Source organism: Lactuca saligna, chromosome 4, assembly GCF_052625555.1.
Source record: "Lactuca saligna cultivar CGN05327 chromosome 4, ASM5262555v1, whole genome shotgun sequence".
Lineage (NCBI taxonomy): Eukaryota > Viridiplantae > Streptophyta > Magnoliopsida > Asterales > Asteraceae > Lactuca > Lactuca saligna.
The window spans coordinates 112,116,233-112,188,321 of NC_136420.1; the positions used below are offsets into that span (position 1 = coordinate 112,116,233).

At 38.2% G+C, this 72,089-nt stretch overlaps 1 pseudogene; it reads right to left on the reverse strand.

Moving 5' to 3' along the window:
* Positions 1-2,747: 2,747 nt before the first annotated feature.
* Positions 2,748-53,799, reverse strand: LOC145040037 (uncharacterized; annotated as a pseudogene).
* Positions 53,800-72,089: the final 18,290 nt, after the last annotated feature.

Here is a 72,089-nt window from a genome sequence, read left to right on the forward strand (position 1 = left end):
AAGATATCTAATCTGATTGCTGACTTAGAGTCATGAATACATTACAATGATAAGTATACACATTTAAAGCAATACTTGTTATAAAATATTTCTCATATTCATGTCATTTACTATGGTCTTTATCATACTCATAACTTTGACTATGCTCAAACTTTGTCATAGGTTGCTATGATTAGATCTATAATGAAAATGTTTACTATAAATTCATATTCTCAATATGAGATATAGTGAATACATTTCAAGGAAGACGGTTTTTCTTAATATGCATCTACTGAAAGATATCTACATAGATTAGACAAGAGGTTTTCTTAATCCATGTTATCCGAACAAAATATGTAAGACCCTGAGTCCCACTTGTGGATATAAAGTAAACATATCAATGTTGCAATCATCATTTTAAAGTAAAACCAGAAGGAATACTTTTATATCAAAATGAATAGAACATGCATGTTTATTGATAAATGGTGGGAGTGTAGTGATATTCTTAACAGTTTATGAGTAAGACATACTTAATCATAAAAATTACATTATAACCATGTCATGCTTTTTCACCTTGACTTGGAATGTGTTTATTGAGGAAGAACAAGATACATTAATGGAATGTAAAATCCATATAGATAGATAAAATGAGTGTTAAAATTTTTATACATTATTTACATATTGGCAATATCTTGAAAGATATCAATATAGAAGATTTGTTTAGAAGAACCTTGGCATTGTTACATGGCACTAATGTTTAGCAAGTATCAAAAAACCTAACTCATAGATTTGAACTAGCTAAACATTGTATATTCGATTTTCATGGAAAAAGAAACCATCATTTATGCCATATTATGCATAAGACTTGGTATATCATCATGCTATGAGCATATCACAATATAACAATTAGATACATGGTTAAGTCACTGGAACAATATAGGAACATTCTAAAAGAGCTTTAGAAGAACTAAGAAAATGTATATGAGACAATTAGTTTAGAATAACATCTTCATGTAAAGAGCTACAAAAGATTCTTATTTCTAAATAAATAAAGATAATGAAGAATTACCATTGGATTATGACTTTATTATGAGATAAAGAGTAAGCTTGGCTGGAAGGAGGTCCAATAAAAACAAAATGATATAATCTACTATGAAATAAGAATACACTACTTTAGAAGTTTAAATCTAATATGATTGGATGAATGAGTTGATTGAAAAACTATATTGATTTCTGCCATTCAAGGATCACTATGAAATCTTTGTGACTCTGAGACTATGCTTAATCAAGATAAGAGAAGTTGTGCCATGAAAGAACACCAATCATATACTCCAAGATATTTAACTATACCTAGAGCAAACTCAAATATGGATACGATAGTAATCTCATAATTCACAGAAATAAAGTTTAGTCGAACCCATTAATAAAGTCATTATTTTGATCTAAGTATGAGCGATCACACTTTGGCAATAAGAGTTCATTATTTTATAACTGATATATTGATTTGGATTTATTATTTAAATATTAGATCATTGTAACAACAAGTATTATATAATATTTGAAACACTAGGATATCATCATAACAATAATACTTGTTGTGTTCTATATTAACATGTTTAATCCATGAATAATCTTATTATTCTTAGAGTTAATAGTTGGTTATAATTATGGGAGAAATTATGAAATAAGACTAATATGAATTGTATTAGTTGACTTTCACTCAATGAAGGTAGGAAATTGGTTGTAACTACTTGATTAAAAGGGTACTATCTTTCTATTCTTAACACATGAGCTACATATTTGGACTTAAGTGTAAGGAGCACTAGCTAAGATATGGTTGAACGTTGGTCCTTCACTAGATAGTTATAAAATCCATAATTAGTTATGGTGTGAGCTACATGAGAGGCTTATGTAGTAAAGACGAGACGTTTTCCTCTTATGTGTTGAGAGTTAGACATCTAAGGCACCTTACAAAAAGTTGAACACCAAATGAGATTGATCGCGATCTGTATCTCATCTTCAACTAAATGTATGTGCCAAAGGGATAACGGATAAACACTACTAGAAAAAAGGCCTTTTACGATGCTCATTGCGTGTCGTAAAACGCTTAGACGATGCGCAAATGCGCGTCAAGGAAGGCCCTATCATAACGAGAGACGACGTGTTTTTGCGCGTCGTCTAGAGACGATGCACATTTACGACGCGCATTTATGACATGCAATGCGTATCATTAAATCCGCTGTCAAGAATGGTCATGTCATAAATGAAGATGACACACTTTTTTGCGTATCATAATTTTTATTTTTATTTTTAAAAAAAAAATATTTATACGTTTACTAATTTTCAAATTAAATTTGCATTTAGTGTCTCATAATAGAAAATAAATTACCATATACATAAAAATACAATCCATTGCACACAAGTTAATGTCATACAAATAATCATTCCAATAGTAGACAAATTGATAAATCTCAAAGGGTTCAAAAATATGTTTGCCTTCTCAACATCTCAACCATATCTTCTGCAGACTTGAATTTTGTCTTGAACTATTAGGAGATTTATAATCCAAATTGTGCTTTGTACCTTATACAAGAAAAGAAATAAATATAAATGTCAACTAATCAATCACATGAATATTTACTCAGGTATCATAGAGAAAGTTGCTTTATATTTTAATGGCATGCCTATAACTTTGTAATAGGGAGAATTTAAGAAAACAAACATATAATGATATTGTAAATAAGTTGATGAAAGTATGTTGTTATTTCTTAAATGCAGCCAATGTTGAGAGCATATGAGAGGAATGATAATTGACCAAATGCCATCCCACAATTGACTGCATACACCACTGATTTGCAGTACTTAAGGGCAATTTTGGAAATTAATAAATGATATCAGTAAATAACCTAAAAAAGATAAAAATGAATGATTTTGATTGCTTACAGCCATGATGTCAACAATGGCGTATGCTTCTGTTTCAGACCGCACTGTCTCCATTTTATCATTCTACAAAAGAAAAGAAAAATCAAAATCTTTATTGACTTATTTCTTGTATTTAGTAATTTAACCTTAAAAGAAACAAAAAAAGAAAAAAAATCACCTGTGTTCCGGATGAATTAATGTAAAGATAAATAGGCTTAGCTGGATAATTATAATCCAACCATATAAAATGGGCAACAAGAAGCTCAGTCACTGCAGGAACAATCTACAACAACAAAAATTATACTTAAATTCATTATAAAATAAAGAATTTAAAAAAGATAAAATAAAAATATCGGCGCCTAACACAAACCTCTCCCCCAAAGTTGCAGGCTCTGTGAGGCCATCACAACACCACATCTAATTGAACCACTTTCATTCCCACATATCAACATTTCTTCATCTTCCTGCCACGTTACTTTCAGATAAGTAATCAATCTTGAGTATCCAACTGTCAAGTTAGGTTAAAACTTAGAATCAACCACAAAGCTCTTTCAAGCCCTTCTGTTGTATACTGACTCACCTGCACTACAAAACATAATTCCACAAACTCTTTCTTTCGTTTTTTATTTATTTTTATTCTTATCCTCTTTTCCTTGAAAATACTGTTCTGGGATCTTCACCTTGTTATCAACAATACAAGGCGTATAACCTCTAGTTAGATTATTTAACAACACTGTTATCTCCTACAAAGCACAAACAAGTTAAATGTTTAAGAAGTAAGACATACTTGATCTGCATTTTCATCTGCTGCAAGTACTATTATAGCACGTGCTTTTGAAACTGAAAGCTAAGAATATCAAAAGAAATTAACAAGAAAGATTTGAAAAATATGGTAGGCCCCAGTGTACCTGATTTACATCTGACATCCCCTTCATGGGAAAAGACAGTGTGGGTCAGCTTTAAGATTGTTGGAATAATAACACTTTTTGCAGAAGTGTGTATGCTAAAGGTGCGAAAAAAAAGTAAAAACGAAAAAAGATTTCAATTTTACCTTTTTCAAGTCAGCAAGTATAAGAGGACTACCACTTCTGCATATAACTAAAGTGCCCATGAAGTTGAACTCAAGTTTTGCTATATCCATCTCCATCTCCTCCTTGTCACTTTCCGCCAGGACAACCACCACACCACCACCAATGCTCTTGTTTGCTATTGCCAGTTGCTTCAAAAGTGAACCCTGTAGTAGACCAAAACATTATCTTCTTTTGACCTTTGTGCATAAAGTAATTAAATACCAAGACTTATTACCAATTTGTCACTCCATCCAAGAACAAGTATGTGGTTTCATTCAATGACTTCACTTTTCGCTTTTCATAATGAATCTACTTTCTTTGAGATAGCATCTGAAACAAGCCCTAGCATCATTGCAAAGATCAACATCCCTCCTGAACTTATGGTGACTGAAACAATTCTTGATCCAGTGCCAACTCTACCTGCATGATTCCCTGAATCTGCCACAAATGTCCAAGAAATCCAAAGGGCTTCTGCAAGACTACCATCACTTACAGTATAAAGTACTAAACCACCAAATGCAATGAGAAAGATGGTTACAAAGAGAAGAGCATGTAGTTTTGCGTAAGGGTAGATAGAGAAGCAAAGATCCACCATGTATGCAATTCTTTTCTTTAATGGAACCTCTTCTTTGTTATTATTTGAACGTTTTGAGAGGTTCTTGATTTTAGGAAGATCATCAAGATATTTTTATAATACAAAAAGTGTCACAAGAGTAAATAGAACAGTGTAGAGAGCAATGTTTCGTCTGTCAGTGTCACTTTCATGTTTGAAAATCTCCATGATTTCATCATGAGGAATGTCTTTATTCAAACAAGTTGTATGAAGCTCATAATTCTCTTTCTGTATGGAGAATAAACAGGCTTTTACAAAATCATCTGTTTGCAAGAGTACAGAGTCAAAGAACTTGATACCTAAAGCTTTCTGACTTCATTCCTTAATGTTATTGCATAAGATGCAAACACTACACATAAAAGTGCAAGCTGCATTAAGAAATAAACATGGCATCATTAGACACTAAGCATTAAAATGCGGGATAGATGCTCTGAGGGCTCCCTGCAGAATAACAACATGACATTATAGACTTATAAACAAGATTCAAGTGATAAGTTCAGTACATTTAACTCACACAAACAAATTCGGATTTTCAATGGGAAATTAGGAAATGGAACACAGTTTAGTTTTATATACCTGCTCAGATTAGGACTGTATACATATAAAGTCTAATAGAGAACAATCATTCATCAGGTTACGTATCAAGGAACTCCTGATCCTGGCATTTTTACGAGAAGGAGAAGATGAACTCAGGGAAGATGAAGAAGTCAAATTAGAAACTGGAGCTTGAGCGAACACTGGCAGAACGATTCTCTCCAATTTAGAATCTGACCCCGGTGCTGGTGAATGTGACGTACTCGCACTCGCATTAGCTGATTGCATTTCGTTTCCCCCTGTGGTAGCTAAAATCTTAGGCATTGAAGCGCTTCGAATCGGAGAAGGAGAAGGAGACGAAACAGGCGGTTGTTTCCTCCGATTATAGAAAAAAGCTTTTCTCGAAAAAAGCTTTCCATGTTTATCCTTTCCATGTTTCTAATTTATCCATAATTTTATGATCTATGTATAGCTCTATGGCGTACACCTTAACTCCGATTATAGAAAAAAGATTTTCTCGAAAACCTAGCAAGATTAAGATTTAAGAGAGATTGAGAGGGAGACTTGAATCTGTGAGGTTTGGAGATGGTGGAAGTGGATGTACGGTGGAGACGAAGGCGTGTTAGGAAGGGGAGATATGGGATAACATAATAAAGAGACAATAAGGGAAACTAGAGAGTCGATGTTGGTGGTGGCGATTAGGGCTTCCCAAGGGAAGGGATATAGAGTGCAAAGGTAGAGAAAGACAGCTGCTTTAAAAGGATTGACAGCCTCACAATTCTATTAGGGTTCGTTTCTAGAGGATTGTAGAAAGAGAAGAAGGAAAGGGATGAGATGGAAATACGAGAGTGAGAAAAAATTAGGGTCGGATTTAGGAACCCTAAATCATCGGCTCAAATTGATAATTGGAAGGTAAGAACCCTAAATCCTCAGCTCATTAGGGTGGAATTAAGAGTGTAAGAACTTGTTGGAACTGAGAATTAGGTTTTTGGTGGAGGTGATGGATCGAGGAATTGAGGAAGCTGTGGATGAAGACGAATGCCCTAATTCGAAGAGGCGGGGAATTTTTGGGATGAATAGGCGGGGGGTTAATTTTTTGGATTTCATTTTTCCCCTAAAAACGCGTGTTTCCTTAAAAGAAATATATAAAGCTAAACTATTACACGACAAACATTTTTTAATAGGTGCCCTCCGTATTTTTTTTTCGAACACTAATTTTAGGGTACGCAAAAATGCGGGTCCTCTCTCCTTCAAATTTTGGAAAACTGACATTAATTGTTGGGGAACGCACAAATGCACGTCTTCTATCAGTGTGTGTCATTAATTGCGCATCGTAAAAGGCTATTTTTCTAGTAGTGAAACATACCTTGTACACCAATTATAGCTTGGATCTTTTTGGGAATTGGACGTTAGTAGAATGGCACAAAGTTGTATGTTGACGGGGGCAGTGAAATGTTGATATCCGTTCACTATCGTTTGTATTGATCTAATATGAGTCTTGCAAAATTGGGAGATTGAAAGATCTATTGTGCTCAAGAGTCATATTGTAACGTCATAAAATTTCCAACCAAAAATTTTCATTTTTACAACCATCAAAACATGAGTAATAAGTTTAGATTCCAAAGTAACAATGTAGTCACAACCGATTACATAACAAAAGATAAAATAGCTTTCCCCGAGTGTGTGTACGGTCATGCTGGCGCCTTCCCACGGTCCTCACTCGTACCTGAAACACATAATGCAACAACTGTAAGCATAAAGCTTAGTGAGTTCCCAAAATACAACATACGCACATACGCCTTTCCAGGCCTTGACCTTCCGGTCCATGTGTCTCAGGGGACTTCCGTCCCGACTGGGTAAACCTTCCGGTCCTACCCACGTCAACCCTTATAGTCCATATGACCACGCCTTCCGGCCCATATCAAACATATCATACATGACACATATAGCAAATAACTTAACACACATAAGGCATATATTTCATATCATATTCGACCTTCCGGTCACACAGTCAAAACCCTTCCGGGTACAGTATAGTGAGAAGACTCACCTCGTATGCCTCGCTAAGTCGCTAATCGTGAATCCTGGAATCACTCGGGCTCAAACCCTCGAGCTGCAATCCTCCTATGATATTATAAATCTATAATTATTACTTGTACCACTAAGGTGGACCATCCATATCAAGTCAACACAGGTTGACTTGGTCAGCAGTCTTTAGACAATTTGGACCAGACTCGGCGAGTGCACAATAGCGACTCGGCGACTCTATGCGTTTTTACCAACTCTCAAGAATTTTCCCTTTGAGTCGTCGAGTACTCCCCCGACTCGACGAGTTCCACCTGGGCCTGAATCACAGGGCCACCGCGACTCAACTCGCCGAGTCGAAGGTCAACTCGGCGAGTCCCAACCTGACTCGGTCCACCTGTCAAAACCTTTCCAACTCTCTGCGACTCACTGAGTCGCCCACGACTCGGTCCGAACTACACACAGGATGGTCTCAAGGACAATCTTCAAGCGACTCGTCGAGTCTGTTCTTCAGACTCGACGAGTCCATGCCATGCACCAGCTAAAACTGGCTTTTGCGGTCAGATCCCTTCCATACATACATAGATCTGGCCTTCCCAAGCTTATTTGTCACGTAAAGTCTTAGTCTTGGTTGCCATGCAATGCATACAAGGCTTACTTTGAAGAAACAACCACTTATTTGGCAAGTTTAGCTTCTAACTCAAAAGAATGGACATAAAGCTTGTCATGAGGGGTCTCCTGGACCTGCTTAAGTCCAGATCTAGGTTCCATGTCTCCATGGGACCTCTCATACTTCTTATTCAAGCCAAGAAATGCAAGAAGAAACACTAGATTTGGCCCATCAACACAAAACACGAAGATTGGCTCAGAAAATTTACCTCAAGAAGACCCCCTTGATGAAATAGCAACAGATCTAAGCTCCCCAACACTTCAAGCTTGCTCCTCTCCCTCCTTTCCTTGCAATATCACACAAAATGATGAATAAAAGGCCTTCAAACACACTCACAAGGGCTTACAGACGTATGGAGGCTCTTAGGGTTCAAGGTGGCCGCATATGAGGGCCATAAGGTCCTTTAAATAGGGCTTAGGACCAGGAAATTAGGGTTTCATCAAATAGCGCGGACTCGCCGAGTTCATCCCTTGGACTCGCCGAGTCCGGATGCGAACCCCCGCTCAAAAACGCGACCCGACTCGGCGAGTCGACTACCAACTCGCCGAGTCCCCTCACAGAATGACAAAAATATATGAAATGAAGATACCTGGGGATTCGGGCTGTTACAAATCTCCCCCACTAGAATAAGACTTCGCCCTCGAAGTCCCGCTTAGGCAAAAAGCTCCGGATGCTGCTCCCGCATCTCATGTTCCGGCTCCCAGGTCATCTCTGATCCCTTCCGATGCTGCCACTGAACCAATACCAGGGGTACCTCCTTGTTTCTCAAAACCTTGATCTTCCGATCTTTGATGGCCACAGGTCTTTCAGCATAATTCAGACTTGCATCCACCTGAATATCCCCTAACGGAACCACCGCTGATTCGTCGGCTATACATTTCCGCAGTTGCGACACATGGAAAGTATCGTGAATCTGTCCCAACTCTGCTGGCAAGTCTAAACGGTAGGCTACCCGACCCACCCTTGCGATCACACGGAAAGGACCAATATACCGGGGCCCCAACTTGCCCCTCTTCCTGAACCGAATCACTCCTTTCCAAGGAGAGACCTTCAGGAGCACGAGATCACCAACTTGGAACTCATGCTCGGACCGTCGCCTGTCTGCATAACTCTTCTGCCGGCTCTGAGCGGTCAACAACCTTTGCCTGACCATCTGAATTTGCTCGGTCGTCTGAAGCACGATCTCCGTGCTACCCATAACCTGTTGTCCCACCTCACCCCAACAGATGGGGGTGCGACACCTCCGCCCATACAACAGCTCAAAGGGCGGCATACCAATGCTCGAATGATGGCTGTTGTTATACGAGAACTCTGCTAAAGGTAGATAGGTGTCCCAGCTCCCTCCGAAGTCCAACACACATGCCCGAAGCATGTCCTCGAGTGTCTGAATTGTCTGTTCACTCTGGCCGTCTGTCTGAGGATGATATGCAGTACTGAAATGTAACCTAGTACCCAACTCTTCATGGAATTTCTTCCAGAACCTGGAAGTGAAACGCACGTCGCGGTCCGAAATAATCGAGATCGGCACCCCGTGCCGAGATACTACTTCCCTCACATATAACTCAGCCAACTTCTCCGCAGAAGAGCCCTCACTAATAGCTAGAAAATGAGCGCTCTTTGTCAGCCGATCCACAATTACCCAAATCGCATCGACTCCTCTCGCCGTTCGCGGTAACTTGGTGATGAAATCCATAGAGATTTGTTCCCACTTCCATTCGGGAATCTCTAGCGGTTGCAGCTTACCGTGCGGTCACTGGTGTTCGGCCTTGACCTGCCGAGAAGTCAAGCACCTCTCGACGAACCAAGCGACATCCCTTTTCATACATGGCCACCAGTACTCCTTCTTGAGATCCAAATACATTTTCGTAGCACCTGGATGAATCGAGAATTTCGATCGATGTGCTTCCTCCATTAAAATAGTGCGCGCACCGCCCACAAACGGCACCCAAATCCGTCCTTGACAAGTCATAAGCCCTCGACCATCCGTAACAAATCCCGATACCTGACCTACCACCCGTTCCTTCTTCTGGTGTTCCGGCTTTGCAGCCTCCATCTGAGCCCCTCGAATAATGTCCAGAATCGGGGTCAAAACCATCAACCTCATACAAATATCTCGGATAGGGGCGCTATCCGCCCTACGGCTCAATGCGTCGGCTACCACATTAGCCTTACCCGGGTGGTACAGGATCTCACAATCGTAATCCTTCACCACATCCAACCACCTCCTCTGCCGCATATTCAGATTTGGCTGATCCATCAAGTATTTCAAGCTCTTATGGTCCATGTAAATCGTACACCGAACCCCGTACAAATAGTGTCGCCAGATCTTGAGGGCAAACACCACCGCCCCCAATTCCAGGTCGTGCGTGGGATATCTCGACTCATGAGGCTTCAACTGCCTCGAAGCGTACACTATCACATGATCCCTCTGCATAAGTACCGCCCCCAAACCTGATATAGAGGCATCACAGTATACCATGAAATCCTCCATCCCTTCCGGGAGTGCAAGCACCGGAGCGTCGCACAATTTCTGACGAAGCGTCTCAAATGAAGACAGCTGCTCCGGTCCCCATGAAAACGCAACACCCTTCCGGGTCATCCTAGTAAGTGGCACAGCGATCTTGGAGAAATCCTTGATAAATCTGCGGTAATATCCAGCCAAACCCAGAAAACTCCTGATCTCAGTTGGCGATCTCGGCACCTCCCACCTCAACACCGCCTCAATCTTGGCCGGGTCGACCAATATCCCCTTCTGGTTCACAAGATGCCCGAGGAATTGGACCTCTCGTAACCAGAAATCGCACTTGGAGAACTTGGCATACAGTCTCTCCGATCTCAAAACCCGAAGAATCTCCCGCAAATGTTCCTCATGCTGGTCCCTAGTCCTCGAATACACCAAAATATCATCGATGAATATGATCACCGACCGATCCAGCATCGGTCAGCACACCCTGTTCATGAGATCCATGAATGCGGCCGGGGCATTGGTGAGCCCAAAAGGCATCACCACAAACTCATAATGTCCATAACGAGTCCTGAAGGCAGTCTTTTGGATATCCTCCTCGCGAACCCTCATTTGATGATATCCCGACCTCAAGTCAATCTTGGAAAACCAAGATGCCCCCTGCAACTGATCGAACAGATCGTCGATCCTAGGTAACGGGTATTGGTTCTTAATCGTCAGCTTGTTTAGCTCCCGATAATCGATACACATCCGATGTGAACCATCCTTCTTCTTGACGAACAAAATCGGCGCTCCCCAAGGCGAACTACTCGGTCGAATGAATCCCTTCCCCAACAGCTCCTGAAGCTGCGAGGATAATTACTGCATTTCCGGTGGAGCGAGACGGTAAGGCGCCTTGGCGATGGGCGCCGCTCCCGGAACCAAATCGATATGAAACTCCACTTGCCTCTTCGGAGGCACACCTGGTAACTCCTCGGGGAACACATCCGCAAACTCGCATACAACCGGAACGTCATCAATCGAATTGGGCCTCTCCACGGTCACACGAGTATACATCACATAGGCTATGAATCCATCACAGCCCTGCTGCAGACTCTGCCTTGCCCTGGCCGCTGAACAAAACGCCGACCCACACCGGGTCCCTTCGCCCTAAACCGTGAGCACTCCCCCACTAGGGTCTCGAATCATCACCAGCTGTCTCTCGCAGTCAATGACTGCTCCAAACTTACTCAACCAATCCATGCCCACGATAATGCAAACATCCCCCATAGCTATAGGGACAAAGTCTATAGGAAACTCGACCCCAAAAATCTCGAGCACGCATCCTCGAATCACCTCGGTGGCGTATACCGCTCTCTCGTTTGCTATAGCAACTCGCAGGGGACGACTCATCGTCTCCCGATCGATATCGATGTGCTGGCTAAAAGCCAACGAAACAAAGGACCGACTCGCACCTGAGTCTAATAATACCAAAGCAAGCACATGATTCACAAGAAAAGTACCTACGCAGATAGTAATATAAGTATAATATCTCAGCATAAATGTAAATACATGAAAGAATACATACCGGCCACTACATCAGGCGCCGCACGGACCTCCTCCGCAGTCAACTGGAAAGCTCTCCCACGAGCCTTCGGGGCCTCGGTCTTCACTGGCCGAACCTCAGGAACCCTGGCAGCAGGCAAAGATCCCTGGCGAAGCTGGGGGCACTCGGCCTTCCGATGGCCAGTCTGGTTGCAATGGAAGCAAACCATAAATCCCTTGGGGCAATCCCTCGCAATGTGCCCCTCCTTGCCACACTTGTAGCAAGCACCCGATCGACATGCCCCCTCGTGACCCTTGCCGCACTTCCCACAAGTGCGGCTCTTCTGTCCTCCGGATCTCAAATCAGCGGACTTGGTCTGCTTGGCTGCTGGCTGCGACTGAGTCGGCCGCCGATCCACCCGTTGAGACTCGACCTCCTCCCTGGCCTGGGTCTCCAACTCGATCTCTCGCTTCCTGGCATTCGCCTGAAGCTCAGCAAAAGTCTGATATGACGAGTTTGATATGAACTCCCGGATGTCTCTCCTCAGCACTCCCAAATACCGGCTCATCTGAGCCTGCTCCGTGGACACCTGCTCGGGGCAGAACATCGCCCTCTCGTGAAACTTCCGCGTGATCACTGTAACCGAATCGTTACCCTGCTTGAGGGTCAAGAACTCCTGAACCAATCGTTCCCTCTCTACCGGGGGAACATACTCATCTCTGAACATAGCAGTAAATCTCTCCCAAGTCATGGCTGAAACCTCCGCAAGAGTGAAGTTCGCCGTCACGAACTTCCACCAATCCTTTGCTCCCAGGCGGAGCTGGTTCAAGGCGAACCGCACCCTCAGATGCTCCGGACATGAACAAGTATAGAAGCATCCCTCAATATCAGCAATCCACCTCATCGCAGCAATCGGATCCTGCATCCCGTCAAACTCTGGTGGTTTCGTGTTGCTGAACTCCCGGAACAGCAACGAGTCACCCCCTTATGGTCTGGCAGCAGCCACAGCTGCGGTAGCTGCAGCGGCGGCAGCCTCAGACAACGCGGCGTACCGCTCATCAAATGTCTCCATCAGCATGGTCTTAATAGACCCAAACATCTCCGGAATCTCAGCCCGGATCGCTGCAGCTACCTCCTCATGAATCATCTGACGAAGCTCCTCGTCAGTCACTCTACTCGTGCCAGGTCTGTGTCGTGGTCCAACCATGATGTCTCTGAAATACAACATAAAAATATCAGAGACTCTATCGGGCAAAATCGCACTCGATAACACAGTCCTACTCAGTCTCCGATACTCAGGGGTTCTTACTTGGGCTGCCTACTGACCCGGTGTCCTTGGTAGTACGGGCCCAATACTACCAATTACACCGCATCGGTATTCACCCCAAGTCCTCCTCCCCAAACCCCGAATCCTGAGCACTCTATTCTTATCATACTCTAGTTACTCACTCGCTCTCGAGCACCTCATAGAAGCAAGTTTCCCTAGACTAAGGCATCACAAGATCAGGCCACTCTAGTCCTAATATGTATACCTAGTCTACTAGCATGCGTATCATATCATATCATGTATCGTAACACATATAATAAGAGTATTTTGGGGATTTTTACCGTTCGGTCGCTGGCTGACCGTACACACTTTTTCTTCTTTGGTCGTCTCATTTGTCAAAAATTTTAAATTTTCTCAAATCCCCGGTTTGAGTTCAGTTACGCCCGAAGGTGTACCCGAATCCCTCAAACCAAGGCTCTGATACCAACTTGTAACGTCATAAAATTTCCAACCAAAAATTTTCATTTTTACAACCATCAAAACATGAGTAATAAGTTTAGATTCCAAAGTAACAATGTAGTCACAACCGATTACATAACAAAAGATAAAATAGCTTTCCCCGAGTGTGTGTACGGTCACGCTGGCGCCTTCCCACGGTCCTCACTCGTACCTGAAACACATAATGCAACAACTGTAAGCATAAAGCTTAGTGAGTTCCCAAAATACAACATACGCACATACGCCTTTCCAGGCCTTGACCTTCTGGTCCATGTGTCTCAGGGGACTTCCGCCCCGACTGGGTAAACCTTCCGGTCCTACCCACGTCAACCCTTATAGTCCATATGACCACGCATTCCGGCCCATATCAAACATATCATACATGACACATATAGCAAATAACTTAACACACATAAGGCATATATTTCATATCATATTCGACCTTCCGGTCACACAGTCAAAACCCTTCCGGGTACAGTATAGTGAGAAGACTCACCTTGTATGCCTCGCTAAGTCGCTAATCGTGAATCCTGGAATCACTCAGGATCGAACCCTCGAGCTGCAATCCTCCTATGATATTATAAATCTATAATTATTACTTGTACCACTAAGGTGGACCATCCATATCAAGTCAACACAGGTTGACTTGGTCAGCAGTCTTTAGACAATTTGGACCAGACTCGGCGAGTGCACAATAGCGACTCGGCGAGTCTACGCGTTTTTACCAACTCTCAAGAATTTTCCCTTTGACTCGTCGAGTACTCCCCCGACTCGACGAGTTCCACCTGGGCCTGAATCACAGGGCCACCGCGACTCAACTCACCGAGTCGAAGGTCAACTCGGTGAGTCCCAACCTGACTCGGTCCACCTGTCAAAACCTTTCCAACTCTCTGCGACTCACTGAGTCACCCACGACTCGGTCCGAACTACACACAGGATGGTCTCAAGGACAATCTTCAAGCGACTCGTCGAGTCTGTTCTTCAGACTCGGCGAGTCCATGCCATGCACCAGCTAAAACTGGCTTTTGCGGTCAGATCCGTTCCATACGTACATAGATCTGGCCTTCCCAAGCTTATTTGTCACGTAAAGTCTTAGTCTTGGTTGCCATGCAATGCATACAAGGCTTACTTTGAAGAAACAACCACTTATTTGGCAAGTTTAGCTTCTAACTCAAAAGAATGGACATAAAGCTTGTCATGAGGGGTCTCCTGGACCTGCTTAAGTCCAGATCTAGGTTCCATGTCTCCATGGGACCTCTCATACTTCTTATTCAAGCCAAGAAATGCAAGAAGAAACCCTAGATTTGGCCCATCAACACAAAACACGAAGATTGGCTCAGAAAATTTACCTCAAGAAGACCCCCTTGATGAAATAGCAACAGATCTAAGCTCCCCAAAACTTCAAGCTTGCTCCTCTCCCTCCTTTCCTTGCAATATCACACAAAATGATGAACAAAAGGCCTTCAAACACACTCACAAGGGCTTACAGACGTATGGAGGCTCTTAGGGTTCAAGGTGGCCGCATATGAGGGCCATAAGGTCCTTTAAATAGGGCTTAGGACCGGGAAATTAGGGTTTCATCAAACAGCGCGGACTCGCCGAGTTCATCCCTTGGACTCGCCGAGTCCGGATGCGAACCCCCGCTCAAAAACGCGACCCGACTCGACGAGTCGACTACCAACTCGCCGAGTCCCCTCATAGAATGACAAAAATATATGAAATGAAGATACCTGGGGATTCGGGCTGTTACACATATTAAAGTGATAATGGTCATTAACATACAATACTAATGGGTTACTCTAACAACAAATTTATAAAATCGATTATTTATTAGAAATTAATTTTAATAAACTTTGATAATAAATTGGAAATTATTTATTTATAGGAAACAATAATTTTAACTAGTAAGTAACATTACATGACTAATATGGTATTAAATGATAAGTCATGCAAAACATTTTGCACTCAATAAATTCTTTTATTTCTTACAAGAAAATTAAATTTTATATTTTATAAACTTGGTTATAAAATGTAAGACACATGCTCTCTTTTTCTATTATAAATCTGAAAATTGTTATAAGAAAAGAGACTATGCCATTTAAAATTAGTTTAATCAAAAGGTATGGCATGTCTTAAGGACATGGGGACATGTAGGTGTAGGAGCACGAATGGCTAAAAGGGTTAAGGATTTAAAGGTAAAGATAGAGTTTTTTCAAGGATTGAACTCCTTTCTTTTTCTCCATGCTAAGACCGTGACATCTCTTACAATATCCACTCTCTTTAGTGTTGGGTTTAAACTTGAAGCAAGCTTTCATATTTTATACTCTCTTGAAGTTCATATTGGTTGTGAACTTCAAGCTTAACAGGTTAAGAGTTTTACATAAAAGAACTAGCATTCTACATGAATTTTAGTTATTGTTGGTGTCCCTTAAGTTTATCATTCTTCATCAACTTCCAATCCTCCGAAGAGGATCCAAATTAATACAAACGTTGTTATTTCTGCATCTTTTCTTTCATTGGTTTTTTTAAAAAAATAAAAATATCAAAAACAAAAATACACATTTATGGAATTGTTATTTTGGACTATATGTATCATTTGGACCATCATTCTGAAATTGCTCTTCATACATCAGACTATGTTTTACGTATTCTGTAGTGATACTGTCATTCCAAAAATCATTTGTAATGGGTAATGCCGACTTATTTCCTCTCAAAGAATTTGTCTTAAAAAATTTCAAGTAATTATATGGTTCTTATGTGGCTAAAAGTAATATACATATACATACATACATACATACATATATATATATATATGTATGTGTGTGTGTGTCTATATATATATATATATATATATATATATATATATATATATATATATATATATATATATATATATATATGGAAACGATAGTATTTGCAGAATTCACAAAAATTAAGTTTCATAGAACCCTTTAGTAAATTCCTTCTTTTGAGCTAAGTATAAGTGATCACATTTTGGGTATAAGAGTTCATTATTCTAGAAATGGGATATTGATTAGAATTTAATATTTGAATATTGGAACATTATAACAACAACTATTAAATAATGTTTTTATATACTAGGATATGACAATAACATCAATACTTGTGTTCTATGTTAACATGTTTAATCCATGAATAATCTTATTATTCTAAAAGTTCAAAGTTGGTTATAATTTTTGGAGCAATTATGAAATAATACTAATATTAATTGGATTGGTTGACTTTCACTCAATTAAGGTCGAAAATGGGTTGTAACCAAGTTTCATAGGTACTTTTTAGAGAACTAGTATTGAACTGACCCACATCAAGTTGAAATCACGGATAGTTGTAATGAATGCTACTTGATTAAAAGGTAGTATATTTGTATATTGTATGGTGTACTATGCAAAGATATGGTTAAACAATGGCCCTTAACTAGTAAGTTTTAAAATCCATTTTCAGTGATCGTGTGAATTATGCGAGAGGATTATGTAGTGAAGAGGGAATTTGTTCCTCTTATGTATTGAGAGTTAGACATCTAAGGTGCCTGATGAAAATTTTAAAACCAAATAAGATTGATTGCGATCTGTATCGCATGCTCAACATGATGTTGGGTTATGAGCATTCTAACACTCCTAAGTGTACATGCAACCCTAAATACCTTGGATCTATGTTTTCTCTATTATACATGCAAATATGAATATCCAAGGTATTATCCTAAACTAGCATACAAAACTATCAATATAACAAGATAGAATACATACCTCTCTGATGGAGCTTGTCTTCATGAAGCTTGAGTGCCTAGTGCCCCAAGTGTGACACCTCAAATGGTTCACAATCATCAAAACACTTAGAATAACTTAGAGAGAATTCTACACTTCATGAAAATCGGCTAGCCCTTTCTTACTCTCACTAGTGGCCGATTTTGATCAAGAATAAGATGCTTATATAGTTATACAATTAGGGTAAACTCTAATTGTCATGACTTTCCATTTCCTTGGATCCATGGGTTCAAATATACCATGGAGCATCATATGGGTTTTGGCCCAACTAGATAATCCATGGAGCATTAGCCCACTATACAAGTATGGATGATTTACACAATCAACCCATATATTTAATTAGTCTTCTTTTGATCACATAATTAGTCCTAGATTAATTCTTGATCAATACTAATTAAATAATCTCATTATTCTTATTATTAATATACTAGAACTTATAATATATTAATAATCATAAGTGTCTTATTTCTCTCATTATAGTCTATCCAAGTGCATGATGGTATGTAACCCAAATGGACCATGCCGGGTCGGGTCAAGTCTTACCAATTATAGTTATGGACTTAGACATTAATCCAACAGTCTCCCACTTGGATAAGTCTAAAACTATTATTGCGTATGACTTCAGGAACCAACTAGCAATCGTAGCTCTCAAAAGCTTTTGTCGAACTCTGACCTTTGTTAATGACTTGTCCATTAGATAAGGGATCATATATTCCTCCATTCTAAATATCATATGGACTGAGACATGGATTATAATCATTCTCTCTGTCCATTAGTTGTTTCCCGATTTCCGATTTATGACGACTGACTATTTGAACAAATCAAATCAGTCCTGGCCTGGCCGAGCACTTCCATTTGTCATCATCAAATCATCGAGGGGCCCACAGATATCGCTTTTATCCCGAAGGTAAAAGGAATGGATAAACTTCGACTCATATGGCTTGTTCTACTACTTGTTGAATCATACACAAAGGCACGTTTTATAGCACCGAGTTACCAAATGCAGTTTCGTGCAATCAATGTACAACCAACTCATAGTAACAACTCATATCTCTAGGTTTGAAGAATATAAGATATTATCGTCTCATGATCACTCGTGATAAAATCCATGAAGTGATTCCAATGAGCGTGGGTTGAATCCAATACTCAGAACTTATGAGCACTCATGAGTGTTGTAGCCCTTTGTCCAACATCTTAGACCTCTACAAGCCAACCCATGACAGTCTTGATTCATATCTACTTCCAACATATGACCGACTGTGGATGGTTTGAATAACTTAGTCATTCCGGAAGAATAACCTAGTTTATTCTGGAAGTCAAAACATGCAAAATGAAAACACAATAATAATTGAATCCAATATGGTATCAAAACCTATGAACATAAATAAAACACCTTTTATTTATCACCATATGATTACACATTATTTATTGTATACTATTTCAGCTATCAACTTTATTCTTGAATTTAAAACAATAGTTGTCCCATGCTCCAAGCATGTACACTATGTTTTCTAAACACTAGTCATGCCACACACCAAGTATGCATACTATGTTTGTCTATGATCTTTACTTTGTGAACTAGATCAATTGAACATAACTTCAATGATTCTCTTTTCACACTCCCAAATCCTTACTGCAAATGCAAGAATTCCAAATTCATGTCATTTACTGAAATCTGTTAGATTCTAAACTTATATGCATTGATCCTCTTGTAATGGTTATGCACAAAGTCAGAAAGACTTGACAACAATCATTATAGAGCATTCTAAAGGAGATCAACTCCTTGGAACCATCCTTTTTGCATTAAGTTTCCTTAATCTTACACAGATTGAAATTTCTGACTTTGAAACATTTCCAGGTTCATTTTGACTATCACTTCTGAACAAGAGTTGCCTCCTTACAGATTATGTCAATATGGTCCTTCCAGAATTATCACTATACTTACAACTGTCCTTGAGCAACCAATCTTTGGTAAACCTTAGATTGTCCTCGACAATTGTTTAATCCTTTTAGTCATACCTAGTTCTAAACCTTTTCCCTTCTTAATGCCCCAGGCATTTGGAAAATTTTAGAAAGGATGAATATAGCACATGTAATCGATCCTATATCCAAAGCATATGGGACACGATTCATGATGTCTCACATAAAGACTAAACCAGTCTTTTGCTTTAACATTTCCATTTCTATTTGCCAAGTTCTCATAATTCAGATTATGAAAAGGGATGTCGTAATCATAATCGAATTTTAGAACGCAAATAATGGATCCATATATAGAATTTCCTTATGTTGAGCCATTCCAACATGAAATTCATATATATCCTTGACTAAATGATTAAAACCTCACGATCTAAGCTTATAGATTTGAGATGAAGTATAATTTCCTCTCCCTTAATTATAGCAAAACAACTTTTTCCCAATTGAAACCTTTTGTTTTTCTATAATTAACATTGCTAACTTGCAATACTTATCATAATTATCATGCTCCCACTAACATGATGATTATTAGCATAACACTTATGCTCCCACTAGCTTTGACATGTACTCAGAAAGTTCGACTTCTAGAAATCAATACTTTATTGACTTTCTTACCAAAGTTCAGATTTCTGATACTAGATTGTTTTGATAAGACTTTATCAAAAACATACACCTTCCCTTAGATAGCACACTTGTGTGTCTAAACAATTATGAAGAGGGATGCCATAATCATAATGGTTAGACCTTTTTGCCACTTCTCACAAGTCCAGGTTAGTGTGCCGGTAAACCACACACGCTCCACTAACAACTTTGAGAATGCAAATATCACAATTGCTATCTAACTAAAATCTACTTAGTGAAAGTGTTTCCTCACCATCATTTTCATGAATCGGATAGAAACCTTATGACACTTACATTTAATGGTGTATGTGTTCTTATCCATGTGAATTGTCAAAACCATAGTCACAAGACAAGGATAATGACAAATCCAAACTCATATGGACTGAACTCAATATTAATTTCTTGCCACCTGGCAGCTCAAGGGCCTGCCATTGCTTCCAAGTTGTTGTGCAACAAATTGAGAACTCTAAGAACTCATATGCAAAGCCAACTTTTACTGGAATGGGCACAGAATATGTCAACACGATAGGTTGTAAACCTCAAGTCGTGTGCTAGTCAAGAATTTCAGGTTCTATTCTTGATTAGTTCTTGAGACTTTCAAGACCTTTAAGACTCCCACTGTCCTCTTGACCTATAAGACTCCCTTGTCAAATATCCAAGAGACAGTGTAGATTCTAATCAAGACAAACACTTCACACAATTGGCCTAAGTTGGTCTTTGTTTTATCCAAAACATCACAACTTACCAATTTCAAATGTACAAGAGTAGGAAACTTTTACTCTTCCATCTGACAAGCGTTTTAAACCTTCATTAAGACATGTCACTCAAATAACAATCTTGGAGTATGACTCTAAGACTTGTATTGGAACGAAGTATGACTCATCTTCTTGATTTAACCATTTCAACAATTCAAGATCCCTTCTTCTTAGTCATAAGAATGCACTAATACTTCATTAGAGAACTAATTTTGATATGGTTTCTTAATCATTGAGATGATCACAAAGCTGATACTAAAGTACTCTCCCATCTTTTCAGATTTGAGAAACTTTTATCCTGCTACCTAAATTGATTCTTCTTATCCACTCTGTTATACATTGGAACCTTTTTCCAATGTCTCAGAGTTACACTTAAGCTTGTAAGTATAATCATATTTACTGAGCTTTAGTAAACTATGACGAATACCCTTATATCTTTTGTGGTGGACTTAATCAGTGCACATGACTATGTACTCGATCCCTTAGTCCATTACTTGACTCACACATCCATGTGAACAAGTAATTAGTCTTAATTTTCCAATACTTGAAAGTTCTCATTCAGCATGCTATACAACTTGCATGATTCCAAGTTCCAGTCCAAATGAAACTTGGGTGATGAGAATCTTTCCTTATTTGGCAAATTTAGACATTACCACAAATGAAAGAATCAATTTCATATTTCCACTCTTGCTATTAATGGAATCATATAAGCAACAATTTTCCCTCAAATGCCATTGTAAGGATATTTTAAAATAAATAAAATCAAAAATTTTCTTTTATTTTAAAACTATGCGGAAAAACTTATCCTTACAATCCATATGAAAACTTGTTGTTATCTATTCCTAAGCAATACCTCATAACTCCTAAGAAGTAGCTCAAGAATCCGATCTTCAAACTAGGCGATAGAAATCCATCTACGCGATCAGATTCAGCATATTCTTTCTTTAAGTTCCTTTACTTTTCTTTGATTCTTAAAACATTACCATGTGACCCAGTCACATTATGTATTAGGAATCTCAGAATAGAAACTTAACGGAGTTAGATTAGTGGACTTTACCTGAAGTAGAGTCAACCTTATTGACTTTAACATCCTTAGGTAAATTTGGCAGCTTCGCAACTAATGACCCTTCCTTTGGCAATATAAACATATGGACCCTTTGATAATGGTACACGAGACTATTACAAACTTAGCCTTTTCTCTTTACCATTTGGTCAACCTAGTTGACTATGGTCAATCCCTTTCCTTGGGAAGAGAATGCTTTTTTCTGTATTTCTAGTGTCACCATTGTCAATGTCCATAAAGTTTCAGGAAGTTGATTTTAGCAAATAGATAAGATCATTAAGGGTCTTGTCATAGTCTGTTTCATAGGTGTTCCAAAAGAACTCACTATGTGACTTAGAAAGTAGTTGAACCACCAACTTTCTCAAGACTTTGACACCCAACTCTCCCGACTTGTCAATATGTGACTACATCTCCAAGATGTGACCACACCTAGACCTTTACTTGCCAATAGGGATCGAGTGACCTTAAACTTTTCAAGAACTTGTGGGGTAGGGAGAATAATTGGAGGAGGTGAAAGAAGGATGATTTCCATTGGAACATCATCTTCATTGAGGAAAGCTAGTTTCAAGAGATTTGGGAAGATCATAAATGTTTAAACCAGACACGTTTTGGGAGATATTCAAGATATTTGATTTTAAAGTCCTTAATATGACACCCAATATGAAATATTAAGGCTAGGACCCATCAAACTATTTTATAACTTAGAAGAGGTATGCCGTAATCCAAGCTATAAAACAATTTGAAGGTAGGTGAATGACGATTCACCAATTTCCACCAAGATAAACGAAATGTATTATTAGGTTTTAATTGGTTTTTGAAACTCCTAGATCTTTTGAGATTCATTGAACTGTTCAATGGCATGTTTCAATCTCGAGTGTGCCCTTCAGGTTTTGTGACTGGGATGCCGAGGATCACAAAACAAGGTGTGAAGTAACCATGCAAATTACTTGGTACCCTTAAGTGTTTACCCCTCAATCGATGTGCCGGTTAACCACACGCGCTCCATCGATACTATGATAAACATTAAGTTACCCTTTGCCTACCTTGTTAAATACGAGTTAGTGTGCCGGTTAACCACACACGCTCCACTAACCGACTCAAACAAAGTGCAAAGTGTAATTTCATTGATTAGCACCTTATTCACATTTTCCTAAGTAACTAAGATTGGGTATTATTAAGAGTTTAGTTACTTAGTATTTATCATTAATACTTTTAATGAAGGGAGAATTATAGTCCTGTCAAACCCGTTCGGCTAACGACCCTCCACCAGTCAAGTAAGCGGTGGGTGAGAGTGGACACCCATTAAGTTTCCATTTTATAGGCAACAACCTTATACCCGCCTTATAGACCGGCTTCGTGAATGAGGCGTACTAGCGGTAAGACTGACTTTACTCTTATACATATATATATTATTTAACTTATTATATTATAAAGTATAAGGGTTGAATTTTAACTTTTAAAATTCTAAGGGCTAACTTGGAATTAAAGTATTCATAAGAGAAAACTTTACAAATTCCAAAACTTGAGGGCAAGTTTTGAAACTATTCAAAACTAATTAATTCCATAACTTATGTATTTAAAGTAGTTTTAATCCAAAAACTCTTCAAGTTCCATAACTTGAGGACAAGTTATGGAAGACTTTAAACTAATAAAAGAATTAACTTTTCTTTATTTTATAACTTATGGAATTAATTAAGGTTACATTTTTTTATTATTATTTTTTATTTAATGAAGAGACTCTTGGTCCTCCATAACTTGAGGACAAATTATGGAGTCATAACTCCAATTAATTAGAACTAGTCTCTTCATTTTGTAACCTTTGCCAACTTTTATGAGTTTTATGAAACTTAAATGTGACTTTTCATATAACTTGAGGACAAGTTACAAAAACACATTTTAGAATCAACTCTTAGATTAATTTGGATTGAAAACAACTTTTTCACTCAACTTTTCTATTAATCTAAGCAACTCATAAGAACAAGATAATTCAAATCAAACTTTTTCATGTAATAAGTCTAACCTTTAAACTAATACAAAACATGAATCTATTGACAATTATCTTTGAAAATGGATTAGCATGAACATTACCACATCAAAAACAATTTTATAAGTTCAAAAACAACTTAGGGTAATGTTCCTAGTCCATTTCTAGCTAAAAACCTTGAAGATATGTTGTCTGGGGTCCAACTCGTCGAGTGCATGAACATAACTCGGCGAGTTGGATGCATTTTGCCTTGGACACGTCGAGTCCCTTCATGGACTCGGCGAGTCTGCTGGGCTGACAGCACCAATTTCGATTTTTCAGCTTCTATTGCAGGTATAACAAGAAAACAAGCCTAGGCTTTGATACCACTGTTGGGTTATGAGCATTCTAACACTCCTAAGTGTACATGCAACCCTAAATACCTTGGATCTATGTTTTCTCTATTATACATGCAAATATGAATATCCAAGGTATTATCCTAAACTAGCATACAAAACTATCAATATAACAAGATAGAATACATACCTCTTTGATGGAGCTTGTCTTCATGAAGCTTGAGTGCATAGTACCCCAAGTGTGACACCTCAAATGGTTCACAATCATCAAAACACTTAGAATAACTTAGAGAGAATTCTACACTTCATGAAAATCGGCTAGCCCTTTCTTACTCTCACTAGTGGCCGATTTTGATCAAGAATAAGATGCTTATATAGTTATACAATTAGGGTAAACTCTAATTGTCATGACTTTCCATTTCCTTGGATCCATGGGTTCAAATATACCATGGAGCATCATATGGGTTTTGGCCCAACTAGATAATCCATGGAGCATTAGCCCACTATACAAGTATGGATGAATTACACAATCAACCCATATATTTAATTAGTCTTCTTTTGATCACATAATTAATCCTAGATTAATTCTTGATCAATACTAATTAAATAATCTCATTATTCTTATTATTAATATACTAGAACTTATAATATATTAATAATCATAAGTGTCTTATTTCTCTCATTATAGTCTATCCAAGTGCATGATGGTATGAAACCCAAATGGACCATGTCGGGTCGGGTCAAGTCTTACCAACTATAGTTATGGACTTAGATATTAATCCAACACATGATGTCTATGACAAAGGGATATCTTATAAACTTACATTATACACCAGTTGTTGCTTGGATCTTTTTGGGAATTGGGCGTTGATAGAATGACAAAATGTCGTGTGTTAAAGAGGGTAGTGAAATTTTTATAGACGTTCACCACAGTCTATATCAATCTAATATGAGTATTATGCAAGTGGGAGATTGAAAGATCTAGTATGCTTGAAGAGTCATATTTAATGGGTTTTAGCTATAAGAACATCCTATGTGCTCATGCAAACCCTAATGCTTGAATCTAGGTTTCTCTATTGTACATGCAATTCATCCAATACTTTAAACCCTAGTTCTAGCATATAATTAATCATATTAACATGAGAAAGAGGTTTATATCTTACCTTGATTGTAATGTAGCAATAACAATCACAAATCCTACTTGTAATGACTTTAGAAAGCTTAGAGTCACAATTGTCACTCCTTTAATGGGTTTCACATTAGAATTTGCTCACCCCTCCTTAGCAATAACAATCACCATTGAGTCCCTCCTTAGAGGCCTAGGATGATTTCTAATGGGTTTCACCATAGAATTCGCTCACCCCTCTAATATGCAGTCTATTAGCCCAATATTCAACTATTACACAATTGAAAGTTCTAATCCCTTAAGTTTAATTAATGTCTTTTAGCCACAAACTTAATTCTTATTAATTATTGACTAATACTAATTAAAGAATATGATTTCTCCTTTAGTATATTATTCTCATAATATATTAATAAATCATAATTAATCCTTTCTCTCCATAATTCATCCTATCAAGTTGCTTTGGTGAAGGCAACCCAAAAGGACAATGCACCATCGTGTCAAGTACATACCAAAATAGTTATGGACTTAGACACTAATCCAACAGTCTCTCACTTGGATAAGTCTAATAACTATTCTACTTATGACTTCAGATCCTGATCTGCAATCGTAGCTTTCCAAAGCCGCTGTCAACTCTAATCTTATTAGATACGCGTGTCCTTTAGATTAGGGATCATATATTCCTCCATTCTAGATATCGTATAGATATGAGACATGAACTTAATTATTCTCTCTATACTATTTCCCGACTTCCGATTCATGATGACTGACAATGGACTACAATCGATCCATGAATTTAGTCTCGGCTTGACCAAGCGCTTAGGTGCCATCACTAAATCATCGAGGGGCCCAAAGATATCACTTTTATCCTACTTTTGATAAAAGGAACGGATAAACTTTGACTCAATGCTTGCTTGCACTCACTTACCGAATCACACACAACAATATGTTTTATAACACCAAGTTACTAGTGCGTTTACATATTATCAATGTGCAACCGAATCGCAAGATACAAATCACACATCTCAGTTTCAAGAATATAAGATATTATTGTCTCACCAATCACTCGTGATAAAATCCATGAAGTGATCCAAGTGAGCGGGGGTTTAATCCAATGCTCAAATCATATTACTAAGCACTCATGAACGTCGCAACAAACATTTCCTTATGTCTAATACACTTTAGACAATCGACACACCAATTCACGATAGTCTTCATTCATACCTACTTCCAACATATGAACGACTGTGGTCCATTCGAATAATTTGACTGTTCTAAACCAATTAAATTATTCAGGAAGTCAAAACACGCAAAGTGAAACACAAGCATAATACTAATCCCATATGGCCCAAAACATTTGAGTATAAATAAAACACCTTTTATCTATCACCATATTTATTACTCATTATTTTTTGTTTCGGGTAATCAACTTCTTAGTTGAATTATTACTACACTTGTCCCATGCTCTTAGCATGCACACAATGCTTAGTTGCGGTCCTTACTTTGTGAAATAGATCAAATGAACACATTTCCAATCATACTCATTTCACAACTCCCAATCCTTATCACAAGTGTAAGAATATCAAATTCTTGCCACTTATAGAGTATGTTATATTCTAACATTTTATGCAATGATCCTTTTGTAATGTCACTACACTAAGGTCACAATGACTATTGCTAATGAATTACAAAGCTCTCTATCGGAAATTGTTACAAGATAATTCCATAGATGTGATGTCTCTCACTCAAAGTACATTCCTTTGAACATCCTTTTGCATTAAAGTTTCTAATCTAGACATAGATTCTCAATATCCAACTCCCAATATGGAAACCTTTCCATACTTACCATATCACAACTCATTCTTAATAGAATCTTATCTATTCATAATAATGTCGATATGCTCCATCCAATATCATACTTCCAACTACTCACAAGCGACCAATCCTTAGCAAGCGTTAGATCGTCCTTTGATTATTGTTTAATTATCTTAGTTAAAACCGATTCTTATCCTTTTTCCCTCTAAATGCGCTAGACATTTGGAAAAAATTAGAATGGTCAAATATAATAGCACTGGCAATCAATTCTATACCCAAAGCATATGGGACACGATGCATATAAAGATATGATACTTTATCAATCTTCTGCCATAATATTTTATGTGTCTTGTTCTTACAATTCGAACTATGAAGAGGGATACCATAATCATAATCAAAATTTAAGAACGCACTATGTATCCTTGACTAAATTTATTAACATTCCACAACCTAAGCCTTTAGATTTGAAATGAACTACAATATTCTCTCCCTTAATTATAGCAAAACAATTATTCAACCCTAACGATTTTGCAAAGAATAACTCTTGTTTTCTATAATTAATATTGCTAACTTGCAATACTTGTTTTAATAATCATACATACACAACATTTATGCTCCCACTATCATGATCATTATTATCAAATAAGCATAACTCTTATGCTCCCACTAGCTTTGACATGTATTCAGAAACAACTTAACTTCCAAAAAACAATACTTATTGAATTCCTTAAGTTCATGTTTCTAATACCGAATGCTGTGATAATCCTTTATCTAAGTTTCTCAAAAACATACACCTTTGCCTTCGATAGCTCAGATGTGTGTCTAAACAATTCAGATAAATTTCCAAATCTCATAATTCGAATCATGGAAAGGGATACCGTGACCATAATCGAATTCGAGAATACAATTTCACAATCACTATCTTCTTAAAATCTATTTTAGTGAAAGCATTTCTTCACTGTCATTTTCATGAACGGTGATATTTTATGACACTTACATTTTAATGGTGTATGTGTTCCTATCCATGCGAATTTGTTAAAACCAAAGTTTACAACAAATCCAAACTCATATGGACCGAACACTCTTAATTTTGATTTCTTGCCTTATGGTAACACAAGCTGCCCACCATGTCTTCCAAGTAGTTAAGCAGCTCACCCTTTCTTATCAATGTACTTTTAGTTGATCAAGGTACTTGCCTTTTATGCATTCAAATGAGAACTCATAGAACTTACATGCATAATTAACTTAATTGGAATTGCACAGAAATAAGATAAGGTCAACACTATAGGTTGTAAACCTCAAGTCGTGTGCTAGTGATGATCAATAAGGTTTATTCTTGATTAGTTCTTGAAACTTTCCGAAACCATTAAGACTCCCATTGACTCCTTGACATATAAGATTCTCTTGTCAATAATCATTTCTTGACAAACAATTATTCAAGAGTTAGTGTAGCTTTTATCAAGATAAAACACTTCACAAAATTTGGTCCTAGTTGGTCTTTGTCTTATCCAAGACATCATAACTTTCCATATTTGATGAATTTTATAAACCTTCTTAAGACTTGTCACTAAATGTCACAATCTTAATTCTAAGAATTATTCTTGGAACGAGGTATGATTGACTTCTTGATTTAACCATTTCTTCAAATCTTGATTCCTCTTCTCAGACATACAATTGCATTAAGACTCACTTAGAGGATCAATTAAGAAATGGTTCTTAATCATTAAGACCTATCATAAAACATAATAAAAGGTACTCTCCCTTCTTCTTAGAATAGAGAAACTTTTATCTTTCTTCCTACTTGATTCTTCTTATTCGTTCTGCTATTGATTTAAACTCTTTCAAATCAACTCGGAATTACACTTAATCTTATAAGTAAAATCACATCCACTAAGCATTTAGTAAATCATGATGAGTATCTTTGTCACTTTTGTGGTGGACTTGATCAACACACAACCTTGTGTACTTGATCTCCTAGTCCTTTACTTAACATCTTGTCAACGAATTAGTCTATTTTCCAAATATGAAACTTCTCATTCATCATGCAATACTTGTTGTACGATTCCAAGTTTCTGTCCACTTGAAACTTGGATGATGAGAAACTCTGCTTATTTGGTAAATTCTTCACATTTCCACAATTAACATAATTAAGAATCACATCCATTCGTTGTAGAAATATGCAAACATCAATTTTTCATAACGATTTCATTGCAAGGAAATAAATAAATAAATACGTCAAACAAAAATTTATTTTATTCATAAAAGCAACGGAAAATATTTGTCCTTATAATGCAAAATCAACTGAAAGACTATGTAATAAAATATTCCTAACAACTCTATCATAACTTTCTAAGCTCAAAATCTAATCTTCGAATCCATGTGATCGAGATCCATCTTTTCGTGATCAGACTCATATTGCTTTTCCATCAGGCTTCCTGTCTTTTCACTGATCCTGCAAAACATTCAAATGCAATCTTATCACATTATGTATTAAGAATCAATGAATAGGAACTTGATGGAGTTAGATAGTGGATTTTACCTGAAGCACATCCATACTCTTTGACTCTCCCATCTTCTGGATTCTTTAGGCTCTTAGGGCAGACTTGTATCCAACACCCTTTCACTAGGCAGCAAACATAGGTAAATTCTCCTAGAACGTCCTTGGAAGCATGGTTGGTTTACCTTCCCAACAAATATGCTCCATTGCTTTTCCAAATCATTTCTGATTCAGCAGCAACGAGCATGTAAGTTAGTTCACTGAGGTCTGCATCATGATACATCATATAATACTTTCTTTTGAACTCATTATATGATTCAGGGAGTGACTGCAGAACCCAGTCTACAACCAAATTATCATGGAATTACGCACCCAACATAATCAACCTATCGATGTGTGATTTCATTCCTAGAACGTGGCCACACACGGGCTTATCATCTTCCTGTTTCATTGCATATAGGGCTTTAGTGACATTGAACCTTTCAATTCTTCGATCTTGTGGGTTAGGGAGAACAACAAGAGTAGGAGGAGGAAGTCAAATCAAACTAGTCCACCTTGATTCTTCACTTGAATAACGGAGCAACTTATTTTCAGCAGGAACACCTTGTCCTTGAAATTTGGGAGGACCGTGATTGTCATACTTTGACATCTATAAAACGGGAAAAAATAAAATTCAACTTAGTTGATTTATTGAGTCCTTAGTAAATCACCCAAATGATATACTAAGGCTAGGACCCAACACAATATTTCACAACTCGGGAGAGGGATGCCATAACCCAAATTGCAGAACATTTGAAGGTAAGTGAATGACGATTCACTAATTTTCCACCATGAAAAACGAAAAACAAATTAAGTTTTAAATGTATTGAAAACTCCTAGATCCTTTGAGATTCATTGAACTTTTCAATGACATGTTTAAATCTCGATATGTCCCTCTAGTTTGTGATTGGCATGCCAAGGATCACAAAGCGGGTATGAATAACCGTGCAAATCTAGATGGTACCCCCACATGTTACAATCACCTATTTAATGTGCCGGTTAACCACACACTCTCCACCGAACTATGAAAAACATTGAGTAACCCTTTGCTACCTTTTCTTAGAACCACTTAGTGTGCCGGTTAACCACACACGCTCCACTAGCATCTTCACAAGGGCACAAAGTGTAATTTCATGGAATTGCATCAATTCACTTTTGCCTAAAGTAACTAAGATTGGGAATTTGTAAAATCATTTAGTTACTTTTGTATTTCATTATACTTATAATGGAAGGTTTCTGTCCTATCCTACCCATTTGGCTAACAACCCTCCACTACTCAAGAGTGCGGTGGGTAAGAGTGGATAACCATTCAATCGCCATTTTATAGACAATTTCCATAAACACCCCCTATAAACCAGCTTCGTGAATGAGGCCTACTAACGGTAAGACTGACTTTTACTCATACATATATAGAATGTTAGGCTTTTAATGTTATATATAGTATAGGTTGTATTTTACACTTTTAAAATACTAGGTGGTCTAATTTAATAAATTACACTTTTAATTTAACTAAATGTGAACCTAAACTTTATGGATTTATTAAATCTGTTTTAATTATACACCTTGATTATTTAATAAAACCATAAGGGTGTGATTTGAACTTTTCAAAACAATACTAGGGTTTAAGAATTTAAAATTTCTAAATTAACCTATTAATCAACTTTTAAATTCCAAAACTTGAGGGCAAGTTTTGAAACATTTCAAATCATTAAGGATCAAATAAAAAATAATTTAAATTAAACAATTAATTTAATGATTATCTAAATTTGACCTAAAATCAATTTCTTGCAAGATCACTTACCCAATTAATACAAATAATCAAACTTTTATCATATAAGGAAGTTATTATCTAATCAATTGGTAATTATCTTTTGTATAATCAAGGATATACTCAAAAATATGTTTAAAATTGGATTTTAATTATCCAAAACAGTTAAGGCAAGCATCCATGAGTAAAATAGCAAGAAATCCCAAAATTGCCTCCTTCTGACGCTCGAACTCGCCAAGTTCCTCTATGGACTCGTCGAGTTGGAGCTACTCGCTGAGTCCACATTGGAACTCGCCCAGTTCATCAGACAGGGGGCCAAAAATCGATTTTACAGCTTGAACAAACAAACAAGGCATCAATACCATAGAAACCAATCTAGGCTCTGATACCACTAATGGGTTTTAGCTATAAGAACATCCTATGTGCTCATGCAAGCCCTAATGCTTGGATCTAGGTTTTTCTTTTGTACATGCAATTCATCCAAGACTTTAAACCCTAGTTCTAGCATATAATTAATCATATTAACATCAGAAAGAGGTTTAGATCTTACCTTGGTTGTTATGTAGCAATAAAAATCACAAATCCTCCTTGTAATGACTTTAGAAAGCTTAGAGTCACAATTGTCACTCCTCTAATGGATCACAAACACCAATAGCAAGAGGATGAAGAATAAGGAGAGTGGAGGCTGCCCAAAATGTGTGGAACCCCTAGAGAACAAGTTCACCACGTTTTTGGGGCTTAAGGGTCCTTTAAATAGTGAGGCTATTAGGGTTATCTAACAAGGAAACCCTAATTTAGATGCTAAGGCCCTAAGCAACCCATGGACTCCCTCCTTAGAGTCCTAGGACGATTTCTAATGGGTTTCCCCATTGAATTCGTCCACCCCTCTAATATGCAGTCTATTAGCCCAATATTCAACTATAACACAATTGATAGTTCTAGTCCTTTAAGTTTAATTAATGTCTTTTAGCCACAAACTTAAGTCTTATTAATTCTTGACTAATATTAATTAAACAATATGATTTCTCCTTTAATATATTATTCTCATAATATATTAATAAATCATAATTAATCCTTTCTCTCAATAATTCATCCTATCAAGTTTCTTTGGTGAAGGCAACCCAAAAGGACCATGCACCATCGGGTCAAGTACATACCAAAATAGTTATGGACTTAGACACTAATCCAACAATATTAAGGTGATATTGTTAATTCACATGATAGTAATCGCTCACACTAACAACAACTTGAAGAGTAATTTAATATTTATTAGAAATTGATTTTAATAAATATTCAATAAACTCTTATAATTATATTGGAAATTATTTATTTATAGGAAATAATAATTTTCATTAGCACGTAACATTGCATAATTAATATATGGTATGAATTGATAAATCCTGAAAAACAGTTTGGACTAGATAATTTTTTTTTTTGTCTGTTACCAAAAAGTTATAGTTTATATTTTAGAAACTACTTTAAAAAATATAAGACTCATGCTATGTTTTTCTATTTTTAATCCGAAAATTGTTATAAGAAAAGAGTGTATGCATTTTTGATTAGTTGAATCAAAAGGTATGGCTTGTCTTAAGTATACGGGGGACATATATTAGTTGTGAATTTCATGATTACGAGGTTAAGTGTTTTACACAAAAGAACTATCATTCTATATTAAGTTGAGTCATTATTGGCGTTTCTTAAGTCTATTATTCTTAATCAACGTCCAAGTCTCCCACGAGAACCCAAAGAACTACAATAGTTGATATTTTTTCATATCTTCTTTGGTTGGTGTTTTAGTCTTTCTATAACTTGCAAGAAGATACTTGGTGAGTTGTAAGTTGTTATTATGTTCGAAAATTTTAAGACTTACGTTGCTAATATTATGAGTTTTTGATTAATTTTTGAACTTAAACAAAAAAAAATTAAACATTCTTTATATGTACGGAATCCTAGTCATATATATTATAACTTTAGTTAAGTTTATTTATCCTAAATAACCTTCTATCTCTAAATCATTTTTAACGCTTATTACACATTAATTGACTACTCTGAATGTGTGGGTGTTACAATATATGTGAGGGGGGCATGGGAGTGTACGTGTGGATATAGGGCGAGGTGGATATAAAATGTTAACATAAAAATAAAAGATTTTGAAATAATTTTTTTTTAGTTTGCTTTTACTTATATTAGACGCAATTTTAAAATCTCCTATAAATGGAATGCAATTTCTTCGTTTGTAAAATTCACCTTTTAAAAAAAAAAAAAAAAAAAAAAAAAAAAAAAAAAAACATCCACAAAATGATCTTCTGAATATTATGGCGTATTGGTTGATGGCAACTAACTTTAAAAAATAATTTAAAATTTTTAAAACCAAAAATAATCATCTATGGAATTGTTATTCAGGACTGTATGTATCCTTCTAGTCAATCATTCTGAAATTGTTCGTCATATTTTAGACTATGTTTTACGTTTTTCGAAGTGATACTACAATTCCAAAATCACTTGTAATGAGTAATGAAGACTTATTCCCTCTCAAAGAATTTTTATTAAAACATTTTCAGGTAATTATATGGTTCTTATGTGGCTAAAAGCGTGTATATATATATATATATATATATATATATATATATATATTGAAAAGTCAAATTTGGAGACAATGGTATTCACAAAATTCACAAAAATTAAGTTTAGTCGAACCCTTTAGTAAAGTCCTTCTTTTGAGCTAAGTATGAGTGATAACACTTTGGCTATAAGAGTTCATTATGCTAGGAATGGGATATTGATTTGGATTTAGTATTGGAATATTGGAATGTAATGCTCGTAGATCAGGGCTACTCAATTTAGAGACGATAAGCATGAAAAATGACTTGTTGATGGAAGATTATCTAGAAGGATTAATATTAACTAAGTTTTAGTATATGTTACAAGGATCCTGTACATATAAAGAACGCCGAAATCCGAGTTATAACGAAGAAGTTATGACCCGTCGAAGTTTCGCGACAGAATCGGCACGACACAGCGCGATGTAAATACTGAATTTACGTTAGAGCGATATTTAGCCTTAGCGATCTAAATGAAAGCTGTTGAATACGTTAAACCGAGAGCGTGCGTAAAAAGAACGCCAAAATCTGACTTCGTATGAGGAAGTTATGATTTTTTCGAAGTTTCAACATTAGCAGTATGCAGCCCGAAGTGCGACTTTGAGATTGAGCGGGTTTTAGCCGAAACAATCTAAACGAGAATCGAAGATCTCGTCAATGGTAGTGCATCGGTAAAAAAAACAGATGAAAATGGACGTCGGATGAAGAAGTTATCAATTTATAACGGAGTTTTCCTGTCCAGACCTACTAAAAATAATATATTTATAATATATTAAAAATTAAAATCAAAATTAGCCAATCGAGTCTAAACGAGAGTTGTAGAGCATAATCTCACCTACACTTGGATATAAAGAACGTCAAAAACAGAGCTCGTATGCATTTTGAAGTTCGGGGCGTGAATCCTATGGCTGTGTTAGAGCTCACAAGGTGAACACATGTAGTTTACGAGGTGAGCATTAGTGGCACACGAGGTGAACAGATGATGGACGTCTTCCAAGGAAAGTGGCCATGATGAACGCAATGACGTATTGAGTTCACGAAGTGATCATATGTAGCTTACGAGGTGAGCCTAGCTCACGAGGTGAACATTAGAAACTCACGAGGTGAACCCAGAAAATTCACCCTATACATAGAAATCGAGGGTCAACCGATTTTGGTTGCTCTTTCTCATCTCTCCCACTCCCGATACTCTCTCTAAGCCCTATTTTAACCCCCCAAAGCCCCGACATCATTCCCGAGCCCCGAAGCAAGTTCTGAAGCCCCGAGAATCCCGAGAAGTGAGATTTCCGAGCTAAAGCTCTGCCCGCGTGCAACCCGTTTTTGGAGGAAAACATCCAGGTTTCGTCACAAAAGATTATTTTAAGAGACGAGGCGTTGCTCTATCATCTTTTGATCAAATGAGTGCAGAGTCCCTTTCATAAACACGCTCATAATACAAGTATTGTTTGAATGTATTAAGTGTATTGTTGTTTATATGTGTGAGTGTGTAATTACTTTCTTCTACCGCATAGATATGAAGTATTTGCTATGAAATACATGCTATGTGTTTATACATTGTTTTCTTATTTGAGATGAGTGTGGAATGGACGGTTTATATAGTTTTTAAATGAGTTAAACTGTATATGTGTTTTATATTTACAAATATGTTGGGTAGAACATGGGTAGATGAGATAGTTGGTATGTGATAAAATGAGGAGGTATGAAAGATGATTAAGAATGATATTGGCAGATGCACCAATTAGAGAATGTCATAAAACTAGTAGAGGCACATAAGAAAAATATCGGTAGATGCACCAAGTAGTGAATGTCGTAATCCTAGCAGATGCGCTTATAGGATAATGTCGGTAGCTACACCAAATAGAGATTGTCATAATACTAGCAGATGCGCTTATATGATAATCCTGGAAAATGCATTTATTGGATAATGTTGGAAGCTGTGCCCAAAAGAGAATGTCATAAACCTGGCATTCGCGCCTCATAATGTATGACGAAATCCTGGAAGAGACGCTTAAAGGATGATGTTAGTAGATACACCTTATGTAGCAATAGATTTTGTGACAATTCCTTAGGTCAATCCTTAGGAATGAATGAATGATGGGTAATTGAATTCTTAAGGTAAAATCCTATGACATAAAGAAGATAATGGGGATGGGTAATTGGGTTGATTGTTTGATGGTTGAATATAATAATTATATTATTGTGGGTTGAAAACGCTATATCCTCACCAGGCTCCCAAGCCTGACCCACTCAGTTTTCTTTGTATCACAGGTATCGATACGAAGATATATTTCATGGAAAGATAAAAGGAGATGTAAAATATTTAGTGTAAATTATGTAAGTTTAGTTTATGCTTATGTGTCTGTATCGGAACATGACATCCCGAGATTTTGTTATATAATGAAAATACATTTCTGTAAAGGAATGTTTTGATAAATTCTTATCATATTTTTGTTTTGGGAACAAATTCCGCAATTGTTTTCTGTAAAAGATTACTCTGATTTTAAAAACAAAGCATAAACAAATCGGTCTTTTCTGGCCGTGAAATTAGGGATGTCAAAAGTCAAATTTGGAGACGATGGTACTCAAAAAATTCACAAAAATTAAGTTTAGTCGAACCCTTTAGTAAAGTCCTTCTTTTGAGCTAAGTATGAGTGATAACACTATGGCTATAAGAGTTCATTATGCTAGTAATGGGATATTGATTTGGATTTACAAATGGAATATTGGAACATTGTAACAACAACTTTTATATAATGTTTTGATATATTGGGATTTGATGATAACACCAATACTTGTTGTGTTCTATATTAAAATGTTTATTCCGTGAATAATCTTATTATTCTAAAATTTCATAATTGTTTATACTTAAGGGAGAAATTATGAAATAAGACTAATCTAAATTAGGGATTGGTTGAATTTCACTTGATGAAGGTAGGCAATGGGTGGTAACCAAGTTTCATAGGTTATTGTCACATACCTAGTATTGAATTGTCCGGCATCAAGATCAATTCATCGATCATTGCCATGAATGCTACTTGATTAAAAGGTATTATCTTTGTATCCTTAACACCAAAGATACGTAGTTTGAATTAAGTGTACGGAGCACTATCCTAAGATATAGTTAAACAGTGGTCTTTAACCAGGCAGTTATAAAATACGTTTTCAGGTATAATGTGAACTCTGTAAGATGCGTATGTAGTGAAGAGGGAATTACTTCCTTAAGTTCTGAGAGTTAGACATCTAAGGTAACTTACCAGAATTTGAACAACAAATGAGATTGATCGCGATCTGTATCACATGTTTAACATGATGTCTATGACAAGGGATAACTGCAAAACTTACCTTATACAGCAATTATAGCTTCGATATTTTTGGGAATTGTGTGTTGATAGAATGGCACAAAGTCGTATGTTGAAGGGGTATCGAAATGTTTGTAGATATCCATCATAGTTTATATAAATCTAATATGAGTCTTACGCAAGTGCGAGATTGAAATATATAGTATGCTTGAAGAGTGTATTTAATGTGAGATTATTAATTAACATATAATATTAATGGGTCACACTAACAGCAACTTCATAAAATTAGAACTTGATTTTAATAAATATTCAATAAACTCTTATAATTAAATTGGAAATTATTTATTTATAGGAAATAATAATTTTCATTAGCAAGTAACATTACATAATTCAAATGGTATGAATTAATAAGTCCTGAAAATTATTTTTAACTAGTTAAATTCTTTTGTATTATTCAAAAAACTTATAGTTTATATTTTACAAACTTGATTATAAAATACAAGACTCATGATTTCGTTTTTGTATTATCAATCCAGAAATTATAATAAGAAAAGAGAGTATGGCTTTTTGATTTGTTTAATAAAAAGGTATAACATGTCTTAAGGACATCGGGATATGTAGGTGTTGGAGCATTAATAGCCAAAAGGATTGTATCACTCATCAAAATAATGCCAAATTTAAGCTTTCAAAAACATTTAAAAACCATTAATCATTACAAAACTTGTTTTCAAAATAGTAAAAATATCAGAGTATCCAAGAAACAAAGTTATAAATGTGAGGGGTCGTACGATCATATCATTGGCTTCGCACGATCATCTGATGTACCTAAACTTTACAGATTAGATTACCCCTGGGCCTACAATGTGAGTCTAGCTTGGCTACCGGGCTCACAGCTCACATCTGGATTGCCATCGAGCCCACAGTACAAGTTTGGTATGCCTTACCCGGCCTTTAGCTGGTATACGGAATGTTGTCAAGCCAACAGTACGAGTCTGGCATGCCCTACCCTGCCCTCAACTCGTATCTGGAATGCTCATAAGTCCTCAGTATGAGTCTACCATGCCCCACCCGGCCCTCAACTCACATCTAGAATATTCTAGGGGTTGTTAGCTGCTGTACAGAGTAGTATAACCTCAACCCAACCAACATAATATGTCGACATATAACATAACTAATGTACATACAAATAATCAGATAATAACATAGTTAGTCTTGCAGATCTACCAAACCGGCATAGAAACTAGCATTTAAAACCGACTCATACTCAACATAATACCAACTACTAGGATATTATTCAATGGTCGGCATTGGTGCCTTCGACCCCTTAGTATAGTGAGGATAACTGTCACACCCCCAAACCAGACAACGGAAACGTGCAGGGGCTTGTGCGTGACTTCATCTTGAAATATCATTACAATGAATATAACTGAAACATAACATCATCATCATCACACATGTAATATATCAACATTCATTGTTTACATAGAGTATTGTATTTGAATATTACATGCCGAAATAATAAGAGTTTGATGAAACAAAATATCATACAATATCCATTAGTTTGTTTTGTTCATCCTCCTTCAACGTTTTCCTGAGAATACTAGTTATTTTGAAAAACGGTCAACATAAAATGTTGGTGAGTTAATAAGCATGTTTGTGAAAACGATTTGTATAATTTCGAAAACCACCAAAAAAGCCGATATTTTCTCCAAATTGTTTAGTATGTTTGTGTCAGATCTTGTATTAATGCATGTATGTTATTGTTTATTTAACTAAAAGTGTAAAGAGAATGTAGAGAGAATGTAAAGAGAATGTAAAGAGAATATTCCCAGACAACCCGATGTTGTCTGTAAAAGAGAAAGTTGCCATACCAACCCCCAAGGTTGAGTACTAGTAAGAGTATATTTCCGAGTAATCCAAGAGAAAAGCGAATGGTCTTCCGTATACTTCATAACGTTAATTCCTCTAAGCGAGCCGTCATAACCATACTAAATAATGACAATTTCACCTGTCTTGACATCGTGGACGCCGACGGAAAATAGAATAAGGTTTTCGTCACCCTAGACGAGTTATTCTAACTGTAGCGAACAACTTAGGTGTGGGTTATCATCCCCATATAGATCTATACACAAATCCCCACTCTCCCTTCAAGAGACCTTGGTTATAACTACAGGCTACGATCGTACAGTTAATAGGTGCCAACCGATAAAAACTCGCTAGATCCTTAATCGAATTTACACGAAGAAAAACGTATAAACTCATTCTAGGTCCAATGATCCATGTAAGTGAACCACTAAGGCCTCACTAAACATGAAATCATTTCAAGGTCCAATGAGATTATATAACATGGCCATAAATATATGTGACAGGACAACTAAGGCCCATTTCACATATAAGGTATTATAAGCCCAAATAGCATGCAAATAGTATCTAAGGTCTGTCTCACATGTTAATGGGTCAATGAGAGCCAACAAACATATAAATAGTATACAGTACCTATCACACATAAAAATGGGCCACTAAGGCCCGATAACCTAGAAAACGATCAAATTAATCCGTTTGTTAGTTTATCGTTGGTTTTGGTTCTAATATTCACTTAAATAGCATAAAAGTCCACTTTTGTAAAAATGACGTTTTTGGCCCAATAAGCCAAAAATTTACAATTAAGGCCCAATTTTGTAAGAATAATACTTTAGTCTCCATTTTGTTGAAAACTTGTGTTAATGACTAGTTTGTGGCAAAAATAACCCTTTAAACGCATTTTGGGCTTTTTAGAGCTAGTTGTTGGAAAATTGTAGAAAAATCATCGTAAGTCTAAATTTGGATTTGTAAATTCTGGAAGTTTGGAAATTTTGTTTACTTTGTTCACAATGTCTCCCATAATTTTTAATGGCTTCTAAAAAGTGTGATATTGCTCACCTTCACAGGCTGGTCCGAAAATATTTCAAATATGATAGACAATTTTGTAAAATTCGCCAAACATTTTAGAAAAATCGTATAAAAACGTGAGAGTAGTCATTTTAAAGGTATAAATGTGAACTTTATCCATGTAAAACAGTTTTCAAAAATATTTCCATTAAGAGGGTCAAAACAGTCCGAGATTGGACCAAAACTTTTCTATCAAGGGCTGTTTTATGAGTTTAAATTATAGATCATAGAACACAACACTCATTTTTGCTATTTAAAGTGTATCAATCTCAGATCTATTAGTTTAAATGTATTATATGTGATAAAACATACTTTTCTCAACGTTCTTATGAAGATCCAAGTGATAAACTTCAAGTTCTTAACATATTTTTATATTAATGAAGAAATCAACACATAATCATCAAATAATTCATAGAAAACACACATAGTCATGTATATACACATAGATCTACACAAATCAACTTTTATTCTCCCCCAAAAACAAGTAAAATCCAAAAAAAAAGGGGTATGAACTCACCTTGTTTGAAGATTTCAGATTTTAATGAAGAAATGAAGAGATCTCGACTTTAGCAAGCCTCTTGAGGAGGTTTTTGAACTTTGATGGTTCTAATGAACATGATCCATGAAATATGGTCGTAAGAGGAGATTGTTTAAGAAATCAAGAAGTTAAATCATAGATCTAAGCAAAAACTTACCAAAGATGATGATCTAGGTGCAGATACTCTTGAAACTACACTCCAAAACTCGAAATTTAGAGGAAGGAGATGAGAGTTCTTGACAGAATAATTGAAAGAGTTTGAAGTTGAGAAATGTGTGTTTGTTTGTGTTCTTTGGCCGAGTATAGAGAGAGGAAGAGAAGATATTTAAGGAAGTTTGCACGAAAGATAATAGATTTCTAGAAGTATGTGATTTTCTAGATATATGATGGACAATTATGAGTTGTCAAGTTTTAAATCAAACCCTCTTTCATTTCTTTTTGTGTGTGGGCCGATAATGGGCTAAAAGAATGGGAAGGAAATGTTTTTGGGCTTATTCTTGGCTTATTCGAATTTATAAAGCCATATTAAAAGAACTTAAGGCCTATTAGGGCAAATGGAATAATTTATGGCCCAATAAGGCCTATTAGAGATAAAATGGATTATTTTAGGCCCTCATGGCCCAAAACAATAAATTTTTATGAATGTAGGTCCATTTAGAGCCCATTTAAGGGTCCTAGGCCCACAATAGTCGGTTTGGATACTTATTGGCCCATTAGGCTCAATAAGAGAATCATAGTCCATAATGTACTTGAGTCAGGATTTCTAGGGTTTCCAACCCTTATTTGAACGTATGAGATGTATTTGAACGAGAATAGAGTATAGGCTTTTACAATGAATGATGGTTACATGGGAATAGAATTCCATAGCAAAATGCCAATTGTGACATCAACCCCACGTTAAAGGGAATTTCGTCCCAAAATTCTTTCGAGAGATAGGTTCTTGAATGAGTAAATTGATGAGGGTAAATCTGCTTTATCTTGTCCTTGCGTTCCCATGTCAATTCTGGTTTACGCTTAACGTTCCATCGAATCTTCACAATCAGAATGCAACTTTGTTTTGTACGCTTTACTTCTCTATGCAATACCTCAACTGGTTCTTCGATGAATAGGAGATTCTCGTTTATTTCGATCTATTCTAAGAGAATGATAAGAGTTCTTCCTAATAGGCACTTTTTCAGATTCGAGGCGCTGAACACAGGGTGTACCTTGCTGAGTTCGGCAGGTAGTTGCAGCCTATTAGCCATTGGACCAATCCGGGCAAGAATCTAGAACGGTCCAATGTATCGCGGGTTCAATTTTCCTGTTTCCTAAAGCAAATCATTCCTTTCTAGGGAAATAATTTCGATAGTACCCAACCTTCGACTTGGAATTCCATAGGTTTTCGTCATTTGTCATCATAACTCTTCTGTATGTCTTGTGACGCTTGAAGTCTAGTTCTGATTTGGATTATCTCCTCTGTCATTTCGTGAATGGTTTCTGGTCCCGTGAGAGTACTGATGAGTGATCGGCATTTACGACCATAAAGAGTCTCGAAAGGAGCATCCTTGATGCTCAAGCAATAACTGTCGTTGCGTGAGAATGCAATCAAGGGCATGACTTCGAGTGGTCGAATGGTCCGTTTTCTTTGGCTATTGGTTTGAGGGTGGTAAGCAAGGCTCATACTAAGCTATGTGTCATACCCCCAAACCAGAATGGCAGAAACATTCGGGGGTGGGTGACTTCAAGTAGTACCATAACAATTGAATATCGTAAAGAAAGTAACACAACACCAGAACATACATTGTTGCGTAATACACGTTTCCAAATAAATATTACAAATATGATGATTAAAAATGTTTTAATAATAGACGCCTTAGCGTTCCTTCTTTAAAAGCTGGTGGTTATCTGTATTACTGATTCCCTGAAAAATACAAGTAGTTTCGAAAAGTGTCGTTGGTGAGTTCATAAGTGTTTTTGTACTAAAAAAGCATGTCTTTTTAGAAGAAAATAGATGAATGTGATCTCCAGAAAATCCAATATTTTCCACATATAGTTTGAAAAAGTCCGAAAAGTTGGAGGGCATTAGTATCTTTCGTACCTAAATGATGAAAGTGAATTTACACTCAAAATAATGTAAATACTGAATGCATTCATGAGTCTCGTAAATCAAGCTTATTTTTATACTTTCGTGTGAGTCTTATAACCATGCTATTAACACAGATTGCCTGTAAAACATTCCTCAGGTGTTGTAGTGTTATGATATTTGTCACCCCAGACCTATCGCTCTAACTGTAGCTAACAGTTTAGGTACGGGATTGTCAATCCCGTATAGATTTATACACAAGTATCACACTCTCCCTCCAAGAAATTAATGGTTTATAATACAGGACTTGAAATGCGTACTTGAGAGTACGTTGAAGTTGAATATCTCACAATACTTAGTATAAATAGCTTTACGAAAAGAAATTCTTTATTTCACTTCAGATGAAAGTATTTCGTTTTTCAAGATGTTTACGTAAGAATGTATAAATAACACGCAAACTATACTGATTATATTTTTTCCGAAAGTTTGTTACATTTGGTGATAATAACTCGATGAAATACTAACTTTTCATGCAAATTAAATGTTGATATCGAATAATAATAATATATAAGTTGTATTTGAATCTATATAAAGCGATACATTTTCTTATATTGCACTTGTATTCCCCACTAAAACATGAAAAGACGTGAAAAGTAGGGGTATGAACTCACTTGTTTGGTTTGCAGAGAGTGAGCCTAGAATCGAGCAGAACTTCAACTACAGAAAGTTGCGTCTTCGAGCTTCTCGGGGATGTCGGTAGCGTAGAACATTCGTCGGGGCTCAGTTATGGAACTGAGGGTGTCGGGATGGCCTCTAGAGCTGTGAGTGAAAGTGAGAGAGAGTTTGAGAAAAGTGTGTCAAAACATGAACCTCATGCCCTCTATTTATAGGGCTGAAAGAGGGAGTATATTGGGTGTAATATTGGAGTACGCTGGGTGTACTCCTTACACTAGGCGTACTTCGGTTATACTAGGCGTTCGCATGCGTCATGGCTTACAACTCGAGCCTAGCTAAGCGTAGAGGTTGCTAGCCGATGGGACTCGACACTGCTCCTGAGTACGTTGGGTGTAATTCGTATTTCAAACTTCTAAATTCCGTAAGTTTCGCGTACGAGCTCCATTTTTCGTGTTCATTATATCCACGCGTAGGTGATACTATGCTCTACAACTTTCATTTAGACTCCGTCGGCTAGTTTTGAATTTATTTTTAATAGTATGTTTTTAGTAGTCTGGGACTACTAAAGTCCGTTAAAAATCCATAACTTCTTTATCCGACGTCTGTTTTCGTCTGTCTTTTTACCATCTTACTCCTGTTGTGGAGACCTTCAATTCTCGTTTAGGTTACATTAGCTTAAAATCGTTCGATCTTTAATTTGAGTTTTTACCTCTCTACTACTGTTACGAAAGTTAGAAAACTCGTAACTTCTTCATACGAGGTCCAATTTAGGACATCTTTTTATGCACGTTCACGGTTTAACAAAATCTACGACTTTTGTTTAGATACCTAAGGCTAAAATGCATTTTATTGGAATTTCACTTTTTACGTTTAATAATGTTTTACCGAGTGTGTCGTGAATATTTGAGTGCTCATAATCTTTTCATTATAACTCGGTTTTGAACGTTCTTTATGTTTTTAGAAACCTTGGCACGGTATCTAACATTTGATGCATCCCGAATTTAAATTTTTGAACACTTTATTTTTTAGGTTAATTCCGATGATTCCAAATAGTTCGTTGTATTTGACTTTTGAGTGTTACATTGATTTGAGTGTTACATTGATTTTTTAGGTTGTCACATCATCCCCCCGTTAGAGGGAATTTCGTCCCAAAATTTAATCTATGACAAACTTTATGGGTTAGGAAAAATATGCGGGTACTTTTGTTTCATCTGATCCTCACGTTCCCAGGTGTATTGACGTCCTCGCTTGGCGTTCTAGCGGACCTTTACAATAGGTATGTGGCTTTGTTTAGTTCTTTTAATTTCTCGATCCATGATCTCTACTGGTTCTTCTAAGAATTGGAGATTCTTATTTATTGCAATTTCGTCCAGAGGGACGACGAGGGTCTCATCGGACAAGCACTTCTTTAGGTTTGATACGTGAAAGGTATGGTGTACGTTGTGGAGTTCCTAAGGTAATCGAAGTTTGTAAGCCACTAGACCGATCCTGAAAAGGATCCCGAATGGTCCAATGTACCTTGGGTTCAGTTTCCCATGCTTTCCAAAATGTATTAATCCTTTCCAGGGAGAGACTTTTAGTAGGACATGGACTCCAACCTGGAATTCCAAGGCTTTCCGTCTTTTATCCGCATAACTCTTTTGTGTGTCCCTTGAAGCCTTCAGTCGTTACCGCATCTGAACAATCTTCTCCGTAGTTTCTCTTATGATTTCTGGCCCAGTGAGAGTGTTGTCTGTTGCTTGTCCTCTTGCTAGCTGCGTGTCACCCACTTCAGCTGAGCACATAGGTGATCTGCACTTACGACTGTAGAGGGCTTCGAACGGGGCAACCTTGATGCTAGTGTGGTAGCTATTGTTGTAAAAAAACTCGACCAATGGTAAATGGGTGTCCCATTCTTTGCCAAAATCGATTACGCAATCTCTCAGCATATCTTCTAGGGTTTGTATGGTTCTCTCACTCTGGCCGTCGGTTTGTGGGTGATACGCGGTACTCATATCTAGTCTCGTTCCTTGAGATCTTTGCAACGAATTCCAGAACCTTGAGGTGAATCTACTATATCGGTCCAAGATAATGGATATTGCCACAACATGCAACCGTAAAATCTCCCTAAGGTATGTTCTAGTTAGCTTCTCCAATTTATCCATTTCTTTGATTGGTAGGAAGTGCGTAGATTTAGTTAAACTGTCGAAGATCACCCAGATGGTGTTGAGTCCGCTTACCCTCTTGGGTAACTTGGTTATGAAATCCATGGTTATCCGCTCCCACTTCCATTTAGGTATTTCTGGTTGTTGTAACAATCCCGAGGGCTTTTGGTATTCCACCTTGACTTTGGCGCAAGTCAGACATTTTCTCACATAGGTAGCAATTTTGTCACACCCCAAAACTGGAACGGCAGAAACGTCCTGGGGTGGATGACGTCATGTCAAGTATCACAACACATGCATTATAGTCATCAAAGTACAACAAAACATTTCATTAGTAGTAATAGTTTTACATGGTAACATTAATACATCAAAGTAATACAAATAATTGAATAGATACAGCACAGTACTAAGTTATCTTCACCAATAGCTTCGAGATGTACATGTCTAATGCTAACCTGAGAATACAAGTTATTTGAAAAGCGAGTATCAACATTTTTTTACAAATGCTGGTTAGTTCATAAGTATTTAGTGACGTTTCAATCAAATAACTTTAAAGTAGTAGTTTAAGTGTTTTCTGTGTATTAGAGTTCTTTCCAGAAAATCCTATATTTTCTTTAATAAAGCAGCCTTCTACCAAGACTGGTCAGTGTTATGTGGTAAAAAGTGGTTTTCCCTTAACTGCTATCATTATCAAAATACTGAATTTGATTATTAAAGAAAGCAAGAGACGACAGGGAAATGACACATGCCTCAGCAGTGAGGACTGCTGACAAAGGCAAAGGAATCATAGACTCCAAGAGAGTATCGAATGAACGACATGCCTGGTTCAGTCAAAAAAATAGAGACACAGACCCCAGACAATATGAAATGAAAGATACGTCTTGCAAGGTCAAAAACAGTGAATACAGACCCCAGACAGTATCAAATGAAAGATACGTCTTGTAAGGTCAAAACTCTGAATACAGTGATAGCAGTGGATACAGTGAATATAATGAATACAGTGGATACAGTGAATACAGTGGATATAGTGGGTACAGTGAATACAATGGATACAAACCCTAGACAGTATCAAAATAAATGATGCGTCTCTTAAGGTCTAAAACAGAGAATACAGACCGCAGACAGTATCAAATGAAAGATACATCTTGCAAGGTCTAAACAGTGTGACTCTGAAAAGTGAGATACCAGTATGCAGTGTAAATTGCCGGAGAAATACCGTTACCTTAAGGCCATGAATTATAAGGTAACCCGGGATACTCGTAACCATACTAACTGACACTAGAGTACTAGACGCCCTACAAGCGTCTATATAATGTGATATTTGTCACCCGTTGGCTTGGTGAGCCGTGGACTGTAGCTAGCAGTCAGGGTGTGGGAGTGTCAATCCCGTATAGATCTATACACACAATGTCCGTTCTCCCTACGGGAGACTCTGGTTACCAACTAGACGACGGAGAAGGCCATGTCCTGAAGATGCATCCCAAATAGTGGGTAAAGACTTCCAAATAGTGGGTAGTGTGTAAGTGTTGAACTAGAGGTAGAGACTACCAAATAGTGGGTAGTGTGTTTCTAATGTAAGTGTAGACTAGAGGTAGAGACTCTTAACTGAACTAACTAGAGAATTCCTGTATGGCTATGCTCATATACATAATATATATAACTAATGAATCAAACGACCTTCGGACGGCCATCCGATCCCACCAGACCACATCTCAACGAAGAAAAGGAAATAGGGCGTACAAGCCTTCCTAAGTCCTTCAATCATTAGTTATATACATCTAGACAAGAACAAGCATACATCTAACTACGCTTGAGGGTGTCTCAAGTGGTATCATACAGTGAAGTATAAGTGTACGGTGGAACATCTGAGTCGTGAAGTATAAGCGTACAGAGTGGGATAATCGAATCATGAAGTATATGTGTACCAAGTGTAAGTGTATCACGAAGTGGAAACGACGATAAGTGAAGTAAGGGCGTCGATTAAGTATAAGCGACTACAAGTATAGGCAAAATAGAGACAATACCAAGTATAAACGCATCACAAAGTGAAAGTGTTATTGAGTTTGAGTTTAAAAAAAAAAATAAGTATAAGTGAAGCTGCAGTAACTAACAAGTAAAAGTATACATGAAAACCTTGGAAAAACCTTTATACTCAGGAAAATCGCATTTGTATTCTTTGGTAAATTAAGTGTGAGAACCTTTAGAAATCTTTGGGAATCTTTCATAAATCGGTTTGAAAATGGAACTTTGATAAAGCAATAAAAGTAAGAACTTGAACAAGTGAAAACCCTTTTTAAAGCCATTTATAGTGTCCTACTCGGTAAAACAGTGTATAGTGGTAAAATCTTGTGCATGCGGGTTATCGATCACATATGATTGATATGATAACTGACATGTTTAACTTGTATTCCCCCTATAAAACATGTAAAAACATTAAAAGGTTCATTCAGGGTATGAACTCACCTGGTGTAAGTAGGTCCGACGAAGGTGCCGTTTGGGCGTTCGGTGTCACGCAAGGACTGGAACACACACAATGACCTATTTAACATATGATAACATATGTTCATACACAATTAGTATATTTAATACTAATTAAACAAATATACACACTCAAAGGAGCGGAAAACACTTTAGATAAGTGTTTCGGTGTCCCGGGTAGCGTTTAAGGGTGTGTATGACTTAGGAATGGAGTTTACCCTCTGAGAGTAAACTCTTAATACCATGTTTACGGCCCAGGGACTACTCACCATGAGTTTACGGCCGTAAACTCATGGTGAGTAGTCCCTGGGCCGTAAACATGGTATTAAGAGTTTACTCTCAGAGGGTAAACTCCATCACCATGAGTTTACGGCCGTAAACTCATGGTGATGGGTTCTAGGGTGTTTAAGGCTTCTAGCTTGTTCATGGGATTTTTCTAAGTACTTTTCCAAAAAGGCATGAGTGGATTAAAGGCTTCTAAGGGCATTATATTGGAGTTTACGGCCTAGGGACAACTCACATGGGAGTTTACAGCCATGAACTCTCATACCTTGGATTTAGTGAAGTTTTAAGCCCTAAATACCTTCCTAGCAATTTATAATGGAGTGTGATGCCATTTTGGGGGATTAAAACTATCATTTGGGTGTGTTTTGGGGAGTTTACGGCCTTGGTACATACATGGGCCGTAAAATCCTTTTTCCCTTTCATTTTGATGTGTTTAAGTGATCAAAACCCCAAATACTAAGTCCCTAAATTATGTATGAAGCCTAAGGGTGGTTTGGGAGTGTTTTGGAGGCATTTTGACATAGTTTAGAGGTGTTTACGGCCTAACCATGTGCTTGGGCCGTCAACTCTCTTTGATGCCTCGAATCATTGTGTTTTAATGTTTAAACACTCATAGGCTAATACCTCAATTTATTTCCAAGCCATTAGGGACAAGTTTGGGTCATTTTGGCCTCATTTTAGGTGTTTACGGCCTAAGGAGGAGCTTAGGCCGTAAAATCCTTTTCCATTGCTTGTAAGTCCAATTTTTGGGCTATAAACACACATCATAATGTTTAGAATAAGCTAGGGTGAGTGGACTTATGATTTGGAAACGTTTGGTTACGAATTCGGGGCGAAAACAAGTCTAGAGAGAGAGTATAGAGAGAGAGGGTGGAAAAGCTCCAAATGGAGTTTACTCCCCTTTATATATGGGTCGGAGTTGGAGCTCAGTGGAATTCTACCCGATACTGTCGTTATACGGGGCTTTTGGTCGCACCCGATTTAGTGGTCGTAACAATAAAACTTAACATTTTCCATTTAAATGGAATGTGTGTTATCTGTTTTTATTTCCTTTTATCACGACTTAACGGCATATTAATGTGAACCAATGGAATGTTTATTAAATTGACACTCTCTAATTAACAAAACTTTTATACGGTGGAATATTCTGTTAATGGTAATAGGGAAAATGTAACGGGACAACTTGGGTTGTCACAAATTTCGGCTTTCATGTTTGGCCACCAATATAGTTTCTTGAGGTCCAAATACATCTTATCGGAACCGGGATGTATGGAGTATCGTGTCTTATGGGCTTCGTTCATGATGACATCTCTGAATCCGCCAAACTTCGGTGTCCAGATCCGATTCATGAAGAAACGAACTCCATTATCCTTGACTTCAAGATTCTTATCCATTCCCCTTAAGGCTTCCCCCGCTACATTTTCGGAATTCAAAGCTTCTATTTGGGCTTCCTTGATTTGTGTGGATAGGTGTGAATAGATTGTCATAGTTAGAAGCTTCACTTGGCGACTCGAGTATTCCTTTCGTTTGAGTGCATCAGCCACCACGTTATCCTTTCCGGGATGATATCGAATTTCGCATTCGTAATCATTTAGTAGTTCTACCCACCGTCTTTGTCTCATGTTGAGTTCCTTCTGGTTGAGTATATGCTGGAGGATTTTATGATCCGTGAAGATTGTACATTTCGTGCCGTAGAGATAGTGCCTCCATATCTTTAGAGCGAAAACGACTGCTTCTAGCTCGAGATCGTGCGTTGTGTAGTTTACTGCGTACGTCTTTAGTTGTCTTGAGGTGTAGGCGATGAACTTCCCTCGCTGCATCAGAACACACCCAAGTCCATGGTTTGACGCATCACAATAGTCCATAAAGTCTTATGTTCCTTCTGGTAAGGTTAAGATGGGCGCACTGGATAAGGCTCGCTTTAGTGTTTGAAAAGTGATGCCTTGTTTTTCTCCCCAGTCGAAGGTCACACTCTTCTGAGTTAGGGTGGTAAGCGGCTTAGAAATCTTCGAGAAGTTTTGTATGAAACATCAGTAATACCCGACGAATCCCAAGAATTCTCGGATTTCTGTTGGGGTCCCTGTAGTCGTCCAATTCTCCATTGCTTTGATCTTGGAAGGATCCACGTGTATCCCCTCTTTTCTTACTACGTGACCTAGGAAATCTACTTCTCGAATCCAAAATTCGCACTTTGAAAATTTTGCGTATAGCTTCTTTGCCCTCAATGTTTCCAAAACTTGGCGGAGGTGTTCGTTGTGTTCTTCCTTGCTTCTTGAATAGATGAGTATATCATCTATTAACACAATCACAAATTTATCCAGAAAGGGATGACATAATTGGTTCATTAAGTCCATTAACACCGCTGGTGCATTTGTCAATCCAAAGGGAATCATTACAAACTTGTAGTGACCATAGCATGTTCAGAATGCCGTTTTGGGGATGTCTCCTTCCAACACTTGCAGTTGGTGATAACCATATCTTAGATAGATCTTTGAGAAGTAGCTTGCTCCTTGTAGTTGATCGAACAAATCTTCTATGTGCGGTAGGGGATATCGGTTCTTGATCATGAGTTTGTTCGGTTCCTGGTAATCGATGCACATGCGAAAGGATCTATCCTTCTTCTTTATGAATCGAACCAGTGCTCTCTATGGTGAGAAGTTCGGTCTGATGAAGCCTTTGCTCAACAGCTCGTTTAGTCGACCGGACAGTTCCTGCATCTCGGCTGGGGCTAGACGGTACAACAATTTTGCTACTGGGGTAGCTTTGGGAATTATGTCGATCCTAAAATCGACTTAGCATTCTGGTGGGACTCCTGGAAGATCTTTTGGGAAGACGTCTGGGAAGTTGAAGACTTCCGAAATGTCTTTAATGTTCTTTGATTCTCGTTTCTTGTCTACCACGTGGGCTAGAAAGGCATGATATTCCTTGCGAAGATATTTTTGTGCTTTGACGCAGTAGATGATTTGTAAATTTGTACTCAGTTTTTCACCATAAATGACAACAGTTTCGCCGCTTGGCAGATTAAGGCGAACGACCCTTTCGTGACAAAGTATATCAGCATGGTGAAGGCTTAACCAATCCTTACCGATGATGAAATCAAAACTTCTTATTGAAATTGGCATAACATTGATTTGAAACAAGTGCTCGTTTAAATTTAATGTACATCCTATGTACATATCGCTTACGCTTTCCGTTTTACCGTTTTCCATTTCTACAGTGAATATTTTATTGAGTGGTTGGGGCTTTTGATTATGTACGTGTTTGAATTTATGACTCACAAACTTCTCTCCGCACCGCAGTCAAAGAGTATACATGCATAAATGTTGTCGAGGAGAAACATACCCGTAACCACCATGGGGTCAGCTATTGCTTCATTATGTCCTATCGCCAGCACTCTTCGTACACCGCCAATATTCTTTGCCATAGGGCAATCCCTCTTGAAGTGCCCAGTTTCTCCACACCCATAACATGCTTGGCTTACTCGAGTACCAGAAACTTGGGTGATTGGTCGCGCCGGCACCTTACAGAAATGGGCAGCGTGCCCTTTCCTGTTGCAGTTTTTACAGTGCATTACTCGGCAATTACTGTGGCGATGGTTTTGTTACACTTTGGCAGGTTCCCAGCATATTGCTTCGTTGCCACGGGGGTAGCAGGAATTGTAGTGGGTGCAGTAGCAGCATGGACCGCCACCATTTGTTTCTTTGAAGGTTCTTGCGAAGTTTGACCTTTTCTCTTGTTCCAAAACTTCTTCTTGTTGTTATTGTTGTCATTGTAGTTGCTTCCTTTGGTTGGTTCAGCGACGACGGTTGTGACACTTTGACAGACCCCATAGTCAACGAGAGATTGCGCCAGTTCCTTGGTGCTGTCGAACGTTGTGGGTTTGGAGGCTAGCACACTTCCTCGAAGCTGGGGTGACAGTCCTCAGATATACCTTTCCACCTTTTGGCTTTCCAGAATCATCATTCTTGGGCAAAGTATTATCAAGTCACTGAATCTATCCGTATATCCTGTGATGTCCGAGCCTAACATCGTAAGGCCCCACAACTCTTGTTCGAGCTTCTTAATCTCGACTCTTGGGCAGTACTCTCGTAGTAGCATTCGTTTTAGGTTTTCCCAACCCATGGATTTAACCACCACCAGGGTTAGTGACTTGACGTGTCCGTTCCACCATGTTAGGGCTCGTTCGGAGAAAGTACAGGCGGCAAATTTTACATTGCATTCTTCGTGGCACACGCATATTTCAAACACAACTTCCATTTTCTCTATCCATTGGAACAGAGCCATCACTCCCCGAGTCCAATTAAAGGGAATGGGTTTGCCGTTGGTGAAGTCTTTGTAAGTACATTCCCCGAAACGGCCTTGGCTTTGTCCATTTGTAAAGTTGTTTATTCCTCCTCCTGACCCATTGTTACTCATTTGTGCCATCGCTGCAGTTACAGCGGCTGTTACAGCAGCCTGGAACATAGTTACATCCATAGTTGGAGGGGTGGTGGAGGTGGTGTTGGAGCTGTGTTTCTGCGCGATGATCTACGGGGAGACATGTTCTGATAGAGAAATAACAATGAAGACTACAAGTTTTTAATGATTTGACAATCGTGGACTAGAGGGTTAGTTATATCTATAATTTGTTTTGACTTTAGTTAATGGTTTCGACGTAGATATAGCAATTTAGATAATCCGATGAATTTCAAGAGGTATGTAAAGAAATACTTCATATATATATATATATATATATATATATATATATATATACACACACACACACACACACATATATATATATATATATATATATATATATATATATATGTCAAACATACGGTGCGTTACATTTTTCTTTGTGGTTAGGAAAATTTGACCTATCTAAAGGTCTCCGATTACAAGTTTAAGGAAGGTAAAAACTTTATCCGAGGTCCTATTCTATATCAAAATTATTGTAGTTGGGCAAGTCTTACTTGCGGCATGTTGTGCGTTTGGAGCTAGACTCTGCATCCAATTGTTTGACTCCTATTAAACGCCTCTCAAAGACCGCTTGTTGTTCCTTCATCTCTCTTATTTCTACAAGTGCTGCCTCCATTTGGATTTGAAGCGTCTTTGTGTGGAGTTGGGTATCTTCGTGTAGTCCGTCCATACGACGGATGTCTACGGCGTTACCCTGTACAACAGCATTGATCTCACGAATTCAGACTTCTTGAACTCCCGATTGGTAGGTCTGCTTGGCTATTTTGCCCACAAGGACGGGAAGCGCTCGATCGACTGAACCTCCACCACTGACGTCGTAGAACTCCCGATACATGCCAAAGGGAGGGTGTACACCTTGTTGCTGGCTCCAATGGTGGATATAGCTTTCCCAAACGGGAGTGGGACCTTGGTAGCCCATTCTAATTGTGGGAGAGCGGGGTGCTGGTGGGTTGATTATTTCCGGCTCAGAGTCTATTGCATCCGTACTTTCCTCTTCCTCCTCCATAGGCTCTTCTTCCTCTTCGACTTCGAATTCCTCTTCGACTTCCTCTTTGATTTCCTATGGGTCTTCTTCCGGATCTTCTTCTATCCATCCACTGTTACCTTGGTTCGGGTAGTAGGGATCTCCGGGTATATGGAATCCAGCCATTTTGTCTATACTAGAATAGAGGTATGAGAATTTTATGAAAAATTTGGGGAGAAAAGAAATTTTTATTCGACGACATCCTAAGTTTAACCAAATCTTGAGGTGTGCACGATTTTTTTCTTGTCCTTATTATTATAAAACACTCCTATAGTATTTCAAATTCGCAAGTTTATTATTTTTATTTGGTAAGTTTTTGACTTGTTGTCCACTACGACAATTCCTCGACGTACGTTGGTCAAATCCAGGATAAATGTAGTTGATTAGGCTATATTTACTCTCGATTTGATTACATACCCCGAGGCCCAGTTGTAGTGTCGTAACTTTCCTTAATACTTTTTATAAAACTTTGCTATGATACGAGACCGATGCATGCATGTAAAAATGTATATTTTCTTAAAAAATAATAAAAATATTGTTTATGAAAACGTTTTGTCAGAGGGTTTTTGGTCCCTTTTGCATTTATAGTTTGTATATCTTATATGGTTCGATATACTTAGTTCACTATAAACAATGCTCTAATACCAATCTGTCACACCCCAAACCAGAATGGTGGAAACATTCGAGGGTGGGTGACTTCACGTAGTACCATAACAATTGAATATCGTAAAGAAAGTAACACAACCATCATATATACAACCAAAACGTACATTGTTGCGTAATACATGTTTCCAAAAGAATATTACAAATATGATGATTTAAAATGTTTTAATAATAGATGCCTTAGCGTTCCTTCTTTAAAAGCTGGTGGTTACATGTATTACTGTTTCATTGAGAAATACAAGTAGTTTCGAAAAGTGTCAACAATAAACTTGGTGAGTTCATAAGCGTTTTTGTGCTCAAAAAGTATGTCTTTTTGGAAGAAAACAGATGAATGTGATTTCCAAAAAAATCCAATATTTTCCACATATAGTTTGAAAAAGTCCTAAAAGTTGGAGGGCGTTAGTATCTTTCGTACGTAAATGATGAAAGTGAATTTACACTCAAAATAATGTAAATACTTAATGCATTCATGAGTCTCGTAAATCAAGCTTATTTTTATACTTTCGTGTGAGTCTTATAACCATGCTATTGACACAGACTGCCTATAAAACGTTCTTCATGTGTTGTAGTGCTATGACATTTGTCACCCCAGACCTGCCGGTTTAACTGTAGCTAATAGTTTAGGTACGAGATTGTCAACCCCGTATAGATCGATACACAAGTATCACGCTCTCCCTCCAAGAGATTATGGTTTATAATACAGGACTTGAAATGCATACTTGAGAGTACGTTGAAGTTGAATATCACACAACACTTACTCTAAATAGATTTACCAAAAGAAAGTCTTTATTTCACTTCAGATGAAAGTATTTCGTTTTTCAAGATGTTTACGTGAGAATGTATGAATAACATGCAAACTATACCCATTATAGTTTTTCCAAAAGTGTGTTCCATTTGGTGATAATAACTCGATGAAATACTAACTTTTCATGCAAAGTAAAATGTTGATATCAAATAATAATAAAATAGAAGATGTATTTATATCTATATAAAGCGATACGTTTTCTTGTATTGCACTTGTATCCCCCCCCCCCCTCTAAAACATGAAAAGATGTGAAAATAGGGGTATGAACTCACTTGTTTGGTTTGAAGAGAGTGAGAATAGAATCGAACAGAACCTCAACTGCGGAAAGTTGCGTCTTCAAGCTTCTCGGGGATCTCGGTAGCGTAGAACCTTCGTCGGGGCTTAGGTATGGAGCCGAGGGTGTCGGGATGGCCTCAGGATCTCACAAGTGAGTGCAAACTGAGAGAGAGTTTGAGAAAAGTGTGCCAAAACCTAGAACTCATGCCCTCTATTTATAGGGCTGAAAGAGGGAGTACGCTGGGTGTAATATCGGAGTACGTTGGGCATACTCGTTACGCTGGGCGTACTCGTTACGCTGGGCGTACTTCAATTACGATGGGTGTTCGCATGCGTCATGGCTTACAACTCGAGCCTAGCTAAGCATAGAGTCTGCTAGCCGATGGTACTCGACACTGCACCTGAGTACGCTGGGTGTACTCTTAATTTACGCAGGGCGTAATTTGTATTTCAAACTTCTAAATTCCGTAACTTTTGCGTACAAGCTGCGTTTTTCTAATTCTTTATATCCGCGCATAGGTGAGACTATGATCTACAACTTTCATTTAGACTCCATCAGCTAGTTTTGAATTTATTTTTAATAGTATGTTTTTAGCAGGCCAGGACTGCTAAAGTCCGTTAAAAATCCATAACTTCTTTATCCGACGTCTGTTTCTGTCTGTGTTTTTATCATCTTACTCCTGTTGTGGAGACCTTCAATTCTCGTTTAGGTTGCGTTAGCGAAAAACCATTCGATCTTTAATTCGAGTTTTTAGGTCTCTACTATTGTTGCGAAACTTAGAAAATTCGTAACTTCATCATACGAGGTCCAATTTGGGCGATCTTTGTATGCAAGTTCACGATTTAACGAAATCTACGACTTCTGTTTAGATACATAAGGCTAAAATGAATTTTATTAGAATTTCACTTTTACGTTTAATAATGTTTTACCGGGTGTGTTGTGAATATTTGAGTAGTCATAATCTTTTCATTATAACTCCATTTTGAACGTCCTTTATGTATTTAGAAACCTTGGCACGATATCTAACATTTGATGCATCCCAAATTTAGATTTTTGAACACTTTATTGTTGAGGTTAATTCCGTTGATTCCAAATAGTTCGTTGTATTTTACTTTTGAGTGTTAGATTGATTTGGAAAAATATAGGGTTGTCACACTATGTTCCCATAGCCTTCTGAAATGACTGTCAAAGTCTTGTAGTAATTTCGTTATCTCGATCCGAGATAGTAGATACAAATATTTCATGGAGTCTCACGATCTCCTTGATACAGATCCAAGCTAATCTTCATATCTTGTTTGATTTCTATATTGGTAGGAAATGGGTGGATTGGGTTAGCCTATTGACGATCACTAAGATAACGCCCAACTCAACTTGCATAACTATAAGTTTCGTCCTTCGATGTCGAGAGTTTTATACATCCATGTTGTGTTTTGTTCGCGATATTCTCCGACTTTAATGCTTTCAAGGCTGGTCTTATATGTTGATAGGGTTTTGTTCTTGCTTCGAGAGAAGAAGGGTATGTTAATGATGAAGATAATTAAAAAGGCTGACTAGGAATGGTTGGGATAACTTGGTTCGTACGGTCCATGAATACCGTGGAAGCATTCATTAGACCGAAGGGTATCACAATGAATTTGAAATGGTCGCGACGAGTTCAGAAAGCAGTTTTTGGAATGTCCTATTCTCAGGCATGAATTTGATGATAACTGATTCTTAGATCTATTTTAGAGAAGTAATTAGCTCCTTGGAGCTAGTCAAATAGGTCGTCAGCCCGAGGGAGTGGGTATCGGTTTTTGATAGTGAGCTTATTCAATTTCCTAAAATCAATGCACATTCTAAAGGATTTGTCTTCTTGAAGAACAATATCGGAGCTCTTCAGGGTGAGAAGCTTGGTCCGATGAGACCTTTGCACAACAATTCTTCTCAATTGACTGGATAACTTGTGAATTTTCGGCGGGAGTCAACCTATAGGGTGAATTGGCAATTGATGTGGTTCCCGGTATGAGGTTGATTCAAAATTTGACATATCTCTTTGGGATATTCCCGCAAGTTCTTCGGGAAACACATCTGGAGAATCACATGCTACTGGAATACCCAGTATGCTTACTTCTTCCTCGGTCTTGTCCACAACATTAGGAAGGAAAACGTAGTTTTTCTAGTGCAGGCACTTCTGTGCCTTGATGCATGAGATAGGATGAGGATTTGGTGCCAGGTTTATCACCATGGATTTTTAGAGTTTCGTGACTGGGAAGATGAAGGCAAACAACCTTCTCGCGACATATAATATAAGCACAGTGGGGGCTTAACCCAACCATGCCGATTATCACATCAAAACTCCTAATATTTACTATCATTACATTTTTATTTGAAATGAATGGTTGTTTACGGTTAAGGTGTTCCCTACATAAATATCCTTGGTTGATTTGGTTTTTTTTCCCATTAGTCATCTCCATCGTTAAGGCTTAGTTTAGCCTCTAGGGTTGTGGTTTTAGTAAGTGTTTGAATATGTTACTAACGAAACATTGCTCAGCTTCACTATTGGGTAAGAGGTAAGCGAAAAAGTTGTTAAGTGGGAACGTACCAGTAACAATCATCAGGTCTTGGAGTGCTTCGCCTTGACCCCAGGTCATGACCATTTCTGATCCTTCTATTCCTTGATTGTTATCCTTTGGGCAGTTGCGCCTGAAGTGACCGGTTCCTCCATACCCATAGCAGGTGTGACTGGTCTCATTATTGGTGTTGTTGTTAAGATTGTTGCGATTGTTGGTGTTGTTTTTGTTTGGCTGACGGTTCTAACATGGATAAGTTCTACAGTATTTGGTGGTGTGATTCTTTTGGTTTCATTTCTTACAATACATCTCCTGGCAGACTCCGTTATGATGGAAATTGCACTGGTTACATTTTGGAAGGCTTCCAGCATATGGTCTCGTTGATGCTAGTGTGATAGGGGTCATGGTTGCATGAACAACAACAACATGTTGCTTCTTTGAGAACCTTTGAGTTGGCTATCCCTTTCTCTTACTTCCAGGATTTTGCTTCCTACTATTAAGCTTAGGGTTTAGTCTTCCTTGATAAGCTGTCACTTGTTTGTTTCCGTGCTCGTGCCTTTGGCTGGAGTTGTCAATGCTATTTCCACCTCCATTGGTGTTGTTTGCATTGATTTGTGCCATAACAGCGGCTACTGCCGCTGTTACAGCAGCTTGGAATGTAGCAGAGTCCATCTGCAGGAGCGGTGTCTCGCAGGTGTGCTTGTTATTCCTATGGGGTGGCATTTTCCTACTGCATGTTGATAAACCAGATCGTCAGTAATGATCGCCATTCATGGTTGTACTCTATAAATTTTGCATCTTTTGTATAATTGTCACTGCTTCCATCTACATCCCTATGATGTATTTACGGTAGTACGTAATCGCAGATTTGGCACGATCGTTACGTCTATCCTTAGAGTATATGGATTGTTTTGGTTTCGAGATCCTTAAGTATCTATCAGTTTTGAGGGTTAGGTTGTGCATATAATTGAATTTATGTAGTAATCTGAAATAAAGATAGCACATAATTGTTCCATTGGTAAGTACCCTCTTAGTACACCAAAGAGAGTCATATCAGATAGTAGGGGGGAAAAAGAAAAGGCTGATCCTAATTGTGGCGGAAAGTGCCTGGTGGTGCTGCTAATGAAGTAGATGTATCTCAGAGATGAGCTACTTGTTGCTCGATATCTCGTAGTCGTACCTCCCAAACTAGTTGTCTCGCTCGAGAGTCTCCACTCACTTCCTGTGTTTGTCTCTCGTCTCTCATAATAGCAAACCGCATTTGTTCCATTCGATTTGGGGTGTCTTGAGCTTAGTTATCAATACCTCGGGTGCGCCGCACCATGACTGGGAAGGCCCGATCAGCTGTCCTCTATGACTAAGATCGAAGATACCTCGGTTCCTGCCGTAGTGTGGTCGTATCCCCTGCTGATGCCTCCATCTCCAAATATCGTATGCCCAAGGAGGCATGGGGCCACCGGGGCCCACACGATAAGCCGGTGCTCTCGCTTTACATGGAGGATTGATGACATCAGATTCTACATCCCGAGTCATCATCACCATTTCCCTCTGGCTCTTCCTCTTCAAGGTCCACTATTAACTCAACGGGTCCATCTGTAAGTTCTACCTCGTGTTCCTCCTCTGGTTCTTCCTCTAAGTCTAGCTACCCTGTTATTCCCTGACTAGGGAGGTAGGGGTTTCCTGGCTAATGATACTCGTTTATAGTGTATTTCACAAAGGGGTATAAATACTAGAAATAAATAGCATACCAATTACTCCTATAGTAATTTAATTTTGATTAGGTTTGGTTCTATAAGCTCTTTGGATAATTAGATGGAAAGTTTTTGATTCATTGTCCATCACAATTACTCCCTAACACATGTTGGTCGTATTCTGAATGAATGTAGTTGATCAGGCTACACTCACCAAAAATACGACTACATAACTGTCCGAGTTTAATAGAGATGTTCAAATCCTCCAAATACTTTTAATGTTCTTGTTGTGTTATTATTCTAAAATGCACACATAGGTATGCATTTTCATTATTATGTTCAGAGTTGTTCAGCCCCATTGTATTTATAGTTTCATATCATGTATGATTAGATATGCTAGTTCACTATAAATAATGCTCTGATACCAATCGGTCACACTCCTGAACCAGACAGCAGAAACATCTGAGGGCTTGCGCGTGACATCATCTTGAAATATCATTACAGTGAATATAATTGAAACATAACATCATCATCATCACACATGTAATATAACAATATTCATTGTTTACATCGAGTATTGTATTTGAATATTACATGCCGAAATAGTTAGAGTATGATGAAACAAAATATCACACAATATTCATTAGTTTGTTTCGTTCATCCTGCTTCAACGCCTTCCTGAGAATACAAGTTATTTTGAAGAAAGGTCAACATAAAATGTTGGTGAGTTCATAAGCATGTTTGTGAAAATGATTTGTATAATTTTGAAAACCACCAGAAAATCCGATATTTTCTGAAAAACTATTTATTATGTTTGTGTCAGATCTTGTATTAATGCATGTATGTTATTGTTTATTTAACTAAAAGGGTAAAGAGAATGTAGAGAGAATGTAAAGAGAATATTCCCAGACAACCCGATGTTGTCTGTAAAAGAGAAAGTTGTCATACCAACCCCCGAGGTTGAGTACCAGTAAAAGATATTTCCGAGTAATCCAACACAAAAGAGAATGGTCTTCTGTAAACTTCATAACGTTAATTCCTCTAAGCGAGTCGCAATAACCATACTAAATAATGACAATTTCACCTGTCTTGGCATCGTGGGCGCCGACGAAAAATAGAATAAGGTTTTTGTCACCCTAGACTGAGTTAGTCTAACTATAGCGAACATCTCAAGTGTGGGGTGTCATCCCCGTATAGATCTATACACAAATCCCCGCTTTCCCTTCAAGAGACTCTGGTTATAAATACCGGCTACGATCCTACACTTAATAGGTGCCAACCCATAAAAACTCTCTAGATCCTTAATCGAATTTACGCAAAGAAAAATGTATAAACTCATTTTAGGTCTAATGATCCTTGTAAGTGAACCACTAAGGTATCGCTAAACATGAAATCATTTCAAGGTCCAATGAGATTATATAACATGGGACCGATATATATGTGAAAGGACAACTAAGGCCCATTTCACATGTAAGGTATTTATAGGCCCAAATAGAATGCAAATAGTATCCAAGGTCCGTCTCACATGTTAATGGGTCAATGAGGCCCATCAAACATACAAATAGTATACAGGACCTATCACACATAAAAATGGGTCACTAAGGCCAGATAACCTAGAAAATAATAAAATTAATTTGTTTGTTAGTTTATCGTTGCTTTTGGTTCTAGTATTCACTTAAATAGCGTAAAAGTCCACTTTTGTAAAAATGACGCTCTTGGCCCAATAAGCCAAAAATTTACAATTAAGGCCCAATTTTGTAAGAATAATACTTTAGTCTCCATTTTGTTCAAAACATGTGTTAATGACTAGTTTGTGGTAAAAATAACCCTTTAAACCCATTTTTGTCAAAAATATCATTTTTGGCTTGATTTTTGTGAAAACACACAATTTTCTGGTTTTGGGCTTTTCAGAGCTAGTTGTTGGAAAATTGTAGAAAAATCATCGTAAGTCTAAATTTGGATCCCTAAATTCTGGAAGTTTGGAAATTTTGTCTACTTTCTTCACGATGTTTCTCATAATTTTTAATGGCTTCTAAAAAGTGTGAAATTGCTCACCTTCACAAGCTGGTACGAAAATATTTCAAATAAGATAGACAGTTTTGTAAAATTCGCCAAAAATTATAGAAAAATCGTATCAAAACTTGAGAGTAGTCATTTTAACAGTATAAGTCTGAACTTTATCGATGTAAAACAGTTTTGAAAAATATTTCCATTAAGAGGGTCAAAACAGTCCGAGATTGGACAAAAACTTTTCTGTCAAAGGCTGTTTTATGAGTTTAAATTATAGATCTTAATACACAACACTATTTTTTGCTATTTAAAGTGTATAAATCTCAGGTCTACTAGTTTAAATGTATTATATGTGATAAAACATACTTTGCTCAGGGTTCTTATGAAGATCCAAGTGATAAACTTCAAGTTCTTAACATATTTTTAAATTAATGATGAAATCAACACATAATCACCAAATAATTCATGGAAAACACACATAGTGATGCATATACACATAGATCTACACAAATCACATTTTATTCTCCCTCAAAAACAAGTAAAAACCAAAAACAAGGGGGTATGAACTCATTTTGTTTGAAGTTTTCAGATTTTGATGAAGAAATGAAGAGATCTCGAATTTAGCAAGCCTCTTGAGGAGATTTTTGAACTTTGATGGTTCTAATGAACATGATCCACGGAATATGGTAGTAAGAGTAGATTTTTTAAGAAATCAAGAAGTTAAATCATAGATCTAAGAAAAAAACTTACCAAAAATGATGATCTAGGTGAAGATACTCTTGAAACTACACTCCAAACTCGAAATTTAGAGGAAGGATATGAGAGTTCTTGAGAGAATAATTGAGAGAGTTTGAAGTTAAGAAATGTGTGTGTGTGTGTGTGTGTGTGTTTGTGTTCTTTAGCCAAGAATAGAGAGAGGAAGAGAAGATATTTAAGGAAGTTTGCATGAAAGATAATAGATGTCTAGAATTATGTGATTTTCTAGATATATGATGGACAATTATGAGTTGTCAAGTTTTAAATCAAACCCTCTTTCATTTTTTTGTGCGCTGATAATGGGCTAAAAGAATGAGAAGGAAATGGTTTTGGGCCCATTCTTGGCTTATTAAAATTTATAAACCCAATTGAAAGAACTTACGGACCATTAGGGCAAATGGAATAATTTATGGCCTAATAAGGCCTATTAGAGATAAAATGAATTATTTTAGGCCCTCATGGCCCAAAATGTTAAATATTTATTAATGTGGGTCCATTTAGAGCCCACTTAAGGGTCCTAGGCCCACAATAATCGGTTTGGATACTTATTGTCCCATTAGGCTCAATAAAAGAATCATAGTCCATAATGAACATGAGTCAGGATTTCTAGGGTTTCCAACCCTTATTTGAACATATGAGATGTATCTGAACGAGAATATAGTATAGGCTTTTACAATGGATGATGGTTACGTGGGAATAGAATTCCCTAGAAAAATGCCAGTTCTGACAATAACTCACATCTCAACTGTCGAATCGAAGTCATAATCTCAAACTCTCGAACCACGGCCACGAACTCCACCAGCTATATTTATCATAAAACGATTTCCATAAATTTCTAATCTACCAAAATACCCCAGAACTCAAGTAGTCAAACCTTGGTCAATGTCTATGTCAATGGTAAATGTCAACAGTCCATGTTGACCCGACTCGTCGAGTGCAGTTCACCGAGTCGTCGAGTCCTTCCAGAAGTAGAGAAGTCATGAAATCCCCATTTGGCTCGTCGAGTTTCCCTACAACTCGCCGAGCTCATGCATGTCTAAATGTCAGGAAAACCTTAGCTGACTCACTGAGTCATCCTACTGACTCGCCGAGTCCATGAAGAAATCCTTGCACGACAATCTTCATTGTACTCGCCTACTTAGCCATGCAACTCATCGAGTCCCTATAGTCCTTTCTCAATTAAGATGCTTTTTAAGCCACTCAAAAGCTCCATATTGAAGATCAAGCTTCCCAAGGCATGTTTAAAACGTAAAGTTGCAAACTTTATGTGCATGCCAGGTTCTAAAGGGTTAGAATATCAAATACAAGCTTATAATGAGGTTTAACTCAAAAGGGAAGGTTCATACTTGCTAAAGCTATAGAATTTATAGCTATAGAGACCAAGATAAGCTCAGATTTGAAGTTCAAACTTCAGATCCTAGCCCATACCCAAAATGGCTAATATATTCTAGAAAAGCCCTAATCTTAAACATAAAGAGATCTAGAAATAGGGAAGGTCAAGGTAACAACTTATTACCTTCTAACTGATGCAAATAAGCAAAAGAGTCAGATCCAACAACTCCTCTATGCACAAATCCACTTATACTTCAAGTCTTCTTTATCCAAATCACCTTACAAGCTTGAAAATCGCACAAAATGGACCACACACACGAATTAGGGTTTCTTGACTCATAAGGGGCTGTAAGGGGAGGCTAAGGGGGCAAACGATCCTTTAAATAGGGTGCAAAACCTCGTAAATTAGGGTTTCATCCTTCAGCTCCAACTCGTCGAGTCTCATCCTCCGACTCATCGAGTTGTTCACTTAAACATATGGCCAAAAAAGTTTCTACTTGATGTGTCAGGGCATCCAACTCATCGAGTAGACCTTTCAAATATTAAAATAAAGTTATAAATTCCATTCCTGAGAGTCGGGGCATTACAATTCTCCCCCACTTGAACTAGACTTCTTCCCCAAAGTCTGCCGCGGTGAACAACTCTGTATAGTACTCCCGAATCTCAGCCTCCGGCTCCCAAGTCCATTCCTCTCTAGTACGACCACATTCCTCTCTAGACCGTCTTCGTTGCTCCCATTGTACCTTTACCAATGGTACTTCCTTGTTCCGTAGGACCTCCACATTCCTCTCTAGTACGACCACTGGTCTGTCTATGTAATTCAAGCGCTCGTCGACCTGTATGTCCTCTAAGCACATTACTGTAGCCTCATCTAATATGCACTTCCGCAACTGGCACACATGGAAGGCACTGTGGATCTAACTAAGCTCCTCCAGTAGCTCTAGTCACCTCTTCTTGAAGCGGATCACACCCATCCAGGGCGAGACCTTCAGGATTATCATGTCACCGACCTGAAACTCAAATTCAGATCAGCACTGGTCAGTGTAGCTCTTCTGTCTACTCTTTGTGGTCTGCAACCATTGTTTAATTTGCTGAATATTCTCGGTAGTTTGCAAAACTACCTCTATCCGCCCCATCACTTTGGGACCAACTTCACCCCAATAGACCGGGGTACGATATCTCCGCCCTTACAACAACTTAAAAGGTGGGGCACCAATACTGGAATGATTGTTCTTGTTGTAGGCGAACTCTGCAAGGGCTAGGTAGGAATCCTAGCTCCCACCAAAGTCGATGATGCAAGCCCTCAGCATGTCGTCCAGGTTCTGTATAGTTCGCTCACACTGATCGTAGGTCTGTTGATGGTAAGTTATGCTATAATGCACCCGCATGCCCAGCTCCTCATAGAACTTCTACCAGAAGCAGAAGGTGAATCTAACATCTCGTTCTGAAACAATAAATACTGGAATTCCATGGCAATCAACGAACTCATGGACATACACGTCAGCCAGCTTCTCGGCTGACGAACTGTCCCGTATGGCAAGGAAAAGAGCACTCTTGGTCAGTCGATCCACGACGACCCATATAGCATCAAATCCCTTCACCATCCTCAGCAACTTGCCAATAAAGTCCATCGTGATCTATTCCCATTTCCACATGGGAATCTCTAGAGGATGCAACTTTCCATGTAGCCTCTGATGATTATCCTTGACCATCCTACAGATCAAGCACCTCTCGACGTACCAAGCGATTTCTCGTTTCATGCATGGCCACCAGTAGCTCAAACTCAAAGCCTGGTACATATTTGTGGCTCCTGTGTGAATAGAGAAGTGAGACTTATAAGCCTCCTTCATAATTGTCTGCCTGAACCCACCAGACATGGGAGCTCGTACCCAACCGCATCGGGTTAACAATCCCCGGCTATCATTCACAAATCTGGCATTCTTGCCCCTGATCCTCTCTGGTTTCTAGTTCTCTGGTCACATGCCCTAAGCCTAAGCATCTCTAACTAAGCTCACGATTGGAGAATCCACCGATATCCTCATACATGTCGCTGGTGTGGAAGATCAAGCCGACTTGCGTCTCAGAGCATCCTCCACCACGTTCGCTTTACCTGGATGGTAAAGGATCTTATAGTCATAGGACTTGAATACATCTAGCCACCTGTGTTGCCTCATGTTTAGGTTCGGCTGATCCATGCTGTGTCTCAGGCTCTTGTGGTCTGGTTATATGGTACAATGGACCCCATAGAGATAATGTCTCTAAATCTTGAAAGCGAATACCACCGCTCCCAACTCCAAATCATGAGTAGGGTATCTCGCCTCATGTGGCTTCAGTTGTCGCGATTCATAGGCTATCACCCGTCCTCTCTACATGAGGACCGCCGCTAGTCCCGTGATGGATGCATCACAAAACACTACAAAATCCTCCACTCCCTCCAAGCGGGTCAAGACTAGAGCCTCGCGTAGTCCCTGTGGGACGGTATCAAACGCCCTATGCTGCTTGGGGCCCCACCAGAAATCCACCCCTTTCCTCGTTAAAAGAGTGAGGGGTACTGCAATCTTGGAGAAATATCGTATGAATCTCCAGTAGTATCCTGGTAATCCCAAAAAACTCCTAATATCCGAAGGATATTTTGGAACCTCCCACTACATAATCGCCTCGATTTTGGCCGGATCGACCAAAATCCCCTCCCGCTTAATGAGGTGTCCAAGTAACTGAACCTCTCGTAACCAAAACACACACTTCGAGAACTTGGGGTAAAGTCGTTCCCGCCTCAGAACTCCCAATAACTCCTAATGATATTCCTCATGCTGCTCTTGGGTCTGGGAATATAACAAGATATCATCTATGAACACGATAACCGAGCGATCGAGTATCGAACTGCAGACCCGACTCATCAAATCCATGAATATTGTTGGGGTGATGGTGAGCCCAAACGACATCACCATGAACTTGTACTATCCATAATGATTATGAAAAGCGGTCTTCTCCACGTCCTCCTCTCTAACCCTGAAATGATGGTACCCGAACCATGGGTTTATCTTGGAGAACCAAGATGCTCCATGCAACTGATCAAAGAGATCATCTATCCTTGGGTGTGGATAACAGTTTTTAACCATCAGCTTGTTCAACTTCAGGTAATCAATGCACATCCGGTGTGAACCATCCTTCTTCATGATGAAGAGGATCGGTTCTCCCAATAGATAACTGCTTAGATGAATGAACTGCTTGCCCAACAGTTCCTATAGCTGTGATGACAGGTTCTACATCTCTGTTGGTTCCAACCGGTATGGAACCTTGGTGATTAGGGACGCACCTGGCACTTGGTCGATCCTAAACTCGACCTGCCTCTTCGGAGGCACTCTGGGAAATTCCTACAGAAGTATGTCAGCAAACTCCCTGACCATAGGAACCTATGATACTTAAGCCTGATCACTGACTCGCATATCCACCACATATGCTAGATAACCTGCACACTCGAGCTGAATATACTGTTGAACCCTAGTAGCTGAATAAAACCATGATCCCATTTTAGTACCCTACCCATAAAAACACAACTCTCCCCCACTTGGGATTCGAACAACTACCTACTGACCCTCGTAATCAATCATGGTTCTGAATAGACTAAGCCAGTCCATGCCCACAATCACACAGACATCCCTCATGGGGATCAGAATCAAGTCGATCGGAAAAGATACCTCGAAGATCTCTAACTAGGATCCCTATTAGACTAATGGAGCGAAAACCCCATGTTCGTTAGCAATAGAGACTCGTAACGGACACTCTAGCTCTCCTACTAGCAAACTGAACTCCTTACTAAACGGTTGAGATTCAAATGATCGACTCACCCCAGAGTTAAAGAAAACCAGTACAGGCAAGGAGTTCACTAAAAACGTACCAAATCATAGGTATAAACAGATAAGCATAAAACATACACAATCAATAAGATAAGGGACATAAAAATACCAGCAACCACATCTGGTGCTACCCTGGCCTCATATGTTGTGAGCTGAATTGTGTGTCCCTGAACCTTCGGGAGCTCTGCTCTACCTAGCCTCCCGTCTATAATCCTCAATGTATCTGGCGTAGGAGCCTACTTCGCCTTGACGGTATGTAACGGACAATTGGCCTTCAACTGGCCAACTTGATCACAGTGATAACATAATCTTATACATGGAACCGAGGTAGGCTGGAGACAATCATTCACATAATGCCCATCCTTGCCACACCTATGGCACCCACTACTAGCTCAACAAACCCCAGAGTGATGCTTGCCTCACCTTCCTTATGTGCAGCTCAGCTGATCCCCGATCCTAGAATCAACGGTCTTAGACCGCTTCGGCGCTGCTTGTAACTGTGTCAGGGCCTGCCGTTATTCCCTCAATGGAAGCTTAATCTCAAACTCACACCGCCTAGCAGCCTCTTGCAACTCTCGTAGGATATGACATCACTGGGTAGACACAAACTGATGGATTTCAATCTTGAGCATGACCAGATAACTTGTCATCTGAGCGTACTAGAAAGAAAAATTTGGGCAAAGCATCGCCCTCTCCATGAACATGCGAGTGATCTCCGTCACCAACTCCCTATCCTGTCTCAAGTAACAGCAGCTCTCTGATCATCAGTGTACGACCCCGTCGTCAATCTCCACTACTCATTGGCCCCAGACCTTAGCAGGTTCAAGGCAAATTTGACCTTCTGGTTAGTAGGACACAAGCACGCAAAGAAACACCTCTCTACATCAGATATCCACCTCATTGATTTGATGGGGTCCTGTCTCCCATTAAAAGTAGAGGGCTTTATGTTATCGAAGTCAGTATACTGAAAAGCCCGACTGGCTCCTCCCCCTACCATTATTATAGCCAATGCAGCTTCTGCGACAGCTTTCTTTGCAAGGGTTATGTGGCAACCTCATTATGCAGGATCTCTCGTATCTTGTTGTCTAATTCATCTGCCCCCATCCGTACCACAACCTCGAGTGCTGTCGGCCCCTCTTAAACGCCTTCTGCTGATCCGGATCGAGCCACAAAGCGTCTCGTAACCACCATTCTGAAAAGATACCGGGAAGATATCTTATAATCCGCATAATAACAAGGAACAAACTCACAACTAAACCCTAGGAGTTCTGACTTCCTTGCTATGCGTATAGGTCTGTGCTTTCAGTAGTATAGGCCCATACTACCTTCCACACCTACCCATATTTGTCACAAGTATCATCACAACACCCTAACAATATACATATGTCTGGTGGTCGCTGATTCTTCACACCGAGAGGAAAGCTAACTATCTCATAACTGATGCACCAACTTCACACAACCAACCCATGAACCTTCCACCAACCCTGCAGCACTGGTGTATGCTAGCCATATATAATGCTGGAACCTATACACTTTCGAATACCAGATCCTACTCTAAGCACTTCATCAAACAAGAATAGGAAATAAGGCTAAACTAAGCATTCTTAGACTATAAGATCTTAATTATGTACAGCCGTGATGCACACACAAGAAACTACAGTAATGATGTCAATTTCATATAAGAAACTCTAGGCTATCAATCATCATGTAATCAGGCAATTCTATCATGCAATTCCTGAAGATCCCTAGCCTAGTCCAAGCATGTTGTTCTAACATATCACAATATCATATAACTGTACAGTATTTGGGGTCTACTTACTGGCTCCGGGTGATCATACACCCTGCATCCTCCTATAATATTTTGAAAAATTTTTTCTAAATCATTTTGAAAATCTTTCCCTTAGTTTGAGACTGGATTCACACAAGCATTCCTCCAATTCACTCAAACCAAGGCTCTGATACCATCTTGTAACACCTATAAAAATCATGCCAAATTTAAACTTTTAAAAGCATTTCAAAACCATTAATCATTACAAAACTTGTGTTCGAAATAGTAAATATCAGAGTATTCTGAAACAAAGTCATAAATGTGAGGAGTTGTACGAACACGCCTTTGCCTTCCCGCGATCATCTTATGTACCTGAAACAAAAACTGAAACTGTAAGCCCAAAGCTTAGTGAGTTCCCCCAAAATACCGATACACTGCAAATAACACATATACACATAACATCATGTATTGGGTCCACAACTTAGCAGAATGGATTACCCATGGGCCCACAGTGTGAGTCTGGCTTGCCTACTGGGCCCACAGCTCTAATCTCGATTGCCACCGAGCCCACGGTATGAGTCTGGTATGCCCTACCCATCCCTCAACTCGTATCTGGAATGCTCCCGAGTCTACAGTAAAAGTTTGGCATGCCTTACCCGGCCCTCAGCTCGTACCTAGAATGCTCCCGAGTCCTCAATATAAGTTTGGCATGCCCCGCCCGGCCCTCCGCCCATATCTGGAATATTCTAGGGTTTGTTGGCTACCATACAGAGCAACGTAACCTCAACCCAACCCACATAATATGTCTAGATATAACATAACTAATGCACATACAGATAATCAACTAATAACACAGGTAGTGCTACAGATCTACCAAACTGGCATAGCAACTAGCTTGCAAAACTAAGTCATACTCAACATAATACCAACTGATAGGATAACATATCCAATGGGCCATCATTGGTTCCTTTGACCCCTTAGTATAGAGAGGATATCTCACCTCTCAATAGTCGAATCGATGTGATAATTTCAAAATCTCGAACCATGGCCATGAACTCCACCACCTATATTTACCATAAGACCATTTCCATAAATTTCTAATCTACCAAAATACCCCAGCATTTAACTAGTCAACCCTTGGTCAAAGTCCAAGTCAATAGTCAACGTCAACAGTCCATGTTGACCCAACTCATCGAGTGCAGTTAACCGACTCGTCAAGTCCTTCAAGAACTCAAGAAGTCCTGAAATCCCCAATTTACTCGTCAAGTTTCCATGCAACTTGACAAGCTCATGCATGTCCAAATGTCAGGAAAGCCCTAGCTGATTTGCTGAGTCATCCCACTGACTAGTTGAGTCCATGCATAAATCCTTGCACGAGAATCTTCATCGGACTCGCTGACTTGGCCATGCAACTCGACGAGTCCCTACATTTCGTTCTCAATTTAGATGCTTTTTAAGCCACTCCAAATCTCCATATTGCAGATCAACCTTCCCAATGCATGTTTATCACGTAAAGTTGGAAACTTTACATGCATGCAAGGCTCTAAAGGCTTAGAATGTCAAATACATGCTTATAATGAGGTTTAACTCAAAAGCGAAGGTTCATACTTACTAAAGCTGGAAACTTTATAGCTATAAAGACCAATATAAGCTCAGATCTAAAGTTCAAGTTCAGATCCTAGCCTACACCCAAAAATGGCTATTATATTCTCTTGAAAATCCCTAATCTTAAACATAAATAGATCTAGAAAGAGGTAAGGTTAAGGTAATGACTTGTTACATCCATTATGCAGAAGAGTCGGATCCACCAGTTCCTTTATGCACAAATCATTTATATACTTCAAGTATTCTTCTTCCAGATCACCATCCAAGCTTGAAAATCACACCAAATGGAGCACACAGACGAACTAGGGTTTCTATAAATACAAGGGGCTAGAAGGGGAGGTTAAGGGAGCAAAGGATCCTTTAAAAAGGGTGCAAAACGCTAAAAATTAGGGTTTCACCCTTCAGCTCCAACTCGTTGAGAGTTTCCTCTGACTCATCAAGTTGGTCACTTAAACATATGGCCAAAAACTTTTATACTCGATGATTCAGGGCATCCTACTCATCGAGTAGACCTTTCAAATATGAAAATAAAGTTGCAAATTCCACACCTGAGAGTCGGGGCATTACAAGGATTAAGGAGTTAAGGGTAAAAACTTGACTTCTCTTACACTCTCCACACTCTCTATTTTTGGGTTTAAATTTGAAGAACACTTACATATCTTATAATCTCTTGAAGTTCATACTAGCTATGAACTTCAAGCTCAAGATGTTAAGACGTTTATACAAAAGAACTAGCATTCTACATCAATTCAAGTCATTGTTGGTGTCTCCTAAATTCATCTCTCTTCATCAACGTCCAAGCCTCCCAAAAGGACCTAAAGAACTACAATGGTTGTTATTTCTTCATATCTTCTTTGGTTGGTGTATTAATCTTTCCATAACTTGCAAGAATATCCTTGTTGGGTTCTAAGATATTATTATGTTTTAATAATTTTAAGACTTATGTTGCTAATATTATG